The 72,089-nt window shown below is 40.0% G+C and overlaps 2 protein-coding genes across 2 annotated transcripts; one reads left to right on the top strand and one right to left on the bottom strand.

The window, feature by feature from the left end:
- Nucleotides 1–14,835: 14,835 nt before the first annotated feature.
- On the bottom strand, nt 14,836–31,344 carry BORA (BORA aurora kinase A activator; the record flags this gene model as incomplete). The annotated part of the gene is given in 13 exon segments (XM_079549052.1): nt 14,836–14,885; nt 14,888–14,923; nt 16,379–16,553; nt 18,071–18,202; nt 18,409–19,004; nt 20,225–20,378; nt 21,611–21,828; nt 22,978–23,034; nt 23,785–23,847; nt 26,261–26,342; nt 27,717–27,762; nt 30,390–30,496; nt 31,189–31,344. Coding segments are annotated over 13 exon segments (1,872 nt in total).
- Nucleotides 31,345–32,218: 874 nt separating this feature from the next.
- On the top strand, nt 32,219–37,061 carry MZT1 (mitotic spindle organizing protein 1; the record flags this gene model as incomplete). Its single annotated transcript, XM_079546560.1, has 3 exons — nt 32,219–32,267; nt 36,017–36,162; nt 37,038–37,061. The coding sequence occupies 3 exons, from the start codon at nt 32,219–32,221 to the stop codon at nt 37,059–37,061; spliced, it is 219 nt and encodes a 72-aa protein (XP_079402686.1).
- Nucleotides 37,062–72,089: the final 35,028 nt, after the last annotated feature.

Raw genomic sequence — 72,089 nt, 5'->3', positions numbered from 1 at the left:
AGTTTGAGGTGATCCATGGGCAACATGTATGTCTGACTGCCATCATGTAGCAGTCCCATGCCAGAGAACCACTTCTTGAAGTGTCTTGCTGCCGGTGGTGACTGGTCTGAGTGAGCTGGCCAGGCACTGGCCAACCGATTTTGGACCGTGTTTGTTGTCAGAGCGCGTGGTCTTGTACTCTTCTTCCCATTTCTCGGCAGACTGTAGGGCTGTGCAGCAACAGGGAGTTAAGCAAAACATCCCGGGCGGCTTGACTTTCTACTTGTCTCTCTAGCATATTTTGTAAACGGTCATGAAAGTTGATGTAGGGCTTAGCAGCTCCCTTCTTGACTGATGTAAACGAGGCATGAGATGAATTTATATCAGGTATCCGACGGGTAGCATGCAACACCAGTGTCTTAACTTGTTGAAGGCATTGCCTGTGCATCTGTGGCTGGGCCTGAAGTGTTGCCTGGACCCGCTCCTCTGGGAGTTCCTCCATGCCAGCATGATTTAAGTTATTCAAATTATTCATAGCCTGGATGGTAGCCTGTTCTCGGTATTCAGTCATAAATACAGTGTACTGCATGGAGACAGGATTGTTCATGGCAACATTTTCCAGTCATGAGGGGTCATAACATAACTGTCACTGATTGCAAGCAAAAGATTATATGTGAAGGCAGACTGAATTCCATAATCTCTCACTGACTTCCTAAGCTCCTTCACCACCTCATAAGGCAGGGATTCCCGCCGGGGAGCTGATTTCCACAATACACCACAGGAAAGGCTTGTGACATATCAGCATCGCTGTGCGACATTGCTTCTTTTCTACACTGCTCTAAAGCACCGCAGTACGCTGTAGAAGCAACCACATTTTTCCTTCCTGTCTCCTTGAAATTGTCCTCGGGAGGGAAAGAGTTCGGTTCGTCCTCCGGATCTGCTGGACCAGGATCAAAAAGATCGCCCCGTTCCGGACCACCCTTGTCTGTAACCGAATTACACACGGGCGGCAGAGGCGGAGCGGCAAGCGGAGTGGGGGGGGGGGGGGGGGGGGGGCGGAGGGCGGCAGCGTTACGGCGAACGACGGATGGTGCGGGAGGCGAGGGCGTCACGGCTCTTGGCGGCGGCGGCGGGGCGGAGGGCGGGAGCGGCGCGGCGAGAGACGGGAAGGGGGCGGTGGGCGGCAGAGGATCGCGATTTTCCTTCTGGGGAGGGGGGAGAGGGGTGGAAGCAGCAGATCGGGTCCGGGCAGGAGCTGCGACACGGGCTGAGGGCCAGCGGCTGGGATGGGGGAAAGGCGATGGGGAACAGCGGGAAGGATTTGTCCTTCCTCGTCGGATTTGTTTGAGCGCTTCCGATGTTTGGCTCCCTGTTGGTGGATGGCCCTGCAATTGGCTGGGAAACGGGAATAAGTGCACGAGATCATATGCTATAATGACAAATACGGTCCGAAATCAGTCAGAGCCACTGCCCAGCCAGCTCACTCAGACCACCACCAGCAGCGCTGGAGTGGATTTGGTCACCGCTCAGTCAGTGACGCTGACTGATAGCACCATGACTCTCATTCCAACAGGTGTAACGGGCTCCTGGGGGACAGGCGTAGCGCCCTCTTGTTAGGACGTCCTTCTGCTACACTGATGGGATTTTTTGTTTTACCAGGAGTTACAGATGCTGACTACACTGAGGAGATTAAGATAATGGCATGGATGCCTTCCCCCTGCTTTATTCCCAAAGGCTAGAAAATAGCACAGTTAGTTCTTTTCCATTCTATGGCTGAACCTGGCACTGGGGACCGAACTGCTGGATTTGGGAGCACGGGCAAACCTGCTGTGCTATGGACTACAAAAATGTGAAAAGACAAGCCATTACCATGCTTAGTAAAAGGCCAGCAGTTTTTAGGCTTGGTGGACCTCACCATCAGTAAGTCAATTGAATGGCAGAAAGTGGAGGTTTTTAAAGAACCTGTGCGATTGCAGCCTGGTCTTCCTTTGCCTTCAGTGTTACCTTTGAATTGACCTATAGCAGTCATTGATTTGAAAGACTGTGGTTTTTTTACCATTCGACTTCATCCAAAAGATGCACCATGATCTGATTTCTCAGTTCCATCAACCAACAAAGCTCTGCTCAGCTGTATCATTGGACTGTTTTACTACAAGGAATGCTTAATAGTCCAACAGTATGCCAATTGACAGTGGCAAATGCATTACAACCAGTACAAAAAGCTAGACCTCACGTCCTTATTTATCATTAGATGGATGATATATGAAAAGCTAGGCCTTACATCCTTATTTATCGTTACATGGATGACGTATTAATAGCAGCAGAACTAGAAGAGAGCCTGAAGGGTGCTTTACTGCTCATCCAGCAGGCAGTCCAATCTGTTTGTTTACAAATAGGTGAAGAAAAGGTGCAACTCAATTCTCCATGGAAATATTTAGGATGGAAAATTACATCTTACACCATTCAGCTGCTAATTCTCAAAATTATACCTCATTGTATACCTCATTGTATACCTCAATGTGCAGACATTTAATGATATGAAAAATTATTAGGAACCATCAAATGGTTGTGTCTACTTCTGGGTATTCCTACAAAAAAGCTACACCCTCTATTCCAGCTAATCAAAGAAGACCCAGATATAACCTCTAAAAGAAAATTAACACCAAAAGCACTATAGTGTTTAGACTCTGCAGTAACATGATAGCAACAATGATATAGCTATCGTGTTTGCTTATCACTTCCAGTATCTCTTATAATAATATCAAACTCCTATCAACCATCTAGTTTGTTATGTCAGTGGGATACCTCAAGGAAAGATCCTCTCATCATCCTGGAATGGATATTTTTACCGCATACATATTCAAAAACCACTACATCACGAGTGGAGATGTTTGCAATACTAACACGGTGAGGTCGACATTGCCTACAAATTTTACGAGCTTTTGACCCAGATTGCATCTACATATCCACTACTAAAAAGACATAATTAGATGGTTGCACATTCACTCACTTTACAGAATGCTATGGCTGACTATATTGGACAAATCTCCAGTCATCAGTTACTGCATAATTTGCGTGATCTATCCCTTACTACGAAGGTGTTACTTACACATGTTCCAATGCCTAATGCTGTTACTGTATTTACAGATGGCTCGAACAAGACACCCTGAGCAGTGGTTCTCTGGCGTGCGGCTGCTACACGACGGCAGTCAGACATGCATATCATCAACGGGCCACCACAAGTTGTTGAACTTGCTGCAGTGGCTTGAGCTTTTACAATTTTTGTGGAACAAAGGTTTAATATAACAGCTTGACACTTTGTATGTTCAAGGTATCATACAGCAGATTGAAGGATCTTTTCTTAAGGAAGTTAACAACCTTGTTTGCACAGCTCAAGCAAGTTTTACATTATGTCTCTCACCGTACTTTCTTATTTTATCATGCATATTTGAACACACACTGTGCTGCCTGGTCCTATAACTGAGGGCAACCGTAAAGCTGATCAAGCCGAAGTAGCTTTTGCTAGTCCTCAATTATTTCAGCAAGTGCAACTCTCCCATCAGTTTTTCCATCAGCACTGGAGAGCCATACAAACAATTCCAACTGACAGTGGATCAAGCTTGTAACATTATTGTAATGTGCCCAGACTGCCAGGCAATTGCCCCTTTGCCTCAAATAGAGACAAATTCCTGTGGCACAAGTTAGTGTTGCAAGTTAGCAACACAACACAGGATTCTCATGCAAGGAAGATTCTCTCCTTTATTTTCCTAAGCAGACTTTTAATATTCTAACACACATATTCTGTACATTTCTACTAACAATCCATTGGCTAGAAAGCAAGCAAGTTCCATAACAAGTCTTCATTACAGCACAGAGCTTATCTTATGCCTAGCTACAAAACATCCCTGTTTATTCTGTCCATCTCTGTTTCCCAGCGTCTTATTAGTAAGTCGACGTTTGACAAGGTTGAGCCAACCTCTCCTTCTCCCACGTCTCCCCCTTTGCTAATGAAGAAAGCGTGATCTAAAGCATCTTGTATCACTATCCGAACACACTGCAATAAGCAAGGAACGCAAATTAAAACACAGAGAAAAGCAATAAGACAAACTAACCCTATTTTTAACAGATTCTGTATCCACACTCCCAGGCTTCCAAAGAGGCCTCCAAATGTATTCAACCTATCATGACCTGTAGTTTCTTAACTCCATTCTGCAAATTTTGAGTGCTTTTATGTATTCATTTCAAATGATCCGACACGTTCATACCGCGCATGCCATTGAAATCCTGACACCCATGACCTCGAGCTAACAGCAAGAAGTCTAAAGCAGCATGATTCTGTAGCGTAGCATGTCGTACTGATACTATATACAGTAGCAGTCCATTTAGAGCCAAGGAAGTAGCATTCGTTTGCTTGGCCGGCCAGCATCCAAGTTTATTAAGTGTACTCAATGCTTTAGCTGATGCAACACCTAAGGCTAAAAAAGATGCTGCTGTTATTCCCTCAGGGCTCCAAAATTCTACATTATCTTTACACTCTGATTGAAAAGCATGTACAGTTCGCTTCAGGCTCTTTTGGTGGTGAGTAATCATGGTGATACTAGGTATTACTAAAGTTAGTCTTCCCAAATTGCATGGACCTCCTTTGATGTGAGAGGGGATAGCAGGCCATGCCCTGTCCCCACAAATTAGAAAAACTCCTGCTGGCAAACCAAGCGAACGGTTGCTAGATCTTAGATCTAGAGATGTTAGGTGGGGTATAATTACAACAAGCAAAGTGACTTCTATAAGCAGTGATTTCTATAATTCTGTAACTAGAATTAACACACTGAACTAATGATTGATTCTTTCCACTATAGTTAAAAATATAAACAATAATCCATTTTAACTGAATCCAGCAATTCCAGTTCTTGTGGTTCAAGATTGCACTGTTGCAGATGCAGTACCCATCCATCCCATTTGTCGACTGCCGCACTCAAATTAAGTGTTGTAGGCGACTGCGAGAGTCCCCTCGGGATGTGACGCGGCAGGACGTCCCAAGCTCTATGATTGATGTGTGGCACATGCTTTAGGGGCGTAGACGAAGCACATAAGGTATATAAGCTAGGGCTCATGTGTAATAAACGCCATTTTGCTGTTCATCATATCGGTGTATACGTGCAGTTATTTGGTCCTGACCTGGTTAGGGTTAGTAGCGTAGGAGGCAATGAAACAATTAAGTGCTATCCCAAGAACAGAGCTTGGGATGGGCCATTTGTCTAGAGGTTGTCCCACCAAGCATGTCAAGAATGGGTTCCCTGGTGACGTGGTTGACAAAGTGTGTCTTGTCCTGTTTTGTTGGCAAGGGTGACCCATATGTTCTGTTTTGGTTGAGCTAGAATCCAAACTGCTGATGATCATGTTACAGCAGATGACAGAAGGGATGGCCACGCTCACCATGCTGGTACCCATCTCAGACCTGTTCCTGTTGAAACACAAGCATAACCTCGACCCCAAGTTATAGACGAGTAGGCTCCTTCCCGTTGGTCAGAGCTCAGATTTTTTACCACAACCTGTGCTTTTCCTTTGACAGGAGTGTAAGAGATTATTCTGTTAACTTCTGTGTCTCAAAGCTTGCTGGGGACACAGATGGACTTGTTCAAGTCCCGAGCAAGGATTGTAAAATCCTTTGTCTGAAGGACACACATGAACAAGTCCAGGCAAGTCCTGGGCAAAGGTTGTGAGATCCTTTGTCTGGGGGACGCAGATGGGCAAGGCCAGGGGCAACAAGAGCGAGATGAGCTACAGCTAAATAGCTGTGAAGTGCTCCTTTGTGTGGACCTATCTCAGGATGATGGCCATCTCAGGGGGTACTCAATGACTCTTGCTCAAGGCCCATCCTTGTCACGTAGGCAGGAGAACAAGGAGGATAAAAGAGGAACTGAAAACCGTGAGGATAGGTTTCTGACAATTCAGATTCCTCACGAAGAACGGAGGTTTTCTGACAGCAGATTCCTCATGAAGAAGAAGAGGGATTCCTGACGATTGAGGTGATTCCTGCATACTGTTGAACTCTCCTGAGCCTGCTGCCTGACCGCTGTTGCTGCTTCAAGAATTGGCTCCTCGACTTCCTCGTCTATCTGCCTGCTGCCCAAGGCCGGCCACGCTGCTGCTCCCCGTCTTCTGCTGCGTCTGCCCGGGACCTTCAAACACCGTGCAACAGGACTGCTGCTGGATCCTGCTGGTGACTATCCCCGCTTTACGCAACTCCTGCTTCTCTTCCATCTTTTCTATCGCCCTCCTTCCCTTCCCCGTCTCCCTGATTAGGTTTGGTAATAAACTGGATGGAACAACATATGAACCGTTGTTTCTTAATCTCACGCCGGGTATACAGATATTAAAAGAACCTCATCTCCCTCCTATAAATTGGAGCGAGACAAGGAGTTAAGGTATTACATCCTAAATGCTTGTAATTTGGAGGGTCATCTGTTGTCCAGCGATTTAGAAAATTGAGAACATAGCATGCTTTAGCTACTCTTTCCAGAGGGGTCATACCTGCACTCCCCCTTTTTTGTTTATGATGCATGGCCTTTCAGGTACTATGGGCTCGTTGGATAATAGCTTGACCTGAGGGAGAGTGGGGTATGCCTGTCAGGTGTTGAATACCCCACTGCTGAAAGAAAGAGTGGGTGGTATGGGCTACATATCCTGGCCTGTTGTCTGTTTTAATCATTTGAGGGAACCCAAGAGTGACAAAGGCCGGTAAGAAGTGTTTACAGACAGCTTTTGCCTTGTCTCCTGTATGCACAGATGCAAAAACACAGGTATCAATAGAAAAGTATCAATGGAAACATGAACATAATGGAGCTTCCCAAATTCTGGTATGTGTATAACATCTGTCTGCCAAAGTTCTAAGGAGCTCAGTCCTTGAGGATTAACTCCTATAGAGGGTGTTGGTGCAACAGTTTGACAGTCTGGACAGTCAGTATGATCTGTCTGTGTCATGGTTCTATGTTTTTTTTTTTTTTTCTTATTTCAGTATTCCACATCAAAACATCATGTAGTGTACGGGGTATTAAAGTGTCACTGCCCCAATCCCAGGTACCTATCCCTGTACATTACAGAAGTCATGGGATCTGGCCCTTCTGGGTGGGGGGGGCGCTCTCTTGCTGCCTTGCAGTGGGTGCTGGAGGGTGCTTTCCTAGCCGTTCCAAGCTTTTCAGGTTTGAATCAGTCCCGGGAACTCTCTCTCTCATCTTGTCTGATTTATTAATCTCAATTTCAATTAAATTGTATCTATTGTGTTATCTTGTATTCTAATATTATAGTAAAATAAGTTTTCCTCCATAGATTGTTGCCGCTGCTCTTTTCCTCCCTTCCTTCCTTCCCATTTTTTGTGGGACTGGGGTGGGGGGGGAGGGCAGAGGCCTGTCGCCCCTGTCACGGACATAGATTGATCTAGTCAACTCCGTGACAGTCTGGCATGATCCATGGTCAGTTGAAAGGAACACTGCAATGCCTTCGCACTTTGATGGTAAAAATCATGAGATAACCATGCTTGGACAAACTGATTAGGGGGGACAATTGCTCCCGCCAGTTTGTCCGCCTGCACATTACTCTCAGAAATAGGGCCTGGCAGAGAGGAGTGAGAGTGAACATGCTGAATGAAGTAAGATTCTGAGTGATTATCTAGAAACCATTTTAAGCGCAAAAGAAGCGCAAACAACTGTGCGTTAGTTGTCTGCTTTACATAAGAACGTTCCAGTCTGTCATGGTTTTATGATTTCTGGTTATCGGTATTCCATATCATAACATCATGCAGTGCACTGGGAGTTGAAGTGTTAATGCTCCAGTTCCGGGCACCTGTCCGTAGGAGAAGAACTACATACTCAAGGGGGCTTTGCAGTCACAGAGGAGATACAACCCCTGGCAAGGTCACCTGATGTGCTCTTCTTCATCAGGCTCTCCTCCCTGCTGCTCAACTGGACTGCGCATCTCACCTCAGTGGGGTGAAACAGTCCCCTGTTTCCCTTTTCTGGAGGCGTGGATTTTGTGAAATCCCTCTGCCCCACTAGTCACGGAACCAGGCCAAACCAGCCCGTAAACCCTTGTCATTCTTGGTGGAGAATGTGGGCAAATGTGCTTTTTTAGCTTTTTAGAACGAATCTCTCTCTCTCCTCTCAGAGGCCTTTGTTTTATATATTTCACGGGTGCTCACTGAAAACTTGACCTTGAAAATCCAGGCGGACTTTCCCAGTAGTCTGGGATATTTGTAAGCTTTGAGCACTGATATCTTGCTTCTGTAAAGAGAAAAAAAAAAATGATCCCACTTTCTCTTTTAAACCTCTGTTTGAAGAGGGAGCTGGTAGTTTTACAGAACTTGTGATTTTTAATCAGGTTCCAATCTCTCCCTTGAATCCTTTATGCAGTTTTTGAATGCTCATCCAGTGATCATGGTGTCAGTCTCCCTGAATGTACTGTTCATCATTTCACTCAGTATTTGTACTTACCATATTTTGAGGAAGCCTTTCCCTGAACCAGAGAATAATGAGTGTCAGGGAGTGTGGAGGAGCTTGGGAGAGATGGACATCTTCGGTGTCATGGAACTTTACTCCAGAACACCTGAAAGGCACCAAGAGCCTAAACAGATATTTGAGACAGGGATTTTGCAGCTCAGGCAGATCTGAGGAGGCACAAATGATTTGTGGCCTGGCTGATGCTTATTGGGCCTCATTCAGTACTATCCCAGAGAATGAGAGTTTCTGAAACAGAGAGTCTCTGTGCTCATATTGCTCATGTTGCTAGGAACATCATTCTTGTGGTTAAGCCCTCCAATTATTCTCCATTACTGGTTTTCAACACTGGAAATGAAGAGGTAGGCCAAAGAATTTACTGGGTGATCAAAAGGGACTTCAGGGCTCTGGGAAGACTTCTGAAGGGATTGGGAGTGCAAACTGTGTTCTCCTCTGTCCTCTCTGTTGGTGACTGGGATGTGCACAAAAGGAGGAGGGTGGACATGCTGAATGAAGGGCTTTGTGAATGGTGTCACTCTCAAGGTTTTAGGTACTGTGGCTTGGGATGCAGCACTGAGAAAGGGGGAATGCTGATGGTGGATGGGAGCCAACTAATTTGCCGATGGTTTACGGGCTGCATCAGCCCGGTTCCTTGACTAGTGGGGTGGAGGAATCCACAGATCAACAAATCAATGGGGGGTTGGACTCGATGATCTCAGGAGGTCCCTTCCAACCCCTACAGTTCTGTGATTCTGTGATTCTGTGAACGCCTCCAGAAAGGGGAAACAGGGACCCCGAATAATTAAAAACAGCAGCAACGATCTGGGGAGAAACAAAGTAATTTACTAAATCTAGTATTGGAATGCAAGATAACACATAATAACACATACAGTATAATTAGAACTGAAGCTAACAAATCAAATATAATGAGAGAGTCCAAAAAGCTGTAGGCCTTACACTAGTGCTGAGGCAACGTGTACAGTCGGGACAAGCAGCAGGGAGGAGAGCCAAGAAAAAAGGGACATCAAGTGACCTTGCCAGAGGTTATATCTCCTCTCTGGATGCTGTGTTCTGAGGTATGTAGTTCTTCTCTTCCAGACAGGTATCTGGAACTGTAGCATTAACTCCTTAACTCCCAGTGCACTACACGATGTTATGATGGTGGAATACTAATAACCAAAAATAATAAAACCGTAACATGACTAGAAGGGCCACGAATATTCTTGGGAACAAGCTGGCTGGGCTGGTTAGCAGGGCTTTAAACTAGATATGATGGGAGGTGGTAAGGGAGAACTGCAGACTTGTCGTGGAGGTATTAGGGAGGGTTCCTACAAGAAGGCAACGAAGCCAGTAGCTAAGCTAAAGTGCCTCTATACCAATGCACACAGCATGGGAAATAAACAGGAGGAACTAGAAACCGTGCTGCAATTGGGAAAGCATGACCTAATTGGTATCACAGAAACATGGTGGGATGAATCCCACAATTGGAATACCCTGATTGAGGGCTACAGGCTTTTCAGAAGGCATAGACAGGGTAGGAAGGGTGACAGAGTTGCCCTCTGTGTTAGGAAGTGGATAGATTGTGAAGAGCTGTGTCTGAGGAACAGCCACAATCAGGTAGAGAACTTGCAGGTAAAAATCAAGGATCGGTCCAATAAAGAGCATCTAGTGGTTGGGGTCTGCTACAGGCCACCTGATCAGGAGGAGCCTGTTGATAAGGCCTTCTTGCTTCAGCTGCAGGCTCTTGTCCTGATGGGGGATTTCAACCACCTGGATATCTGCTGGGATAGTGGCATGGCGAGTGCCACAACCCAGGAGATTCCTGGAGTTTGTTGAGGAAAACTTCCTGATCCAGGTAACAGATGGACCAACCTGAGGTAAAGCCTTACTGGACCTGGTGCTCACTAATCCAGAGGAGTGCAGTAGAAGGGTTAAGATTGGAGGCAGCCTGGGCTGTAGCAACCATGCCTTGGTGGAGTTTGTCATCTTGAAGAATGCAGGCCTGGCAAAAAGCAGAGCTAGGACCCTGTGTTTTAGGAGAACAAACTTCTGGCTTGCTCAAGGAACTGCTGAGTGGGATCCCCTGGGAAACTGTCTTTAGGGGCATGGGCACAGAACAGAGCTGGCAGCTCTTTAAGGACACCCTTCTGAGAGCACAATGGCTCTCCATCCCCCAGCAGAAGTAGTCAAGCAGGGGAGGCAGATGTCCATCACGGATGTGCAAGGATCTGCAGCTTAAACTGAGAGAAAAGAGGGAAATGTAAGAAAGTGGAAGCAGGGTTGTGTATCCTGGGAGCAATATAGGGTTGTCCGTGTGTGTAGAGACTGGATTAGGAAAGCCAAGGCGCAGATGGAGCTGAACTTGGCGAAGGATGTGAAAGGTAACAAGAAGGGGTTCTACAGGTACATAGGCAGGAGAAGACAGGCCAAGGAGAGTGTTCCCCCTCTGATGAAAGGTAATGAGGAGTTGGCTTCCTCAGACATAGAAAAAGCTGAGGTACTCTATGAGTGCTTTGCCCCTTCACAGGTGGTCAGGCTTCCCATGTCTGCCAGGACCGTGAGCCTCTAGGAGAGGGTGTGGGGAGTGTTTTCTGTCCCACTGTAATGGTGCAAAAAGTCCGAATCCACCACAAGAAACTGAATGTATCTAAGTCCATGGGGCCAAATGATATCCATCCTAGGGTTCTGAAAGACATGGCTGATGTGGTTGCCGAGCCGCTCCATCATATTTGAAAAATCATGGATGTCTGGTGAAGTCCCCTGAAAGGGGAGAAGGGCCCCAAAAGTGAAAGTAAAAAGGCAAGAAGGCTTCACAGTGACTGAGAATAAAGGGGGTGAAGGGGAATAGTTAGAGATAGGTTATAGAAGCAAGAATGTAGAGCTCGTTAGAAAATAAGAGATGGCAGACACTAGGTCTGGAACAGTGAGGGGTATAAAGGCCATTAAGGTAAGTGTTTGAGAACAGCCCGAGGACATTTGGCAGGGAGGTGATCAGATGTCCACAGGGCAAGAAGAAACCAGCTGGGGGGATGTCCCCCCAAAGGTCAGAAGTTTACAGCAAGGTCAGAAGCCTTCACGAGGAAAAGAACAAATGTTCATCCCACGACCCACTATGCACGTGCAAGAGGGGAGGGTCTGCATGCTAACGAACTGTCAGGGGTGAAATGAGTAAGTATCCAAATTCCAGGAAAACTATTATGTATTAGTTCAGCCTATATCTGTAGCACGATTTTACCAGGTGGTGTGCAAGTTAGGCAGATCTATCCCCCTTGCACCTGGTGTCTGTGCAGCACTGAATAAACCATACCTGCTTTGTAATCTTACTTGGGTTACAGTTTGATTCCGCAGGTCACCCCGATGACTGGAGAAAGGGAAACATTCCTCCCATTTTTAAGAAAGGGAGAAAGGAACACCCAGGGAACTACAGGCCAGTGAGTCTTACCTCTGTGCATGGGAAGATCATGGAGCAGATCCTAACAGAAGCTGTGTTAAGGCACATACCAGATAAAGAGGCGATTTGAGACAGCCAGCATGGCTTCACCAAGGGCAGATCATGCCTGACCAATCTGGTGGCCATTATGACGGAGCGATGGCTTTGGTGGATAGGGGAAACCTGGTGGATGTCATCTACCTGGACTTCTGCAAGGCCTTTGACATGGTCCCTCACCACATCCTTCTGTCTGGAGAGCACAGGCCTTATGAAGAGTGGCTGAGGGAGCTGGAATTGTTTCGTCTGGAGAAGAGGAGGCTCAGGTGAGACATTATTGCTCTCTACAACTCCCTGAAGGGAGGTTGTGGTGAGGTGGGGGTCAGCCCCTTCTAATGTGTAACTAGAGATAGGACTGGAATGCATGGCCTCAAGGTGCACCAGGGGACAATCAGGTTGGATATTAGGAAGAACTTCTTCTCAGGAGTGGTCAGGCATTGGAATGGGCTGTCCAGGGAGGTGATGGAGTCACTGTCCCTGGAAGTGTTTAAGGAGAGCAGACGTAGTCTACAGGGACATGGTTTAACAGGCAGTACTGGTGGTACATAGGCAGTTGGACTAAATTATCTTGGAGGTCTTTTCCAACCTTAATGATTTTATGATCACTGCTTCCCTCAGACAAACTGCCTTAAATATAGTTGTTCCCATCCTTTCAACTATTATACAGAAATCCACAAGGTAGTGATCAATCTAGCTTGCACTGCCACAGCACTGGCACACTGGCAGTTTTCCAAAAACCTGAAGTCATGTTAGATCACCTATCTTTGTAGTCGTGAGACACATAAGTGCTGCCAGTAGTGAACCAAAGTAATCTTAACAGGTACATACCCAGACTCAATGCAGAACTCCCACCACAGCAACTAAGGAAAGATCAAGCTATCGAATGTAGTAGCTATCAAATTCTCCAAGTTTATTTCAGTTGAGCTATCCTCCAGAGTACCTGGGATTATAGTAGCTTTCCTTCTAGCTTCAACACAGACTTGTTCTACCAATGCCCATTCCTAGCTCACGAGTCAAGAAATTGCAATCCCACATGCTATAGCTTTCCTCCAGGATCTTAACTCATGAGCTGCTGAAGTCAGTCACTCTTCAGTAGTTTTCTTAATTAGCTGTCACTTGGCAGTATTCACTCAGTTTCCTGAATGCTGTCATTACAGAGGATTTCATCAAATTTAAAGCCCATCTTGATAAAGACTTCAGAAGGAGACAATTATAACGATAACTGATTGTAATAGAAAAACAGCACATTACATGACTGTTGTAATCCCATCACCACTATTCTGAAAGACTGTTCTGGCTATCTTACAAAGAAAGGCTAGTTCCAAGAAACACACTGAATCTATAACTGATTCTGCACTTTGGCTGCAGGACCATGTATTATAGTAACTCAAATTAGTTTTGAAATGTATATATTTATAGCAGCTTGCCAGCCTCCTTGCCTGACCTCTTTCCACTGTTCCCCAGCGCCCCCTTCCCAAACAATGCTGCAGGCTATACCAAAGCACTAAACAAGTGAGCTATTGAAGACAAGTCTTTATTCTGTTTTACTACTCAATTTACAACTATTCATGTTATAAGACTCTTTTTTAAAAGCTATTTAATGTAAACAAGGACTGTTTTGTGCAACATGTGCCAACCAACGCAGGAAGTACGACTACAAAAACAGAATGGTCGAATGATTTCCATGGTAATCCGTACCGTAGGTTTCTTCCACAAAACAATTATACAAACCATATTTGCAAGTTTTCATAAAATCTGAATTTCAGACTGAAGTCTGAAACAAGACAGAAGATAACATTTTACTGGGGTAAAGGAATGTCTTATTTCACACGTACAACCATTTCTGGTGTTATCTTCCCTTTGCATTTAAGGAAATACTTGGATGTGGTACAATCAAGCATCTTAGGGATTGCTTTTATTTTTGTGTCTGTTTTAATCTGCAGTTACTTTAAAAACCTCTGGTAATAGAACACAGCATTACAAAGAATCACAAGTTTTAATTAAAAGAAAGCAAGTCTTAATCATACATACTATACAGTTCATAAATGATTACAATATGGACAGCCCTGCTTCTTACCTATACTCACTATACTATTATTTTTTGGTGATCAGACTTAAAAAAATAAATCCTTTGCACATTCCAAAAATCTACAATTCACCACTCCAACTCATTCTTAAAAATCATCATTAGAAACAGAAAAGACAAGATAATAAATATATTTTAAATTGACAATAAGTTGTCTAGTCTTTGAGCTTCAAACCTTATCATCTGAGGCTCATTTCAGATGCCCTATTAAAGATGCTCATTTCCCAGATGTCCAAATTAATTTTTTATTAAAAAGAAAAAAATCCTCTATAAGTAATCAATTCAGTGCAGTTCACCTTTTAGCAGGGCACTGCTTCAAGTTTATCAAGCAGTGCAGTCAGGACATTAGATTCAAGTTATTGCTAGGTACACAGTACTGAAATATTTTGTTGGGTTGTTTTTTTTTTTTGTTTTTTTGTTTTTTTGTTTTTTTTTAACTTCTGTAACAATTTGTGTGTTGTGTTCACTGGTTAGAAACCTGAAGGTTTTTATTTTTTAATTAGACGTATTGATTATGAAATGTGAGAACTAAAACCAAATACTGTTTAATTGAGAGAAGTTTCTCTTTTAAGTGTATTTTTTCAGCAACTCTTTATGGTAAAATCATTGATCAAAGTTTTTCAGGAATTGTTCCATTCATACAGTGGCTGCACAGAAGTCCCAATTCTAATCCATTGCTTTGTAATGCTATGCAATTCTGTTCATATTGCAAGTTTTTAACATGTTTTCCAGTGCCCTTGACATTTAGACATGACCAACTATTTCAGGCTCAGTGTGCCAATAGCGTGCATTTGTCACTTTGAGACAGGCCCTTCTGTGAGCTGCTGCTCAGAATTGGAAACATATTTCCATGCAGCATCCTGGAATTGGTTATCCTTGCTACTAGAAGAAACAAGCACTACTTCGGCTGGAGCAACCACTGGAACATATTCTGAATAATCCACAAAGGTTAACTCCAGAGCTCTACAAATGCAGACATATCAGTATTTCCCTTACAGTATTTCCCTTTCAATCTCCTTTTTAGTCAGCAGGGCTGGAAGAATGCCATACTTAAGAAATTAATTTGAAAATAACCTTTTAAGCAAATACAATCCAATTTAACTAAATCTCATTTGATAATGCAAGAGGAGTTATCAGCTTCCAGACTTCCTCATTCTATTACTGTTGTTCAGCAGTGGCTTTTTTTCCATTGAAGATACCATGAGATTTTTAAAAACTAATAGTTTTGGCAGAAATTGACATACCGAAATTACATTTCAAAATACTTATCTAAATATTTTGGTCATTTCTGCAGCAGACAGTACAGTTGGGAAACAAATAAGGGGAAAGTAAAACTACAGTTGTCTACTGCAATACAAGAAAGGCAGCACCATTCCATTAAGGAATCATTTAATTGGAAGTATTGAGTAGTACATCTTAGTTAAGCATTTGGTACAGGTAACTGATGGATGCACACTTTCATTAATAAGTTGTTTGACTGAAAGGGATTCTGTTTTCCTGTAAAGGAATTTATGCCATTTATCCTTTTTCTTGATTTCTGTCAAACCAAGAGAAAGCCTGCTCAAAGAATGGAAAGGATTCTTTAGACACGAAGCTCATCTTATTACTAAAAGCAATTAAGATTTAACTATGGAAAAAAAGATACATTATTTCCATAATTGTAATGGAGTTTTCATGCAGCTGTTCACAAGGAAAATATGTGAAGGACTAACGGGGCATCATTAAAATCAAAAGCACCCATTTTAAATGGTTTGCAATCTGTTGTAAAACACACATGTTCCTAATGAAAGTCACAGCTGAGTTTAATTTCTTTTTAGATCGAGACTCCGATCCCATTCCTGTTTCCCTAGTCCTACTCCCATCACACTTCCACTTAATCTCTATCTGTGTTCTTGGTACCAAGCCATACAAATCTGCCAAGGAAGAAAGCAATTCAAATCAAGACTAACACTGCTTACTTTCTCTCCCAAAGAGAAATTTCCTTCAGGTCTGTAGGAGTTGTGCACATTTTGCAGCTCCTTCTTAAAGCTGAAGTTATACCCAGACTTTGAAAACAACAAGCCTCTGCAGAGTGGTAACGGGTAGGAAAAAACCTCAATGATTTATTTGTACAGAGTTCAACTTCCTTAATTTTCAAAACAGTCACTTAATAGTACCAATAAGCTTTATTAAAAATCCCCCAAAAATCACATTTGTTAAAAACTCTCCACATATTAACCAACTTATGTTTCCATCAGGAAAAACAAGACAGTTTGTACAATCCAGGCAAATGCGGTCACATATATAAACATTTATTGGATAACACAATTCAAGTTCTCCATCAGAACTACATACCACTCGTGTGAAATCCCTGAATTTGATTTTCATTTTTATGTTTCCAGGTAGAAACGTTACAGCTCGCACTTTGACAAAATACTGTATGATGCATTTTCACTTTATGGAAACAGGACTGCTTCTCTGGAGATTTTGCTCCCAGCAACTGATTGTCTTTGTGGTTTAAAACAGAACACTCCTAAGGTTTACAAGGAAAAAGTTTACTTTAAAACCATTTTCACAAAAAAATCCCCCCCCCAAAATCAATATCCAAACTTACTATCTGAAAATGTCAAGTTACAGTTAGTAACGATTGGACTAAACAATACAGTTTGACAGTTGGACTAGATGATCTTATGTGGTCCTTTCCAACATTGTGATTCTACATTCCAAACTCAGTACCTTAGCCTCCCACCTTCTCCATTTTGAGAAGGAGAAAGGAAGATTGCTCCCTCTGGAGAACTCTTTGAGATATACTGCCAGCAAGAACTTCTTTAGACCACGTGCTGTGAGTGAGCCAGACTGAAGTATTTCAGCCAGTGATTGCCATGTGCTTTGTTTCCTTCCATTCTCTGTGGGTTCTCCGTTTTGAGATTTGAATCAAGCACTTAATGCCATTAAAAATTAATTCTAATTCAAAGTGCAAAGTTGGGCTTAATCAGGATAAAAAAAATGTTAAGAGCAGCAATGGGAGAAGCCAGTTGCATGGTACACCGATTCTGTACAGCAGGTTTCACAGAAGAAGTTGTTTTTGAAGGATATATTCACACACAGTTTATACCCAATAGGATGATTAGGATAAGACCTCAGAGCTAGCAGGTATTTTTAGATTTTTGACTTTAAAAAATTCATCTGTTCTTCCTGTATGGGCACGGTTATCCAAATCTGAGCTGATCAAAATTTAATGTAACTGATCTGTGAGACTCCATCAGTCCACTCTCTACCATGGCAAAGCAGCAGCTATCAGTGCATAGATACAGGGTAAACAGGCTTGAGTATTTTTATGACTAGTCACTACACTATCACTGGTCTCCCCTTCCATCAAAGACCACAAATCATACCAAGCACTTGACCATGAGCTAAATTCATAAGACCATAGTTACTAAGTATGAGGGGATGATCTTTGCTTTTTCCTGCAAAGAAACCAGCCTTGCTTCCCAGTCTCTGGGAGAACTTCCCACTGATCACAAGAGATCACAAGATTAAGAGCTTGGGAGTATTGCTAGTCTTTTTTTTCCTTCTTTGTAATAAGAAAGGTGAGCCATTACTTGGCTTGTAAGGCACACATTTAAACACAAGTTTTAAAAACTGGCAATGGAAGAAAAAAACAAAATGTAGCAAGAACAGAAGCAAAAGTAAAGGAGACTTCAATGCACAGTGCGTCATAAGCCATAAGCAGCCTCACAGCCTACATCTGTGCATATACCTCAGTTTCCTCTGTAACTTCTTTTGACTTTGTCATAGAATATGTTAATTTTATTGCCTTGTATTTTATTACAGTATTTGTCCTACTTGTTTTCAACATAGTTCTTGTAATGATGCTATATTACTATGCTGGGGCTTTTGCTGTTCTTCAGGTGTTCTTGTTTTGTTTGGTTGTGTTCCCCCCTTTTCCCCACACTTAATTCCCTGAGACACTTTTCTCTCAGGCTCCTTGAAACAACAAAGGGTGCATTACATGCAAAGGAAATCACTTCTGTATAAGTGAACTCCTACCTTTGTCTTAGGAAGTTGAGGTTTAGTCTGAAGTGTGTTAGTGTTCACATCATTTTCTCTGCAACTGTTTTCAGCCCCCGCAGTATCCATGATGCTGCTCCCACACGTCTGGGTATTATAGCCACTGTCCACCTGAAATCAAGAAGCAGATTTTAAAACTGTACTCCAATTTACCACCAACAAAACCCCACAGATTTTATAACAGATGTAATTTGCATCTGATTAACACAACTTAATCCATACCACATTCATTTGGTGTAAAAAAAATATGCAAGTGAATGGAAGATGTTCTGAACATTACATTGAGGTCAGTTTCACAGAGAAGCAAACTTTTTTACCTGAATACTACTGTTGTCGCACGGAATTGCACTACTTTCTGCAAGAGGTGACATGCACATGCGAGAGTTTTCAATACTGAAAGTAATCCCTGTCATAAAGCTGGTCATCGGTGCACTGCTACTGCCAATTGTTTCTTTTATCCAAGTGTTTTCTGACACTTCAGCTGCATCAGCCATATCTACAGTATTATTTTCCTTCAAGCCTTCTATATCCTGATAGGATGACAACCTTTGATGACAAGCTTCCGAATGATCTGGTGTGATAGACACCGTTGCAACGACGAGATGTGTACCAGGTGCAAAGGTGTCGCCATCTTGCTGACAGAAGTTGATTCCATTATCCACTTCTGGGAACCGCGCTTCTGCCGGAGAAGCATTTTCCTTGTCCTCATCCTCATCGTGATTTTCAACAGCAAATGGTATTCTAATGACAGAAGTTTGGTACTGGGCAGTTCCTCTACACCCTCCAAGCCTCATTGGAGAACAGTTTTTAATTGGAGAGCAACCATCTATGTAAGGACTTCTTGTACTTGCAGGTGTCATTCTATTTGAGACAGAAGGAATATCTGGAGAACAAAATGCAAGTTTCCTTTGGTCTGTGAACAGTATAAAAAACAAAAAAAACAAAAAAACAAAAACAACGTTATTGCATCAGATGGACTTACAAGTTACAGTTCTCAAAGGCTTATTCTCCTTACAATAATTATAGACAGCTACACAGTATTTCACAGAGCACTGCCTCCTTGCTCCAAGGCCTTCAAAAACAATCATGATAAAGGAAACTTCTTAAATCCAAGTTTTATCACCATCTTTTTTTCCTGTTGTGTATTTTGGAAGCTATGCCTTGCATTTTCAAACAGTGATGCTCTATTCTGTTGACAGTACTGTGTATGCAGGTTGCTTCTGTGGCTTTCTCAGAATTAATGAATGTAAATGCACATGTTCTATGGGCATGTAAAATAAATTTAAGTAGTAATAAAATTGTCAAGAAAAAAAAAAAAGAGAAAACACCAATGCAATCCCTATATATAACAAACTGTACTGAAATATTACAAGGTGAAAGCAAAATCATGCATAAACATGGCCTAAGTCTCTCTAAATAATGGATGAAAGATGAGTGGGGCAGATAATAGGGCAGAAGGAAGGAGTGCCATCCAGAGAGACCTCGAGAAACTCAAAAGGTGGGCCCACGTGAACCTAGTGAGGTTCAACAAAGCAAATTGCAAGGTTTTGTGCTTGGGTCAGAGTAATCCCATATGTGCAGACTGGAAGGAGATCTCCTTGAGAGCAGCTTTATGGCATGGGCTGGAACTTGACAATCCTTGAGTTCCCTTCCAACCCATGCCATTCTATGACTGCATGATTTTCTAGAGCAACAATACCAACAGTTGTTGTTTCTTCACTAAAAAAATAATTTTAAATAATCTTGATTGTCACGACTCGATAACTAAAGCTAAACATTTTCCAATTAAAGTGCTTTGGTTTGGGCCAGATAAAAACTGTGACTTGACTTAGTTCAGGTTTAAACCCCCTCTTTACATTAAATCAATCCCTTACATTTTGTTCATTAGGTCTCTATTCCTATTTTCAAATAATTTTCTTTAGGGAAATGTATCTGCTTACAAAAAACAATTGTTTCACACAACTAAGGTATTTCACTGCCAGAAAGTAAGCGTGCCATACAGAAGGAGACTGCCGGTGTGCCAAGCTGCATGCCTTTCTGACTCTGAACAGAAACAAGTTCCAGAGCAGAACTGCTTTAATAATCAAATTATGTAAATCAAGAAAGAATAATACATATACAAGAAAACCATACCTGACAGCGGTGTATGTCTTATATGAAAAGCAATAGGTGAAAAAGTAGGAGAACCATTACGTGCAGGAGACCCTTCTGGAAATGAGGGACTGGTAATACTTCCCAGACTGTAAGTCCTTGCTCCTCCCTGGATAGGGCTGGATGAAAACTGACCCTTCAATAGCAAAAAAAAAATATATATATATCTTCATTATGTAGACTTAGACTAACATGCATAACAAGCTCTCTAACTTGAAAACTTATTATGGCAGTACTGAGGAAATCTAATCTTATAAGAAGACAATCTGCTCTACCATTAGCTTGACTGAGATATTCCAGTTGCACTTTTCACTTTATACCAAATAAATTGTCACATTACATCAACTAAGATAGTTTGTAAATACAGTGGATATTACTAATGAACAGCCTAAACAGTACTTAATTCTTTGCATAGTCAATTACATCTTACTCGTACCATGATAGATGAAAGCTGACCACTATTTATATTTAACAGAATCAATTTGAATTACTTATTGCACAAGCAGATAAAGTTTTCCTCAAGAAGGAAAAAAAAAGAAAAAAAAAGAAAAAAAAAGAAAAAAGAGAGACCTTGCTTAAGAGAGTGTGGTGCAAAAAAATCTCCAAACAGCATAACTGTGTTGTAGGAATACATTACCAGTTTTCTCTAATACAGACTACTTTTGAGCCATACCCTTGTTATGACTGTGTTTTTCTCCCACACACTTCAGTTTCCAAACAGATGAAGCCACACCACCTGAAATGGCTTAGCTGTGCTATGGTTACATTGGTGTAGGATTCACCTCACTTAATTTAAGACACAGACATTATGTTTTGTGTTCTAATATTTATCTGTTCATCTGAATTCACTGGTCAATGGAGAGGGGAAAAGAGCATATCTAGCACTGCATTCAGAGAACTATTCATATGACAAGTTATTTCTTCCACCACAAATGTTTATGAGATACAAGGGATGTAATTATATCCCTGCTCATATCAGCTAATATTTTAGACAGTTCACTGATTTAAATAGTTATTTTTTCCATGTAAACATATTTTATGAACAAGCAGTTCAGTAGTTTATATACCAAATCCTACATAATTTCCATAGCAGAAGGAAGTTAAAACATAATCCCTTCAATAGAGAATAGCAGCACAGCATCACATCTTTTTTAGAATTAAAAATTAGTTGCATTCTCTCAAAATTGTTGCTCATATAAATTGTTCTGAAAACGTAATTAAAAACATTGGCCTGATACCTAATCTATAAAGCTTACTACAGAAATATGATTGTCTTGAGTTTGTCAGAAAATAGAATTGATACAGACTGCTGTAAAGAGTTTGTGCCAATAAAGTCACCTCCCATCCATCCCCCATCTGGCTACTTACTGAACTAGATGTTTCCAGGGGGCTTCTGCACCGAACTGGAGATATATCTATTGAGCAAAGCACTCCAAGTGGCTGACTACTGCATGGATTATGCAGAGAAGGGGTCAAACATTCAGATATGTTTCCATTTTCTTCCAAAAACAGCTTTCTTCGGAGTGATGAAGAGCTCAGATTTTCCTGAGACTGATCTGCAAATTCATCAGTTCTAAAATATTCACCTAGAAGTGAAGGGAAGGCAGTTGTTTCCAATAAGAATGGAAGAAAAAAACCTTCCACTGTGGAGGCATACAATGCAAAAGTAAAACATACAATTCAATTTACCAATACAGCAAGAAATTAAATCTAGGGACTTCTTCCAAATGAAGACTTGTTACCATACAACAAATCCGCTGTCTACCATAGTTCCATTTCTGACTATCATCCTTAATGCTTTAACTTGGAAGAATAGGTTGTTATACTGTATAGGTAAGACAAGACTTTTTTTCAAGTCTCTCATGTGCTTTGATGGTCACAGACTCAACCTGAAGTTAAAGCAGTTATAGTTTACAATAGAAAATCATATCAACAAAAGTCATTCAAGTATCTTGCTCTATTCTAATTGTTCTTTATCTTGTAAGAGAAGTTGTCATGAATTAATAATCTACTCACTGATGGAAGCATTTGTCAAGGTCTAACACTGAAGTTGTTTGTATAGTTCTGTTAAGTTTGTAACACAACCTCAACTTAACTGGCACAATCAGGGTGGTGAACTTCAGTATTGGGAGAGAAGCATGCAGCCAAACGCCTCTGAACTGCCTATTCACATACACAAACAGTAAGCACAGGGCTTTCCTGTCCTCTTTCCTGCCTGAGAATCCAACAGTAATTGCTTGAGATAATAGTTATAACCCGTCTGTTAATTTTGGTCTAGTCTCCGTCTCTCCTCAGGGATCAGGGCATTTTTGCCACCATGTAATTTCTAGTCACCTCCACAGACATACTGAAAGGCACAGAATTACAGCATAGATTTGCTCAAGGCAAGGCTAGGCGCCTCACTGACAGCGAGCTGTGCGTAAATCAGCTCTGCAAAGATAAGTAACCCCCTACTTGAACGTGGAAAAAAGTTTTTCTGCTTGGTAACTTTCTTGTATTTGATGTTTTTACTGTATTCCCAATTGACCTCCATATCACTCCAATCTCACCTTTATGCCTACGCTCTAATCTGTGAACTTCCTTAGGTATCCCATGCAATATGCAGTAACTGACTACTTTTAAAAACCACTTAACATTCCCTTAAAATTCTCGTTCATACATTAAGCAAAAACAAGACAGAAACACATCTATTTAGACATCTATAATGAAGTTTAGAAATTGTAACACATACGTACCTAGGATTTTCTCTAAATTGAAATCTACTGGCAAAGACAGTACTGTTTGACAAGCAGCTACAATGAATAAAAACAACAAAATTAGCTTACAGTGAACTTTCAGTAAAACCGAAGAAACAAAAATTTGCTTTTAAATTGCACTGTGATAGAGCTATTTAGAAGTTACAGTTGCAATAAGGACTGTTAATTAAGGCTAGGATTCTGATTTGTCAACGCCATACACAGCATATTCAGGCCTAGAGATAAAATAGAGGGCTGCAGCATAGAGGCCTCCAGAGAGAGATGCTTAACTGAAAAAAGAACTCTGATAAAAGGCAGAATTGAAAATGAACTGGGAGAAACATCAAAATGCCCTGGAGAAAAAACTGCTTATCTAAAATAGCAGAAATCTTAAGACATCTTTTAAACTACTTATTTGGCAGAGAGAATAACCAAGATTCCGTTACTCAAAACAATTCAACACATTAAAGTCTTCTCAAAACTGTAATTTCCCCATAAAACCAAAGCTTATACTCAATATTTTTAACTCAGACTATGCATATATATTTGGACTTGGATAAAAATGCATTCTACAGAGGATTTTTTTTTTTTTTTTTTTTTTTAACTTCTGGAAAAAATATACCTATATGACAATTAAATTACTATGGGAAACATAAAAGTCAGTAGTAATATACAGTTCAAGAATAGTTATTTCTACATGAATACTAACAAAAAAAACTGACTCCCCCTTTTCAAATTAAGTAGTCCTAAAAAAGAGGTCATTACACTTCAAAGAAAACCTGCAATCAGACAACACTTTTTACTCACCATTGGTTTTCCCAGGCAAAGTTAGCTGTCTTCCAATTGGAGAAATGTTATTTAGATCTATGGCTGTAAGACAGATAAGAAATTTAAGCATGAATTGCATACAGCTTTGAAACATAGCAGCATTAAGTTAGTGTACTTGATACAGAAGCAGTTGTGTAGTTTGTGTAGTTGGATTAAGGCTTGGGAGAACATAGAAAGGAATGCTTAAGAAAAGTTGGAATTATAGCTGATAACAGAATTCCAGCACCTTTCTAGAAGCTTTGTGAAGGAGCATCAACCTTGCCCAAAACTTTGTCCACTCCTCTACCTTGGATGGGCTGTTTTCACGCAAACACATCTGCAGAAAATCATGTAGTCTGGACTTGAAGACAAAAATGAACAATCTACCACTCCATCCTCTGTATACAGCTAAGAACATTCAAACATTGTTTTACCACTCACTTTCCTAGGTTTAGGATTGTGCTCTATGTCCTTTAATCAGTAATTGGTTACTTGAAAACTCACAATTAAAAGCACACCATTCAGAAGTTGTATAGACTTCACAAAATACCCTAACAGTTTATCCTCAGTCAAAACTTGCAAAAAAAAACCAAAAACTAAGGATTTTCTGTCAAATAGTACTTCATAGCCAACACTTGTCCAGCTTCTCATTTGTTCACTACACAATCTGCTGGTTATGTCTACATTAATACTAAAACCAAATAACAGCAGAAATTGAATAAGTTTAGTAAAACCTAGAATACTACATACACAAACAGTGAGAAAGCAGAGCACCAAGAGGATAACAAGAATTAACACATCAAATAAAGCAAGAAAGAAATGGAACTCTGTTCCCATGTATTTATACTGATGGGAAAGCAGATAGAATATGAGAGATGATGGATGGCCAGGGGAACTACAGGCCAGTGAATCTCACCTCTGTGCCTTGGGAGGATCATGGAGCAGATCCTAATAGAAGCTGTGTTAAGGCACATACGAGATAAAGAGGTGATCCAAGACAGCCAGCATGGCTTCACCAAGGGCAGATCATGCCTGACCAATCTGGTGGCCATCTGTGACGGAGTGATGGCTTTGGTGGATGGGGGAAAGCTGGTGGATGTCATCTACCTGGACTTCTGCAAGGCCTTTGACATGGTCCCTCACCACATCCTTCTCTCTAAAATGGAGAGCTGTGGATTTGAAGGATGGACTGCTCAACGGATGAGGAATTAGCTGGCTGGGCACAGCCAAAGGGTTGTGACCAATGGTTCTGTCAGGGCGGAGGCCAGTCACAAGCAGTGTCCCTCAGGGGTCAGTCTTGGGACCAGTGCTCTTCAACACCTTAATCAATGACGCAGATGATGGCATGGAGTGCACCCTCAGCAAGTTTGTGGATGACACCAAGCTGAGCGGTGCAGTCGATACATTAAAGGGAAGGGAAGCCATCCAGAGGGACTTGGACAGGCTGGAGAAGTGGGCCCATGAAAACCAAATGAGATTCAATAGGGCCAAGTGCAGGGTGCTGCACTTGGGTCAGGGCAATCCCAGGTATTTATACAAGCTGGGGAAGATCTCCTTGAGAGCAGCCCTGCAGAGAAGGACTTGTGGATCCTGGTGGATGAGAAGCTGCAGGAACCAGCAGTGTGAGCTTGCAGCCCAGAAGGCCATCTGTGTTCTGGGATGCATTAAAAAAGGGGTGGCCAGCAGGGAGAGGGAGGTGATTGTCCCCCCCTACTCCACTCATGTCAGGCCCCACCTGGAGTACTGCATCCAGGCCTGGGTCCCCCACTACAGGAAGGATGTGGAGCTCTTGGAGCAGGTCCAGAGGAGGGCCACTAAGATGATCAGAGGGCTGCAGCACCTCTCCTATGAGAAAGGTTGAGGGAACTGGGCTTGTTTAGCTTAGAGAAGAGAAGGCTCTGGGGAGACCTCATTGTGGCCTTGCAATACTTGAAGGGAGCATATGAACAGGAAGGGGTATAGCTGTTCACAAGGGTGGACAGTGATAGGACAAGGGGGAATGGTTTTAAACTGAGGCTCTGGGCAGCCTGGTCTGGTGGTTGGCAATCTTGCACATAGCAGGGGGGTTGAAACTCGATGATCATTATGTTCCTTTTCAACCTAGGCCATTCTGTGATTACATGCAGATATTGGAGATAAAAAAAAAAAAAAAAGAATGAGACAGAAGAGCTGTCTATTCTCAATACTGTCTCAGCAACCTTACGTCTGTCTGAAGCTGGCTGAAGAAAGGTAAGGACAGGAAACAAAGCATTAAGAACAGGATCTCAAAAAGCAAATCTGAAGAAAACAAGATTCTGGATTAATAAATGATATTCAAAATAATAAAGCACTTGGAGAGGACTACTAGAAATCCCATCAGTTGTGTCATCTCTCAGCAGTGCTTCTAGAAATTTAAACTGAGATTGGGGAAAAAAAAAAAAAAAAAAATAATTATTCCCAATGCTGGACTTTGAGCGGACAGATGAAAGCTACTTACATTTTGTTGAATTAAACTGTGAAACTTGCTTGCCTTCATGTTCAGTCCAAGGAGAAGGAACTATGAGACTCTTTGTGAAAAACTAGATCAGAAAAAACATAGTAACATTTTTAAGAATTATGAACTCTAAACTTACATTTAGATTAGTGTTTTGAATAAGAAAAAAATAAGGCATATCTTTTACTATTCACAAACCTATACTTATGAATTTTAACTCTGCCCTCCCCAAAACCCATAAGGCAGTTTTCTCTTATATCTGAAATAATTTCATTATTTCAGGTCTATAAAGATTTGTATAATAAATGAATATAAAGATGTTATAATTATTAAATAAACGCAAGAGTTTGGCTAATCAGGTTACAATAACAAACAGAAAATAGATAGAAAGTTTACCCACATCCTGGACTCACTGCAAAACTCCAGAGGAGGGAATCTCCAGAAGAGATCCTTCCCCCCGATAGTCAGCTCTTACATGGGTCTAGGAGAGGTGGAGCCTGGCTCCACCCCTTCCAGCAGCACAGGTGAATTGCCTTCATTGCTCACCTCAGGTGATCAATCAGAGGTTTAGGCTTTATTCAGCAGTTCCCATACAAGGTTAAAAAACAAGGATTTAAAATAAAAAAACAACTCATGTTCTGTAAGGCAGAGAAACACATGGCAAGTTCTGTTCTCACAACAGAAGCTAGTCTTAAACAAGAAAACTGAGCTTGAAAGATGCAGTTAGCTACCCAAGCTATGAAGGTTATCCATCAGAGACAGGGTTGCAGGCCGTTCTTGTGCCTTACAATGAATCGTTTTAAAATGCAGATTTAAAGCAGTCGAGTAGGTTAGGAAATACTGCTTCTCCAGAAGAGGGGTCAGACGCTGGAATGGGCTACACAGGGAGGTGGTGGAGTCACTGACCCTGCAGGTGTTCAAGGAACATTTAAGATGTTGTAGTGAGGGACATGGTTTAGTGAGAATTATTGGTGATAAGTGGACAGTTGCACTGGATGATCTTGGAGGTCTTTTCCAAACTTGGTGACTCTATGATTCTGTGAGTATCTTACACATAAGCCAACTACAAAGCATCTTTACAGAATCATAAAACAGACAGAAAAATTCAGAAAACCAAGCTTCTGCTACACTTTTTTTTTTTTTTTAAAGCAGGAAAAGAATCATAAACTACCCTACATTAATAATTCCTGGAGGGAAACCAACACAAAAGATAGAAAATATACTATTTTCACCTAAAGGCATGTAAAAGACAACAAAAAACAAAAGAGCATTCCAACTATATTGCTGCAAGGGATAGGATGCAAAAATTACTTTCTTACCACTCAGGAAAACTGTGGATTTTGAAGTTCTATAATCAACTTTTTTTTTTTTTTTTTTTTTTTTTTTTTTTTTTTTTTTTTTTTTTTAAGCAAATAGCTAAAATGAAACAACGATTTTTAAGCACAGAAAGCTTTATTACCTCCTCAATGGCTTTCTGCCTCCTCTCTTCTGTCTCCTTATCAATTCTAAGGAAAAACACCAACAAAAAACTAATTAAGTTACCGAAAATCACAATTGGGAAAAAAAAATAATGAAGTTCAGCCATGTCTGTAGACTGAAAGGTGCTTACAGCGAGAGCGGGGTTGGTCTCTTCTCACTGGTGACAGATGAGGGGAAATGGCCTCAAGTTGTGCCAGGGTAAGTTTAGGTTGGATATCAGGAAACACTTCTTTACAGAAAGGGTTGTGAAGCACTGGAATTGGCTCCCCAGGGAGGTGGTTGAGTCACCATCCCTGGATGTGTTTAAAAGCTGTTTGGATGTGGTGCTCAGGGACACGATTTAATGGAGGGTTGTTAGAGTTAGGGTGGTATGGTTAGGTTGTGGTTGGACTCGATGACCTTTAAGGTCTTTTCCAACCTGAGCAATTCTATGATTCCATGATTTGAGAAAAACATGATAAACAAAATTTAACCCCATCTTAAAATATTTCACAGTTAAAGCAATGAATTCATATCATAAACTTAGAAATAGACAAGCACTTTTCAGTTACTTCAGTGATTTTGAAAAAGATGTATACAATTCCTAAGTACAGATTCACTGCCCTATTTACTCCTTGCACTAGCAAGCTTTTTATTGGAACAAAAAGTCAATAATAATTGATTTTTCAAAATAATCCATTCAGTTATGTTCAGGTTCAGATGAATACCTTTTACTGCTGAGTTTACTGTGAAAGTAGGCTTACAAAATCAGAAGAATTTAAGATGTTTGCATTCTGAAGTTCCCGAGACAGCCTACTTTCCCAGCAGAGTTCCCCCTTTTAAATGACTGCACTGCCATATTTTCTTCAGCTCAAGAACAAAACATTATGTTTCAATTTGAATCAGCTAACACATTCCCTTGAACACCTTTGCAAAAAATAACAAATGAAAGTAGAGAAGTCCGAATTACATAATAACTTTTCTTTAGAAAAAGAATTGTATTTACATCAGCCATCTCCAAACGATGTGTTACGTTCTACATTTCTACTTCCTTTAACTGTCACAATCAAATCTTACTTCTAGGGTATTTTTTAATAAGCTTCAAAAAGATTACAATGAACATTCGTAATCTTAGGAAGATTAATCACATAATACTTTCATGCATAATTAATATCCCTGAGTACATCACTTTAGAAATCAGTCAGATAACAGACATTTGCCATACAAACATGTACAGGGGTACCTGTACATAAAATTTCACATAGCCCTCCTTGATGGGAATCGGACTTTGAACAGATCTGCAATACTCTGAAATGCTATTTTCAGTTACGTTGGACGATGCTGAAGACACTGTGACAGTTCAGTGAAGACACTTGCCCCAGATTTCACTATCATACTAAAAGAACATGCATACAATCACTGTGCAGAGTGAATCAAGTGTCTCTACAAGCCTGATTCCAAAGGAGAAACAGTAAAACCAACAGTGCAGTAGGCATACAGCATGGATGGCCAGTTCATGAAAACAGTAATATTGCAGAAATCTAATTCTACACATGATGCACATTCAGACTTTGCAAAGCACTCTGAAGCTTTCACACTGCTGCTACCTAATGTTTCTATTACATAATGGAGAATTAACTGTTGAAAATATTCACCAAATTCCTTATGCTTGTGATAATTTGCAATTGTTGACAAGCGTTATTAAAATCAAGCATACAGGCTGTGCAACATAACACAGGTTTCAGGAAGTCAATTCTTTCATCTGGCAGGTGTAATGCCAAGAGCTGTATTTATGACACTCTTTAGTTTCCATAAAGCAGTGTTTATGCTGTGTACATTGAGTTGCCATACAGTTTTATATGCTTAGACCTCTATGTATTCAATCACGTACTCAGAAACAACCTCCTTTGTCTGTACGACACTGCAATAGGCAGCCACGGCCACACCACATCTAGACAGACTGAAAAACACTGCAGCAAGCATGAAGCAATGGGACGGACTGAAAGGACCCACTGAGACAACATGTTTACTGGCCACAGCACTAATCATCACTTGAACTGTCACATAAGCCATGTTAGTGTCAAATACAATCCCTCAGTAAGATCCAAGCCTGTTTTACTTCAGTCATTTGTTGTACCCACAGGAAAACTCAAAGAAAGGAAAGTTGAGATAAAGATCACCAAATTACGCAACTAGTCTTCTCCTCAAAGAGAGCAAGATTATTGGTCTTTCCTCCCTCACATTAATTCCAGTCTGTACCTTTCAAATAGTACTGCCTTCACCAGCTCTATCCTTCTGCAGGAGTCCCAAAAACACTTATGCTTCATATGTCCCAATACTGTACACTCCAAGAAGATAAATAGCGTTGTGACAAGAAGCAGGAGAGAGAGCCAGACAACATTCATTGGCAAGGCATTTTTCTTGCTTCTGCTGACTGCTGTATCTGGCTATCCTCCAAACTGCGATCAGAGAGGATCGGCAGTTCTTAAGATTTAAAAACAGCAACCCAGAAGTGGCCGCATCTAAATATTATATTCACATCAGGAACAAGAAAATGTATGTTGAAAAACTGGAATGAAAGGTTTTTAACGACGTGAGAAATATAACTAAAGCAAATGAACAGTGTTCTGCTATTCAAGCTAAGTTAACAGCATAAAAACAGATGGTAAGTTACCTAGTGTGACTCAAATACATTGCCTGGCGTCGGATATCTTCTGAGTCAATTTCCACAGGATTTATTAAAGCAAGCTGATCAATAGACCATCTAAATTTTCCTGGTGTCTAAAAAAAACAAATGCACATATGAATACTTGCTGATCTAAAAGTATTTTTTTAAAAGGGAAGCTAAAATCAGGCTTTCTTGTCTTGATGGTGGAATTAAAATAATTATGAGATAATATTAAGTGAAAGACTACTAAGAATTGCTAACCGAGGTGTCATGTTATTCCCCCTGCATTTCTGAGGACAGGCCCACTAAAGATCTGAAACATGGGATAAAGTTTAGTTGCTTCTCGATAGACACAATGAAAACTGTGGCTCCCTGAAAGCACTTCAATCATCATCCAAGCCAGGATAGTGTAGCAACCTTCCTTTTACTTTACATTTCATTGGAGACACAGGACAGCCTTTAAGCAGGCCACAGAGACTCACTTTGAGGCACTGTCAGTCATAGTTCATAAAATCCAGTTTGGGAATAAAGCAGTGTAATTCATTTATGTAACACTTTAGTACAAAATACTGAGCAAGTAGCATTTAGAAAAACAGTCTAGCAAAATACTCTTTCTAATTTCATTATCAAGAAGGTGGGAAGACCAAATTACAGTATTAGCATTAAATGAAGCATACTGAGGTAACTGAAAGAACCAGAAAAACACCTCAAGTTCTTTGGGTTAGTACACTCTACATCAAATAAATGCACTGTGTTACGTGCTTCGAAGTATTAGCACTGCATACAACGGAAGATGAGATCTTACAGATGAAGATTTTGTTGATTTGAAGACGGAAGGACTGGAGACAATCTGCTCCTGAAGGGTGCAATAATCATTGGGACTTTCGAAAGGATTCAGGACTGTGACCCGCCCAGGAGTTCCGGGGCTGATCTGCATTTGGGCTTCTACCGTATCGCCCATAGCAGCGCGCTGTTCCTGGGGAAGAGAAAAGAGGGAAATGCGAGGGGAGGAAATCATCATTCTGACTCGTCAGGGTCATCCTAAACATTTCAGCAGATGACCGATCACTCAGAGGAGACAGAAAACTCATAACGGCAAAGCAGACTGGCTTGGGCGAGTGAGAAGCCCACAAACGAGGCTGGCACAAAGACAAAACTTAAAAAATAAAGCCAAAGGAAACACGACACTGAAAACGCGATTGAAACAGAAACGGGCAGGGAGTAAACCAATCGCTTTCCTGCCGTCAGCTCGCGTACCGAACGGCGGCACTGTGGGGCCTCAGAGACGAGGCAGCTGTCAGCAGCAGCCGGGGTCGCTGCCCCGCAGCGATAAGGCCCCACACTCCTCGCAGACCAAGCAGCGCACACAGCGGGGAGCGGAGGACCGGAGCCGCGTGTCGACGGGACAGCCACACCAACGGCCGCCCCCCGCTCCTCAGACCCGGCCAGCCCGTTCGAGGCCCCGCTACCTGCATCAACACTGCACCACCGCTGCCGAGCCGCCGCCGCGACGCTCGCTCATACCCGACTCCAATCTAAACCGCCCGCCTCCGCCGCGCCGGGCGGCTCTTTAACCACTCCCGCCCCTTCCCGGATTCTGCCCAATCAACGCGCGTCGCGGCCGCCGCCGAGCCAATCGTAGGTTCCCCTCCGCTCACAAACGGACCAATCGCTCGGAGAGCCGCTGCACAAATTCGAACGTAAGCCCACCTCTCTCCTTCCTGCTGCCGAGCGGGAGGGTTCCGTTTGGGGGGCGTCACGTGGCGGGGGGAGGCGGGAGCGCCCGAATGACGCGGGGTCGGGGTGGTCCTTTTGCTTCCGGGTAGGCGGTCGCCATGGCGAGCAATGCCGCCAGCCTCAACGCCGTGCGGGAGACGATGGACGGTGCGCGCTTGCGGCCGGGAGGGGGTCTGCCCTATCCCTTCGTTGCTCGAGGCGGGTGGGGTTGTGGGTGCGGCCCTTTCCGTTGTGCCGGTGCTTTTGGGTCTCGTGATGCTTCTCGGTTTGCTGCTGAGCGCTTAATAAGGCATAGCGGTTTGTAGATATGTGGGATTGGTTTCAGTAATTTGCTCGAAGTTGGCAGTGTGAGTTGCGTTATGCGGCCCAGGCTGGGAATTTGGTGGAGGGGGGCAAACCTGTGGGGCTGTAGCAGCTGTGCCTCCGTCTGTGGGATGTCCCTGTCTGCAGCATAGAGCACCACTGGGGCCTCTGTTGACCTGTTAGCTCAGTTAACGGGCCTATTGCTGAGAGCTCCGGTTAGTCTGTGTCTCTCCTTTGAGGAAGGGTGGTAGTGAAGAACTGTAGAAATGTTTCAGTTGGAAAGGGCTTTTAAATGTCATTTGGTCTAACTTCCTTACAGTAAACAGGGACACCTACAGCTCCATCAGGTTGTTCAGAGCTTTATCCAGTCTAACTTTGAATATCTCAGGGGTGGAGTGTCTGCTGCCTGTCAGAGCAACTTTTATCATAAAATCACAGAGTGGCCTTGGTTGAAAAGGACCACAGAGATCATCGAGTTTCAACCCCTGCTATGTGCAGGGTCACCAAACACTAGACCAGGCTGCCCAGAGCCACATCCAGCCCAGCCTTGAGTGCCTCCAGGAATGGAGCATCCACAGCCTCCTTGGGCAACCTGTTCCAGTGCGTCACTGCCCTCTGAATTAAAAGCTTCCTCCTGATATCTAACCTAAACTTCCCCTGCTTCAGTTTAAAACCAAATCTCCCGTCTTTTAGCTTGAAACCATTTTTCCTTTTCCTCTCTCAACAGACCTTGCTAACGGGTCTGTCCCCTTCTTACAGGCTTCTTTTAGGTACTAACAAGCCGCTATCATGTCTCCCTGAGCCTTCTCTTCTCCAGGCTGAACAGCCCCAGTTCTTTCAGTCTTTAAGAAGCTCTGAGGAGAGCAGTTGCTACTACAGAATTTGAGTAGATCCTGACAAAGAAAACTGAGGTTCTTGTGGGTTAAGCAGTGTGGCAGAATGGCATTGTAAGTGTTGGCAAATTTCTAAATTTCTGAGATGTGGGAAATATAGTCAGGATGTCTAAAGAGCAATTGTTCACTTTCTCCCCCAAGCCAACTATAGGTAATTGAGGACAGCAGGTATGGGAGATGTATTTCAATTGTGTCTTCAGTAAGCATGAAATGAATGCTAAAAGCTTACATGGGTTTCAGACTAAGTGGAAAGTTGATGAGAAGTCCCTTGAGTTGAGTATGGAGACTTCTTTTAGAAATGCTCTAATGAGGGTCTGGAGACACTAGAGGCACATATTCACTTGTATTGCTTAATATTTGCTATCTTCTTACATCCTTACCTTGTGTTCTAGCTATGACTGTATTCTTTATCTAAGACCTTGTGACCTTGTGTAGCCTTTGACCCAGTATTTTCACCAAGCAGCTGCTTTTGGAGGCAAGGCAGGACTGGCAGGCCTGTTAAGGCTGTGTTGGTGCTCCTGTGTGCCTGAAGAGAGATTTGTTTGGGAAGGACGGTGATACTAAGCTTTATAACTGTACTTTTAGAACTGCTCTTTTTCCCTTTCTGCAGGATGGCAGGGAAGAGCATGCAGAATTAAAGGCTAAGTAAGGCTTTAAGAACTTCAGTGAAAAGTGTATTAGCTTTCAGATTTTGGAACCCATGCTTCCTTTGTAACAATATGTATATTTAGGATGCACTCTCATAATTTAATCTACTGAGGTCAGGTAATTTTTTTGGAAGTAAAATTTCCATTTACCTAAAAATAATAAAATACACTTGATGCTTAAAGATTTGGCTTAAAGGAGTCCTCATCCTTTTGCAATATTTAGTAAATTGCTGTAGGGTCCTTTCTGCTGTTCAAAATATTTTTTTGAAATTTTTATTGGACAAATGTGCTTATAAGCACTTTCTTTTTGTGAAGGCTGATGGCTATGTTATGTAATTAGCTTTTCCTTGAATGAGACTCATCATGAAGAGAAAAAAAAAAAAAAAGACCTGTGATGAGGTTTTTAGACCTCCTAGAATAGAACAGGGAAGCTGTGCTGCAACTTGTTTTATTGTTGCATATGAAATGCACATAAAGGAAGCAAATGGGTTGGTAGAAGTAGTTTTAAAAAAAAAAAACAAAACACAAACAACAAATGTTAGGCAAGTGAAACATTTGATTTAGAATATCATATATACACATTTAGTCGTGATTCTCTGCAGAATTGTTAAGAGCTCAAATTTTTCTTAGAGAAGCTTTTGCATCTCAACCAAAGATGGCTCAGTGCTTAGATACTGGCAGAGACCAGTGAGACCAACTCTTTCTGGCATAAGAAACTTGAGCTTATCATTTTTCACGTGTACTTCTCTGCTTTCAGATATGTATCAGGCTTAGTAAATTTTATAATGAACTTTTAAATGAGTAGAAAAAATAACAGTTCTTTGTTTCTGGAAAGACTACATAGTCTTTAACACTTTTGGAGCAGTTAATGTTCAATTGCATTTTATTACAAATGCATCAATTTGTTGTTGCTCTATGTGAGTGTTGGTCTTCCATAAGGGCAGGGTGTGCAGTGTAATGGACCATGTGGAGTAGTTTACCTTCAAGCTAATGGAAGTCAAATACTGTGTTGTGGTGGGGGCAGCTTTCTTTGTGTCTTGTAGCTAGTACTGTGGTATGACAGACTGCTTTCCTCTCTTAAGTGTATTCTTAATCAAATCTGCTTATGGGGCTTCATGAGTATTGATGTACTTATGGAAGTCAGTGTTTATTTTTTTATTTAACACAATATTTGTTTTTTCCCTGTGAATTCCACGGGATGGAGTGGATGTGTTAGGCCTTCAGTGGCTTGGCCTGGGTAAATGCGACTCTGAGGCCATGCTACAGTGTTTGGTATACTGGCATAGGCTATTTCCAGAGCTGTCAAGTGGACAGTAGTCACCATATTGATTTCCTGTGGTAAGAATGACCTGCTTCTTTCCCCTAATTTGGGGCTGTAAATAAATGAAGTCTTAGCTTCATGGTAGTGAGTACTGTAGCATAAACAAAGTAGTGACAAGGTGTGGTGTTGTGCATGTAATGAAAACTGTAAGGGTACCAGGTAAATGGGGCCTTCCAAGGAGGCTTTGGAAGAGGGAGACTTGTTTCAATGCAAAACTGACTGTGATCTCCTTCAACAAAAAGTTTCATACTGACACGTGATCATGTCATTCTTCACAACAAACACAATTCAAATACTATTACTTATATTCAGCCTGCTGGTAATGTTAGACATAAAGTTCGGTGTAACTATAGGAGGAAAGGGCTATAAAGCTGAAAACAACTGTCAAAGCTTCTAGTCCATTTAAGTAGGACTTTCAGTAAGTGTTTGGAGTTCAAAAGCAGCTATTCTTATAGCCATCTTTCAGATAATCAGCAAGCATTTTAATAACTGATTTTTTTTACTCACTGTTTTCTGCATTAGAAGAACATTATATTGAAGTCATTCAGAACCTGTGGCTTCTACCTTATACATTGGAAAACCAAAGATAAATACTATTGAGATTCCATGACTGCCACTTCCACGCTCAACAGGAGAAATTCAGTTTTGATGAATAACTGTTCTGATCACTGTAGGGACTAACTTGCTTTTTTTTTTTTTTTTTTTTTTTTTTTTTCCTCTCTCCTCTTGCAGTCCTGTTTGAAATTTCAAGAATATTGAACACTGGGTTGGATATGGAGACCTTGTCTATTTGTGTGCGGCTTTGTGAACAAGGCATCAACCCAGAAGCACTGTCTTCTGTTATTAAAGAACTGCGTAAGGCTACAGAAGCTCTAAAGGTAATGCTGTTGCCTAAAAAGCACACGCTTTTAAGAGAATCGGATCCATGCTTCAGTTTGCTATACTTCAATTTCTAAGTTTTCCTTTAAAGTAAAAAATATATAGATAGATAGATAGATAGATAGATACAAATTTATCTTCTGGATGCTTTCAGCCACTGTTTGCCCCTTTATCTGCATCATGTCCTGACTGCATTGCGGCTTTCTTCTTCAGCCTGTATCAGCTCCTTATACAGCCTCAGGCCTCATAGTGTGCAGCAATACTTGTAAACAAGTTCATGAAGCTGTTGTGGCTAACGTAGTCTCCACGCATTGCTGTAACCTCATTAGCCTGTGCTTTACATCTTTCAAAAGACAGATTACAGCATTTCATGGTGTGTGCATCATAAATACCAAACTACAAAAAGCCATATATAACTTTGGTTAATAGGGAAGATAACTATAGTTAAAAAATCCTCATCTGCCCTTTAAAGAATATCTACCTAAACATTATGGTTCCTTTTCCATGGTATCTTATGTTGTTTATATACCTGTTTTTGAAGACTGTTCTGATTCTTAGAGAACTCAGCTTTTAGATTTGACTAGATGGATACTACTCAGGGCTTTTTTTTCCCCGTTATTTTTCAGTTTTTTTACTATTTCTAACTCTCATACACTTGTGCATATTTTATATTTGCTTACATGTTTAATGTGTGTATATAAGCTTAATTGTGCATATACATGATTGAGGGATGTTCTATTTCTTCTGTTGTAGTTGTAGTTGTCTTATTATTTGTGTTGCTTTCATTTTCCCTTTTTATCTCATTACTGGCTTCAAATCTGCAACATAAATGGTGTCTGTTTTTGCTGACTAAATATGTTTGGTTTTTTTCTAGGCTGCTGAAAATATGACAAGCTGATGTAGTAGAAGCCTTTGTAAGAAGAATTTGAAGTTGTAGAGTTAATAAAGGATTGGAACACTGGGCACTGCTCAGAAATACAAAGTGAAATTATATCCGAAGGTTTCAGAATATCTCTGCAAGTGATCTTGAAAAAAGCAATGTATGGGAGAGCTTAAAGTTTGGTTTTCTTAAATAGGCCCACCACTTAAGATTTTCTTAAATCTTACCACACTTGAATACTTAGTTATTTTTATGAACCAGGGGTGAACTTACTGCAATTGCTTTTCTTCAGCATCCAAGATCTTTAAACAGTATCAGAGATCGATTTGCTTGTTGAAATTACTAGTATTTAACAGTGAATGTTGTTATCATGAATGTAGCTTGCTAATGCATCCTTTAGAAGTGTGTTCTGTTTGTTCCTATTGAATTGGTGTGGAAATGAGTGGATGCTTTTATCTATGGGAAAGATAGGAAAAAAGCCCCTATTGACTTGATTTTAATTACAGTACAGATGATGACTTAAGTCATTTAAGTCACATTCTGAAAGTAAGAAATAAAGCACTTTTGATTATAAAGATAATGATTTGTCCTTCTAATTCTGTTGGAAAAAGTGTTTTTAACTTGTGTTAGAAAGGAATTTTGGTATAAGCAGTGATGTATGTAAGTTTGAAATCTAGGTAACATAGAATATCAAATGCTATTTGTTTACTTATGTTCTGAACACTCAAGCTGAAAATATTAAGCATATATTGTTACTTCCTAGTAATTACAAGCATTACAAGAAGGGACAGATCTAGCTGTGAATGTTAAACAGTCATTTGGTGTAGGAGTGTCTTCTCATTCAGCACAAAGAATCTCCACTGATGCTAAAACAAGTCTTTCCAGATATGCAGCGAAGTATTGAGCATGTTATCATGCAGTGAATGTCCTTGCATCCAGGAATTATGTTTCTTCACAGGAAGAAAATTTTCTTGTGTGCTTGTCCTCTGCTACTGTTTTAGCTTTTCCAGCTTTTTGTTAAAATCTTTTTAAGGTGTGCAGTGGTGTTAATAGAACCCAAAGCAGCTCCACAGCTGATAGGGGAAGCACACATAAAAATAAACCTTGTATCTTTATTTGTGTAGACAAAAAAGTTCCTTTTGAGTTTACATCACATACTCTGTCTGGGTCACAGCTTTACAGGAAGTGATCAAAGAGGCTAAATGTCTTACCATTATTTCACAGAATGATAGAATAGGCTGGGTTGAAAAGGACCACAAGGATCATCGAGTTTCAACCCCCCCTGACTTGAGCAGGGTTGCCAACCACCAGACCAGGCTGCCTGGAGCCACATGCAGCCCAGCCTTGAACACCTCCAGGGATGGGGCATCTACAACCTCCTTGGACAACCTGATCCGGTGTGTCACCACCCTCTGAGTGAAGAACAATACCTAACCGAAATCTCCCCTGTTTCAGTTTAAACCATTCTCCCTTGTCCTATCACTTTCCATCCTTGTAAGCAGCCATTCCCCCTCCTGTTTATAAACTCCCTTCAAGTACTGGAAGGCTGCAACAAGGTCACCCAGAGCCCTCTCTTCTCTAAGCTAAACAAGTCCAGTTCCCTCAACCTTTCTCATAGGAGAGGTGCTGCAGCCCTCTGATCATCTTAGTGGCCCTCCTCTGGACCTGCTCCAAGAGCTCCACATCCTTCCTGTAGTGGGGGACCCAGGCCTGGATGCAGTACTCCAGGTGGGGCCTGACATGAGTGGAGTAGGGGGGGACAATCACCTCCCTCTCCCTGCTGGCCACCCCTTTTTTAATGCATCCCAGAACACAGATGGCCTTCTGGGCTGCAAGCTCACACTGCTGGTTCCTGCAGCTTCTCATCCACCAGGACCCCCAAGTCCTCTGTAGGGCTGTTCTCAAGGAGATCTTCCCCAGCTTGTATAAATACCTGGGATTGCCCTGACCCAAGTGCAGCACCCTGCACTTGGCCCTATTGAATCTCATTAGGTTTTCATAGGCCCACTTCTCCAGCCTGTCCAAGTCCCTCTGGATGGCTTCCCTTCCCTTTAATGTATCGACTGCACCGCTCAGCTTGGTGTCATCCACAAACTTGCTGAGGGTGCACTCCATGCCATCATCTGCGTCATTGATTAAGGTGTTGAAGAGCACTGGTCCCAAGACTGACCCCTGAGGGACACTGCTTGTGACTGGCCTCCACCCTGACAGAACCATTGGTCACAACCCTTTGGCTGTGCCCAGCCAGCTAATTCCTCATCCGTTGAGCAGTCCATCCTTCAAATCCACAGCTCTCCATTTTAGAGAGAAGGATGTGGTGAGGGACCATGTCAAAGGCCTTGCAGAAGTCCAGGTAGATGACATCCACCAGCTTTCCCCCATCCACCAAAGCCATCACTCCGTCACAGATGGCCACCAGATTGGTCAGGCATGATCTGCCCTTGGTGAAGCCATGCTGGCTGTCTTGGATCACCTCTTTATCTCGTATGTGCCTTAGCACAGCTTCTATTAGGATCTGCTCCATGATCCTCCCAAGGCACAGAGGTGAGATTCACTGGCCTGTAGTTCCCTGGGTGTTCCTTTCTCCCTTTCTTAAAAATGCCTCCAATCTTCTGTATTGCTCTCCTCTGCATTAGTGAGCACCAGTAATTTCCAAATACTGTGGCCTAGAAATCACTCCAGGAAGGTATAAAAACTTTTAGATAACAAAGCTGGGAGAGATGTATGTAAGTAGTATCATTTAACTTACTCATACACGTTTAAAATCTTTTGTAAATCTGTGTTAAAACTTTTGAATACTGGGTATAATGTTTTTGAACGTATGAAAGTATCTGTAGTAGTATGAAAAATTGGCAATGAAATGTATCCTAGAAAATGTGAGAAATGAGCAAAACTTGAAATTGTTAAACAAAAGAGCGGTTGGTTTACTTTTAGGTGGACTCAGTGCTGCAAAAGCAGAAGAGCGTTCTTGCGGTGTCAACAGGTCATCATTTGTTTCTGAAGAGAGCCAAGGAACTAAACTTTAAACAGCAAATGTACCCCGAATGCTTCTGAAATTAGAGTGCTTGTTCAAGCCAGTGCATTGTTTTTTCTTTCAATTACCAGATGTTTAGGTAATATAGTAATTCTGATGGCTTCCCTTGCCACTGCTATTTATCACTTTGCCACTGGAAATACACAAATGTTTCTAACTTCTGTTACATTTATTGTGGTTTCAGTGTTTGTTTTATGTCCCTGAAATGCTTAAAACCAGCTTGCAAATGTAATATGTGTGCAGTGCTGTCTAGGTAAGTTGTGCCTGTCATTTTACCATTGATGAACTTGCTGTTTTTGTGCACTTAGACTTTTTCTGGTACACCATGTCTCATACAGAATTATAGAGTCAGGGCATGTTTTAGATATTCAGAACTCAATTTGGCAGCTATAAAATTGTAAATACATAATATTTTTTGTTCTCACATGGAGCTAATTGGTAATGTTTAACTTAGATTTATATGTAGGGAGTCAAACACCTTGAAGTCTTGAAAACAAGAATAGCTATACTGGTTCCAGCTAAAGGTTTTTGTAACACAATAGCTTTTCTTCTGTAGTCAAAAGCAGATGCCTGAGGAAGAATAAGAACAATACAAGCACGTTTGGTTCTTTTCCTTCTGTATTCTAGCTTCCAAATGTCTTCTATTCCAGGCTTTCCTGAACATCATGTGGTTTGTCTATTAGTAATCTCTAATGCTGTTTTTTCTAGTACTTGTCCAGTTTCCTTGGGACTGTATGCTTCCTGAATAAAAGCAGCTTGTATCAACTGATGTCTGTGGCATAAAGAATTGATGCTTGTTGTTTATTTTGAATCTGATTTTTACTATCTTTATGTTCTTACGCAGTAAACATTTAAGTATGGTGGTTGTGCCAGTCATGATTCTGCAGGTATAAAATTTATGTTTAAATTTCCTCTATGTACTATTGTAACTAATGCTGAAATATGTTAATTTAAATATTCTTTGGCTGCCCAAGGGTGTGGAATAACTTCCATATTTGAAACTTTGTCTCATTTTTTTGAGAAGGGAGTTTTTAGACATGCAGACTGTTTACTCTTTTTTAAATTCCTTTCCTGGTATCCATGTGTGCCCTTTTATTGTTTATCTATACTGAGTTTCGTCTGCCATTTTATTTCCTAATCATATTTTTGCAGTTCCTCACAGTTTTCCTGCAGTTTTGTCTTTAGTGCCATATGTATCATAGCTGTGAGAGCTTAAGCACAGTCATGAGTTTCATTTGAACATAGTTTTCATAGAAATGTAGATGGGCTCTTTTTTCAATTACTACTTTTTATTATTACTTATAGGTGTCTGTGTGTGAAACTGGGATAAGGTATGCTTGAATTTATGCAGAACAGTTTTCATCTAAAGCACACCGTTGGCATAATTCAATGCAGACAGAACCATGCTGTGTTGCTACCTCTTTTGCTGTCCTGTTGGGTGTGGAATAAAACACCATTAAGAAATGTAAAAGAACAAATTCTTAATTTTCAAAAAATGGTAAATTGAGAAGAATTTTTGGAAAAACATCAGTAGTTGCTTCAATGAAAGTGTTTCCTAGGAAGAATTCCTTATTTTTAGGAAACAAATTTATTTTACAGACATAGTGAAGACAAAAAAAGAAAAAAAAAAAGTGTTCACTTCCACACCCAGTGTTATATATTCAGAAAGTTGTTGTGACAGAAAACTATTTTTTCTGAAAGCCATGAGTTCAAGACTGGAAATCTAGTTTTACGAGATCTTAAAGAACTCAGTCTATGCAGTTTCTCAAAGAGAAGTTGAGGAGATATATATAATTACCACACGTATATCTTTAAGCATGGAAATAAATCCAATGGCTACCTCTTTGAATCCAACAAAGCAAACATAGTTGATATTAGACAAGTAATATCTTAAAAATAAGGCACAACTTCTCAGGAATTAAAATAGCTGAACACTGATATAGCATACACTCTGTGTTGAATAAGGACCTGGCTGGACAGCTGGGCCCAGAAAGTGGTGGTGAGTGGAGTTAAATCCAGTCGGCAGCTGGTTATGAGTGGTGTTCCCAAGGGTTGTTGGTGGGGCCTGTCCTCTACAGTATCTTTGTTGATGACCTGGATGAGGGCATTGAGTGTACCCTGAGTAAATTTGCAGATGACACCAAGTTGGCAGGAGGTGTCGATCTGCCTGCAGGTAGGAAGGCCCTGTAGAGGGATCTGGACAGGCTGGATTGCTGGGATGAGTCCAATGGGATGAGGTTCAACAAGACCACGTGCTGGGTCCTGCGCTTTGGCCACAACAACTTCAGACAACACTGCAGCCTTGGGGCAGAGTGGCTGGAAGACTGTGTAGAGGAAACAGACCTGGGGGTATTGGTTGGTGCTAAGCTGAACATGAGCCAGCAGTGTGCCCGGGTGGCCAAGAGGGCCAACAGCATCCTGGCTTGTATCAGGAATGGTGCTGCCAACAGCAGGAGCAGGGAAGTAATTGTCCCTCTGTACTCAGCACTGGTGAGGCTGCACCTTGAGTACTGTGTTCAGTTTTGGGCCCCTCACTACAAGAAAGACATTGAGGCCCTGGACTGTGTCCAGAGAAGGGCAACAAAGCTGTGAGGGGTTTGGAGCACAGGTCTTATGGGGAGTGGCTGAGGGAGCTGGGATTGTTCAGTCTGGAGAAGAGGGAGCTCAGAGGAGACTTCATTGCTCTCTATAACTACCTGAAAGGAGGTTGTGGTGAGGTGGGGGTCGGCCTCTTCTCTCGTGTAACAGGGATAGGACTGCAGGGAATGACCTCAAGTTGCACCAGGGGAGATTCAGGCTGGACATCAGGAAATACTGCTTTTCTGAAAAGTGGTCAGGTGCTGGAATGGGCTGCACAGGGAGGTGGTGGAGTCACCGAACCTGGAGATGTGCAAGCAATGTTTGGACACTGTGTTGAGGGACGTGGTTGAGTGAGAACTATTGGTGATACATGGGTGGTTGGTCTGGATGATCTTATGGGTCTTTTCCAACCTCGGTGATTCCATGATTCTATACTAGGCAAATGGTAAGCTGGCTACTGCTTGATATTACTAAAATGAAATTAAGAATGTTTCTAAAAGTCATGGCTTTAGTGCAGTTTCTGGGGATAAGTCTCTGATTATTTTTTCCAGGAGGCCATACTGGCTGTAGCAGTTCCTTTTGACTTCACTATCTATGAAGGGCAGTAAAAAAGAGCTCCATGAAGATATGATGAAAATTAGGAATATAGAGGATAAATATCAGCAGTGTTTCTGTCAGTAAGATAAATGGAAGCCTAGTTTCTAAGAATTTAAATGTTACCTGATAAAAACAAAGCACCACCACCTGTTAAAAATTTGAGCTGGCAATCTTGGATATGTTGAGTTTGAGCACTTTTATTATCACGGTATTCCTATTTCTTCACCTCTTATTTGTTACATGTAAGGAGATGCATGAAAATGGATCTCCAAAAGCTGTTGGAAGAGATCAGTGGCATCCTTACATCAGTGGATGTGAATTGAATGCTCATAGCTAATTTTCTCTGAAGAAGATAGAAAAGAGAGGAATCGAGGAGGAGACAAGTGGTCATACTGCAATTTCTGATGGAAAGAGCTGAGGATGACCGCTGAGCCAATGGGAAAAGGGAGCAGACTGCAGGATGGTGAGGAGGCTGAGCGATAACCCAGCCTGATTTTATTATATTTGACCTGCACAGCAGATCCAAAATTGTCATGTTTGAAGTGAGTGATGGGTTCCTATATAATGGAGATGAGGGAAAAAGGGACTAAGGTTCATAGCTGGTCATGTTTCCTTTCTCCTCATCCCCAGCATCAGCAAGTTCAGCAGTAGATTTATTTTTTTTAATTGAACACAACTGTTTATTAAACACTCAATAATGCTGAAGCAGTGTCAGGGCACAGCAGGTGACTGCAGAGGCTCTCATCAAAGGCAGGGTTTGGCTGCCAGGAGCAGTGTGGGCTGCAGGGGCATGGGGGCAGCCCTGGGCATCAGGCATCTCCAAGCAGACAGTGGTAGGCTGAGGATACAACAAGGCCAGGCCTACTGAAGGTAAGTGAGGTTAGACACAGGCCCAGAGTGGCTGCACTAAAATGTCTTTGACTGGATGGCTTTACTTTAGCCTTAAGGATGGCTGTAGGGGGACAAAGGGGCTTCTGGCCACCCCTGCCATCACTACCATGATGCAGATGTCCCATCACACACCCCTGTCAACGCAAGTGGTTTGTGAGGTTACTAGCTGAAATCGTCACCTCTGGCTTCATTCTTCTTCAAGCTCCAGAAAACTTTCTGGTAACATTCATTCTTGTCTCCTAAGAGACCTGCTTGGTGCACTCCAGCTTTGTTCCCAAGCCAGTTTATAGTTGCAGACATTTTCAGTGCAACCTGCTTTAGGAAACTTGCATTAATGGAGGGATTGGACACAATGATCTCCAGAGATCCCTTCCAAACCCTACGATGTTATTGTGAACCAACAAAATAAAATTTTGAGAGGGCTCAGCTAATCAAATGCAGAGAAATAGGCTAATTCCAATGACCAGAGAGCCTGCATCAAACTCAAATTATGTGGTGAGCGGCAGATTGCTATATACTATCTCTGATTTAGAGCTGTGGAAAAGTCCAGACTTTACACGTGAAACTAAAGACCTTAGATATGATATAAATGCTGTAAGAAAAACATTAGGGAAAAATATTAATCACTTGAAAATACTGTAGTCTAAGTTTGATTCCCCTTCCAATACCTCATTAAATCTTACACTAGCTTAACATATTTTAAGATAAAGATATAATCAAAAACATCTGGACAAATGTTCCTTGGGCCATAGAGAAAGAAGTCTAGTTAGTCTCTAGCAGATCGGGGATACAAACTGAAGTAAAACTCAGGGTTTTTTTTTTCACATTCAAGTGCTTTTCCAATTGAGAAATGAATGTTTTGTTTAGCTTCACTGTTTGTCTGAAACCAGTGAAACTAAACTCAGGCTTAGGAGTGACTCACCAGTTACATGCATGGTTATTTAGTCCTGCATGCTGTGACAACTGTGTTCACATGGAAGACAGAATGCCATATACGCAGTCTGGTAACCTGGCCTTTATTTTTAGCACAGTATCTCAGGCTATGCATTTCACTGTAAGAATGACAGTAGTAATAAAGCTGCCAGTTTTTGTCAATCAGCACCTGTCTGTCTGCTCTAGTTAAACGACTTTGCAATGACCATTCCATTTTCAGACATGCTGAGCCCAGATTCAGCATTAACTTACACCATGTGAGGTTTTATTAAAGTTAGTGAAACAGTCATACGAGACTTAAGTTACAGGTGGATATGGACATTGTTCATCTTACGTGAGACTGAATGGAGGACAATGAAATTATTTTGTTAGGGCAGATCTAGCTTGAAAGGGTGAAAGCACTCTAGTTAAAATACGGTGCTTTTTTTCACTGACGTAAAAAAAAAAAATATAAATATTTTTAAAAATAGCAACAATTAAAATTAAAAAAAGTAATACAGTTTCAAAGATTTTAATTCAGAATAGTTTTATCACAGTTTATTCTTCGATGTCTTGTCCTTCTGTTTCTGTTTTGTGAACTGGATTTCATGCCAGCTAGATCTGCAGCTCTGCAATTTAAGTTTCTCATTTGAGGAGCTTCACTGGTTTCCAATTTTTCAGCAGTCGTTTCTGCAGTATTTTCTCAAGATCAGGCATCATTCCATAAGTTTTGCTGACAACTCATATTTCTTCTGGAAACAGTTTTGATAGAATTTTATTTTGAATGGACCTAATAAGAACACACCTTCTAGAGAGACTGTTAGAGCTGCACAGTGTTATGCATGGCCAAATCTGCTCAGTGGCCTGGTGCATAAACTCCTGTATTTCTGTACCTCCGAAATGGATTTAGGCTGTTACAGTGTACAATTTAGGTATCAAACGGATTGGGATGTGATTTCCATTTTTGTGGGAAGGCATCATATAAATATCAGGGATTGTTATAAAAATGCAAATTTTGTTTGCTTTTTGTTATGACTGTCCTATGTTGAGTCAAATACAAGATATATGAGTCATGATGTTTGGCCTCTGTTTTAGGTTCAGGTTTGGCCAAAATATTTCTAGAACAGAATCTCAGAGGGAAAAAAAAAAAAGAAAAAAAAAAAGGAAAAACTGCTTTGCACTGTCTTTCACCATATTCATCTTTTTCCTTTGTTGGCTTCTGTGATAATCAACTGACACATCCTAATGCATTACATTATTTTATATTTACAGAGGTGGCTGAAGCAATTGAAGTTTGTTGTCTAAGAATATTATGACAAGAAAACTATTGTTATTCCTGCTTTTCATGCTTACTTCTGTAACTTTTTTTGAAGAATATCCAACATTTACAAAACACAAAGCAGGAGGGAAAGTACAAACGTTGCTGAAAACTCCCGTGCATTCCACTAGATGGCAGACAAACATTTGCAACCGCTGCTACAGTGTTGTAAAATACTCCTTTGTTGATTTTGCGTGGATTCTAATAAGGAGTATCTTAGGATCAATTTTCAGTATAATGAAGGATTGGTGTAATTTAACCTTTTGATTTATTTTTGAAAACATTTTAAATCTTGAAGGAAGAATTAAAATATGCGTGCTTATTGATTGTATGCTTTTGGCCCACAAAAGTGAGAAGTGAGGCTTAGGCACTTGAAATGTTGTGTTATGCATTTAACTTTTACTGAAATAGAATACGTTAGTATTAAAATAGCCACAACAGAGAGTGTTTTCAGCATGGGAAATCTGTGATGGCTTACCTTTTCCTTTCAGAATAACAGAGGCTGCACAAAGTGTCTTAGTGTCTGGTTTGAATGTTCTGCTTTGAATTTACTGGTTTGAATACTGTAGTAGCATCACAGTGTAAAAGTGCAAAATGAATAGCCACATTAGAATGTTAGCTAAGAACTGAGGCAATTCCTAACATTTCCAGTAGTAAAAAGGAACAGCAAGTGGAGGCACCCTCCCAATTTCCATGTGGCCGGGAGCTTTTTGCTTTCCACCAAATACTGTTCTGCATCTCTTTCCAGTTCCATGGTCTCCAAAATGAGAGAGGAATGGAGGAAGGATGGAGGTCTCCTAGAGTACATTATTCAGGGATAAATAAATGATTAAATAAGGATTAAATAAGGATAAAGGATTAAATAAATGTTACTGTAATCCTCACCTTCACTGTATTGGTGATAAAATCTCTGGGACAAACCGTAGCTCCTGCATAGGCACACGTGAGCAGACTGAATTATCAAGGGTTAATTAGTGGAGAGACACCCCACTTTCCACTTAGCCCACTAAGCCCTTCCCCAAGCATGTAATATATTGTAATTTTATAATTACAGTTGTAGAGTGGTTACACTTTAGTGAAGAAAACAGGTTTTTCCTTAAACCTCTGATTTCCTCTCTTGCCAATGGAGAGGCAAGCTCTCAGTGGAGAGGGGAGAATCAGAGCTCTGAAGTTATTCTTCTCTGAATTGCTCTCTAAAGAAAACTCTCTATTGACTGAAGAGGTAACCCAAGGAGACTAGTATCCTGAGGCTAAGATTAGTCTTTGCAAATATTCCCATTAGATCATCTGCTCTAACTTCCTGTATTTCACAAGCCTTTGAATTTCACCCAACAGCCTCGCTATTGAGTTCAATAACTTGTGTTTAGATAAAGCATATCCAAAAAGACATTTATTCTTGAGTTGAAGACATTAATAGAGATAGTGTATTCACTGTTTCCTTTGTTGGTTTGTTCCATAGTTAATCATCTCCACTATTAAACTTTGTGCTTTACTTCTTGTTTTAATTTATTTGTCTTGTGCTCAGTACACAGCTGCTTGCTATGCTTTTTCCTTCTCAACTAAAGAACTCTTTAGTTTGTGGGCTTTTCTCCTGAGGGAGCTATTATAATCAAGACAACACTCTATCTTCTTTTTGATAAGCTGAAACGATTTTCCTTTCTGTAAAAGCATTTTTCTTCTCTCTAGCGTTCATTTTGGTCTTCCCTCCAGATTGTCTTATTTTTGCTCTCCCTTAGGTCGACAGCAGTCTCACCTGTGCTGTGTGTGGAGATAAGATCGTTTAGCTCTATTCATTGTTTTGCTCCTGTATCACACTCGCGATTCCCTTTGAATTTATATGTTCTCACTGAGCCTTTAAATCCTTCCTGAAGACACTGATTTGCAGAACATGGTCCTTCACTTTTCACATATGGCCCAGCTTGTTCCTAGTTTTTTGAGTTCTTTGTTTTTTTGTTTTTTTTTTTTTTGGGGGGGGGGGGGGGGGGGAGAGGTGTAGCTGTGTTAGAATGGTAGACTTCGGTCTACCTTACTGATCAGTTCAAAATCCCTCTGTCTGTCTGTCTTGTCTTTATCATTCTGCGAGCTTTCATGCAATATATGAACTCTATCAGCAATTTTTTAAAAATTGCTGTAAATAAAAAGTGTCAGGCCATCTACTGAACCTAACAGTGCCCTGCTAAAATCAGGATAGATGCTCTTGCTTGTATGATCTTGCACTGTATGATATGGCCACAATGTGCTTACATACAAGGCCTATCCTTTCTCGTGGAAGATTTACCTATTTCTTAATCCTGTGAAAGGAGTTTTTACTGAAATTTTTAGGCCATTTACAAGAAGGCAAAGGAGGGCTGTAGCAGATCTTTTAGAGTTCAAACTCCCTACAGAAGTCCAAAAGTATGCTTTTTACTTCATAAGCCAAATTAATAATCCCATCAAAGAATGAAATAAGTTTTATTTAACAAGACCTATTTTCTGCAAAACCATGTTGACCATTGTTAATTATATTCATACCTTTAATTTTGTATTAATTGAATCCCATCAGCTTATTAGCTTTTCCATTAATTTTCCCTATATTTTTTGTGATGCTTACCATCCTTCACTTACTTGAGTCACCACAATTTCCATTCTGAAAGAATAGTACAATATTAGTGCTAATTCAAGATTTATCCTATTAATGAAGGTTTTAGAATATGCAGTACTAAAGATTATTCGCTTAAGTGTACCTTTGTCCAACTATTTTCCTTCACTTAGCGTAAATAGCTCTTTTGCACTTCCAAGTACACACACATGTGAGTATATGTATAATATACAATGTAATATTTTAATAGTTTTACTTTTTAATACTTCTGCATCCTTCTTTTGACTGCTGTTTGTAAATATTGAAAATAACTGGAACACTTCCCAAACCCCAAGCCAACAATCAACATCAAGACACCATCTATTTTTTGCCTTTTTTTTGAGTAATTAAAATCAGAAGAAAGTCATCCCTAATTATTTTGGGTATGTTTTGTGATGCAAACTTGTAACTGTTGAAAATAAATCCTATGATGAAAATAAATCCTATGATTATGGCTGACAGTACTGGGAGTCACCAGATGGCACTGTCGCAAATGTCTTGCTGATTCTTTTGTCTAGAGGAGGCTATGTAAAAATAGGCCTTGAAAGATATACTTAGTTGTTACTTGCTTATTTTTACCTTGTAGGAGTATAGCCTATCCCCTGTCCAAATCTGACACAAGCTCAGTATTTTCTCACAGGCATTGCAGCAGTCTAAAGCTTTTGCTCATTAACAAGCTAAACATTCACACAGACAACAAAACACACAAGAAACACACAGTCTTATGTGGTGACTGGGGTTATGACATTCTTCAGTTATCCAAAATATTTTTGGAAAGTAAAAGTCATTATTTGGAGTTTAAGATGTTTAAGCAGTTCCAGCACAGCCTAGCAGCACTTTAAGGGTCCTGAACTTCAAAACCTGAAGGGAAGAATGTTCTGTTATTTGCTGATTTGCATCAGAACAGTTGAGACATCTATTATGCTTTCAAGAAGAAAAAGAGGGGGGCGATAAATTTATTTTAATGCAGTGCAGGTTCTGGTGAAGTTCAAGCCAATTCAAATCTAAAGCATGGGCAGGAATAGCAAGACACAGATCTGACAGACAACCACAGTAGAAGTACATAGCTGTGTAACGGAGCTTGTACAAATCTCACATTAATTTAGATCTCAAGCTGCTCGTTCCTGTAAATTACTACAAAGCTTAAAACTTACAAGAATGTATTGAATATCATTGCAACTATATATGCTACTTTGATGGGGTTTGCATATTTCTCATAAAATTATTTTCATGTGTTAGGAAAGATGGGATTGCTCCACTTGTTTGGATTTTGTACACTTAAGCCTAATTTATTTATTTTCTACTCAGCACAAAAATTATTATTGGCTGTGTACATGTGAAACATACCTACTTAATCATTATTTTGCAACATACATATTAGAACTGTGAATCTTAGCATTTGACACTTATTTAGCACCTGGTTAAACACCATTAAACTACTTGACACTGAATGTGTGATAATATTTTCTCAATTAAAATACCTGTTGGCGTTCACTAGAGTAAGGATAATCGGTTTCATGGGGAATGTGCCCATAAAACACCTGTCCAGGTATAACCTATCCCAGTGAAGCAAAAAGAAATTATATCCATATTTATCAGAATGCATGACCTATGTACTTCATACATTATATTCCTATAATGGTTTCAATTACACTCATACCATCTCTAGCATAATTCCCTGGGGAAATGTTATTTGTTGCATTGACACTAGGCTCATACAAAACAAAGCACAAGAATGTTGATATAAATGCCTTTACCTTAAGCTTCAAGTTTTAAAGTAAAGTCAATAATTCCCTTGTGAGCAGCATGAAGTGCCATTTCCCTCATCTGAGGATGAAGGACTAACCAATGCTGTCAGATTCATAGAATCATAGAATGGCCTGGGTTGAAAAGGACCACAATGATCATCTAGTTTCAACCCCCTGCTATGTGCAGGGTCACCAACCACCAGACCAGGCTGCCCAGAGCCACATCCAGCCTGGCCCTGAATGCCTCCAGGGATGGGGCATCCACAGCCTCCTGGGCAACCTGTTCCAGTGCGTAACCACATCTGTTCCTAGAGAGCAAATGTTTAAAATGGAATATTAAACAAATACTTCAATTAGTTCTGTGAACTTATTCATATGCATTTCAAATCCATGTTCACTGGCTTTCTATGTAACTTTATATTTTTTTAAGTAAGCAACCTTGTTACACTCTATACTGATTTTACCACATTTCCTACTGTAGATCTGTTGTAGATGATAATTGTCACATAAAGAGACAACAAATTTTATTAGAATATACCATCAAGTGATGCGTTAAAAAAAAAAAAATTAAAAAATCCCTCATTATTTGCATCAGGAAAACATATAAGTCCCAAACTCCTTTTGGAACCATAGCAACTATCTGAAGGCATTCAGGAGAATTTGAGAACTAGCACTTCTCACATACATGTTCTAGGAATAGGAGGTATCCTCTCTTGATAGGAACCGGCTAGAATTTTCTGTCTCTCCTGGATATATATCAAATTGCCAGTTTAAATGCACTGATGAATAAAGGCCTTCAGATAAAGGTGCAAAGGTGTTTCAGATATGATGGAGGTAAAACCACATATATTCATTGTATTCCTAGCGTTCTTGTTCATAGCTGCATTTTTCCCTGTATTCCTTGTCACAGATAATCACAGTACTCTTATTCTTTGTGTTCTTCAGTGGTCATTTACATGCCATTCTCCCTACATTTTTTACTCATTTATGTGCTCGCTGTTTCTGGGTTGAGGATAATATTTTCTCAAGCCACAGCTGAAATGCTAATCCATATAGTACTTCTGTCACCTCCAAGGTGGATTATTGTAATTCCTTTCTGGTGTCTACCTGATTGTAAAACTTCACAAGTTCTGTTTTACATAAAATGCTGCAACTGACATGCTTATTCATCTTAAACCAAATTAGCATATCACTCTGGTCTTTTGATCCATGCTATGGCTGGCAGTTAGAGTAGTGCTTCCTTCCTATACGACCTGGCATGCATTGATGCATGATGATGGATTCTGACCACAAGCATTAACACAAGCATATACTTTAGACAGTAAAATATTGCCTCACTCCTTTTGCACAATCTAAATTACCTTTATCTTTGCCTTATATTAACACTTCTAATAGCTGTGTTTAAGAATAATTAATACATTCCTAGATATTAGGAGAGGGAACAGACATTCTAGCTGAAGTAATGTGTCCTCTAACTGCACAAAGTCATGTTGTGAGTGCTCTTCTAAATGAAGCTTTTATAGGCTAGCAGGATTCCACTACTTTTGTTGTAGCTTGAAGTACATTCATGAAGATTCTGGCTTAAATAAATAGATCAGCACATAGGAAAAACATGACTGCTTATGCCTGTGTCAGCCTGACTTTGTGTGAAATAGCATGATAACAAAAGAAATTTCCAAGCAATTGTCCCCATGCTCTGTACAGGGTTTGCAAGTCCTTATCAATAAAGGGGACAAAGCCCAAATAGAATTTTCCATAAAACTGAAATATTTCCATGAGCAACACCATTGAAACACGACATTTCTATTTAATATCTACAGGAAAGCAAATACAAATTTCAGTGTTGATAACAGCATTATTAAACTACTGCTATTCAAAGTGAACCTATTTAAGAGAGGATGATCATAAAGAATGAGTGATTGAAAGACCATTAGTGGATTATTTCAGACACATATGGCTCATGAAAATATTCAACTTGTTCCTGCTTTGTGTTACAACCTTAGCTGACGTATATTTAAGTACATGTATTTTCTCCCTATGAGCTGAAGAATTCCCACACATGAGTAGCTCAGAATGGAGACCCATTTCCTACATGCTAGCAATACCTCTGTTAGTTAAGTTGAATATTTGCCCCGTTTAATGTTCCTTCTGCCATAGTGAGGTCTACTGCTGAGCTGGTTGCATTAAGCAGATTTGTTTATTGATGAGGACGCATTTTCGTGGCACGCTGAGACTTGTTTTAGACTACTGTTACAGACCATTCAAATATTAATCTGCTGATTATCTAGATTAAATTGGACACATCCTTCTATTGTTGATCTGATAAATTCCCTTTTCACAGAGACAACTGCCATTATTCACATAACATTTTGCTGAGCACAGTTGGACTGGTTGTGTGTATAACTGTCCATGGGTGAGGACTTTATACTACTAACTTCTGATTCAGAAAATGTCAGTAAGTCACACAGTGATTAAAAGACACCAGAGGAAATTCTCCAGTGTTAATATTTTCACTTGGCTTTCTAGTGAATTACACCTATGTTAAGCAAGCAAAATAAAAAAAAACCCAAGGCTTAATGCGTAAATACATATTCTTATCATATTCTTATACACAATAAAAAATACACGTTGCCTGTGTACATAATACCATCCATATTTTACTCTATGATATAGATTGAAAAACCCCTGCAACACAGAGGTTGTAATAACTTAGTATACAACCTGGGTCACATTCTCCTTGTCTTATATGAATATGCGCATGAATAATGAGATCCATGTTTTGGCCTTCTCTAGTAGCAGAACCGAAATTAAAGCAAAGGGCTTCTTCCTTCAGCTATAATGTTGTTCGTCTTAGCAGACTTTAGAAACTTGCTTGATGCTAAAACCAACATCCTTATGCTTATTTTAGTTTTAGTTATACAAAAAAATGAATTGAGATATAACTTTAATAAAATGGTTACGTTGTTTTGGTTAGATTGCCCATGTCTCATAAGTAGTGAATGTGCACTGTGTACTTTTTGCAAAGCAAATTAATCACAGTTTCTAGGCAAGTACAACATTTCATGCTATTGGCTATTAAGTCACCTCATAAATCATGCTGTTAATGATGAAAATAGAGGAAGACTGAAAGAGAAAGGATTACGTGTATATATATATATATTTATATATATATGTACGTACGTATATAGAGTCATAGCCTGAAATTCTTGGAATGTCTAATATGAACAGACATCTCTGGAAAGTTATTGTATATTCTTTCATTAATAAGCACACACATATGTATGCTTTAATATGTACCAGATAATCAGACATCACTGTACTAGTGCATAGACTGTAGTGCACAGAAATATCTAATACTTACCTGTTTGCCAAAAATATTACATCTTGATTTATTCATAGGGCTGGAACGAAATACAAACATGTATGCACACATATGTACCACCAATTTTAAAAACTGATGCACACAGTGGAATATTCTAATAGCTTGGCTCTCTGTTTATTCTGAACATTCTTTCCCTCAGGCTCCATTTCTGCTACTGTACCATCTCAAGTGGATTTGAATTTGAAAGTGTTCTCTGGTTTTGAATGTTAATGGATGTCATTGCACTATGGCTCTACAAGAAGGAACAATATCACTATCAAATGAAAACACTACAAGTTTTGAAGAAGATGAGTTTTAAGTCACAGCACTGATAAAAAATAAGGATGCTTTCATTTTTGCACATGAAAACAAATTAATCTTGCTGTATAAATAGAGAAAATTTATTTATGCAGAGAGCATATTAAAGCTTGCTTAAATGTGCAAAGTAAAGTAATGGGATGAAATTATTATTGATAAGAAATGATAATTTGTATTACATTAGCACACTGAACAAGTTCAAGACCTACTCTGGATTCCACACAGAATAAGATAAAATCATTCTGATGTTTCTTAAAATTTGATGTAATGAATATTAAAAAAAAAAAAAAGAGAGAATACCTATCTAATACCTTATCTGTCCTCAACAAAGGTTCAACTAAATCTGGTGACAGAAATTGCTTTCTGGATCAGCCCTTTTATTTGAAATCTAAGACTCTCTGATGTGAAATTTTAAAAGAAAAACATGTTTGTGGAGACAGCAGTTTAATAGATGAGATGCTACCAGCATTAGTATATGAAAGATTTGGTAGACGGAAGATACCTGAGTTCATACCAAAAATATCAGCAGGTTGCATGCTGTAGTGTAAGTCATGCTGTATGCATTAAAAGCTCTCACTTATCTAGATGAGATTTGCCTAAAGTAGTTTCTTTCAGAAATCAGATTCTGTGGAAGGATGTTACATAGGTCAATCTTCTATTTTTTTTTCTTTCAACCAGATTTCCATTAGCAATATTTTATTTTATTTCATTTTTATGGCAATACAAGTTCTTAAAGATCACATATTTCAAGAGTTCAGGATCTAGCTATTGTAGCTTTCATACTTATGAACAAAATTTGTTCCCACAAACAAGCCTGCTGGTGTCTATAAAATGATGAAATTTGGTACTACTCATTTTAGAATCCAGGTAAGAATTGTGCCTTAGGACCCCACAAATATGAAAACTAAGTAGTATGGGGAATTGGTATAAATCATATTTTCTGGATGTTTTTCAAAAGTATGGCAGAAAAAAAACTTGTAAGGTTCAATGTGGTGCTCACTGAAATCGGAGAAGTAACAGCCATTTAAGAACTTTGTATGCATTCTGGCATGCATATGTAGTAAATTAATTCTTGATAGCATACAGTGTTTTGCTCTGGCTATTTGCTAGTAAAAGCTCTGCAGCCGCTGGTTCAGTTATTCAGTATAACAAGTAAGAAGTTACATAACTATGGTTTTCTAGCTCCGTCTTTCCTTGATCTTTGAAGTGTGTCACTCTTTCATTTTGCCATTCAACAGCCTGACATGCAAAAGCTTTGTTCAGACAGTTTAATTTAATCACTGCCACTGGTTCAACAAGATGATAAAATCCCCTGTGCTGTACAACATCCAACATCCAGCTCACTGTTATCTGATACTGTTTGAAGCTCCTCTCATGAATGTATGCTGATAACACAAGAACTCCAAACATGTCATAAACAATATATTAATACCCTTGATTGAATTCCATTAGAATAAGAACTAGATGAAGTTTAGGCCATCCAAGCAGGCCAATGTAATAAAATGTAATTTGGACTAATCTTCCCAAAGAATGTCTTGTGTTTGAAGCTGACAGTCTCCTATCACAAGCAGAAGTAATTGCTTGTTGAATACACTGAGAACTCTTTTGAATCCTGGCCTTTGTACTCTGTGCACCTTCCAGGTGTCTCTGGTAGCAGACAATCTACCCTTTTGTTTCAGCGGAGAGACGTCAGAACGTCTAAAATAGGCACTGTTTATTTTAATGAACGTTGGAGAGCCGGATGGAATTTCTAGAAGCTTAAGACCAGAAGCTGAGCTGTTTAAGCAAAAACAAAGGGAAGGACTTAGTAGGTAATGTTCACTCAAATAGCTGATTTTCTTAAATTGAATCAGGAAGAGATAGGAAGGCATTTCAGTGAACACATAACTATGGATCTCAGAAAGTTAATCTGTCCCTGGAGTAGTTATTTTCGTTGTGAAGGAGAAACCCCAAAAATATGTTTAAACAAAGCACTTAACCAGTTTAAACCAGAATTTTGGTGATGTGTGATTCATTACATTGATATGGTTTACACATAAAATGTTTCCATATTCTTTTTCCATGTTAAAAATAATTTGTTAGATTATTTCAGAAGCAGTAAATTAAAAAAATAAATGGCAACACTATGAATTTTCTGTGAATTTGTTTCTAGGAATTACTATTTTTAATTAAAACTTGCCAGTTTATTAAATATAAATAAATATTGGCTATATTCTTCTTGCTGTAGAAAACTTCTGAAGGTAATGCTTAAAGAAAGAAAAATGAGGCAGGTCTGTTTAGCAGAGAATTAACTTTGCTTTGTTTAATTGTTAATTGTTCAGTACTGCTTGCTCTCTTCTACATCTCAGGAAATGTGGGATAAACTATCCAAATACAATGCTATAAGAAACTACATGTTTGGACAGTAGTCAGTGTCAGAGGGTAGCTTGTCTATTCACAGAGCAGGCACATGGACATGTCTGCTGAACACCAGCGGTACTTTACATTCTCACCTAATAAGTGCTTTTATGACTTTTATTTGTCTAAAAAGATCAGTTATGTCTTCATGGTTGTATGTGGAGACCATCTGTCTCCTGTCCATGAAACGTTTCAATCCAGACTGGAAAGAGTACATTCCCACTGGGGGAAGCTGTTGCAGTTGCAGAGGGGGACTTCTCCCTATTAGAAATCAGACTCTTGCCATGGGACCTCTACCTTGTAACACAAATACTGAAGTTTGGTTCTGATGCTTGTAGAACCACACTTTCATGAGCATGCGCTGCATGCTGTTCCAAATCTACCTTGGTTCTGAAAAGCTGAGAAGGGGGTACCATTTTCCCATTCAGACTTTAATTTGTTTGCTATTTACTGAATGGTGTTATGTGAACACCAAAGTATCGACTGAGATCACTGAGATTGCTTTTGTAAAAGTGCTTGACCTAACCAATAACATTTGAAAGCATCTCGGCACCTTGAATGCACTTCCTCTTACTAGTTTGTACAGGATGAGTAAATTAAATTATTTTTTTCTCACTCTCCTCAATACCCAAAGAGACGAAATACTGTCTTTGGCAAAAGAATAGTCTCAAGGTCGCTTTGTTTGTCTCGGTAAATACATGGAGTTCTTAGCAGTGTTGTGACAGGGCTTTCAGCATTTCCTACTCTGTTTCCAAGAGGCTGCAAAATATAGCTACTCGAGGAATGGTAATAGCTGTGATCTTAATTTGGGGCAATTTAAAATAAATACAGCTGGCATTGTACACAGATAGCTCCAATTATGACAGAACTGTTTTCTGTAATATCTCAGTTTCTTTTAGGCTAGAATCTGCAAACACATATGCTTAATTTAAAATCTGTGAAATTCGCTGTGCCTCACTGAGTTCAGCAGAACTATTTGTATGCTTGAAGGAAGCAAGTGCAAAGCGTTTGCTGGATTAGGGCCTTCAAGGCTGCTTTTGGGGTGTTTTATGTACAACATACATTAACTGCCAGTTAAATCTGTTCCAGGAAAAAAATTCTAGAGATTGATTGTTTCTTCAAATATGCCCCCCAAAATCAATCAGAACTGTTTTAGAATATGCCTACTATGCACAAGATCTCATTTTCTTTTTTTTTTTCCCCTAACAAAATGTATCAATCCATTAGAGAGAAGACAAGTAAACAAAAATGAATTGTCATTTTTGCTATTTTATTATAGCCACATGAGATTACAGCATATTATTGACGTTAAGAATATTTTACCCGTGGAGGCTTGTTTTAACATGCACAAATCAGGATCAATACTGGATATGCGTTAATTTTCATAAAATGCTACAAGGCAATTTTTTTTCAAATCCCCTGTTCGTACTCATAGTTCTATAAGAAATCATGATTGTGACCAAATAAGGACCTGGTAAGATTTAATTATTAAAAAGAAAAATGGATTATTATTTGAATTGTTGTTTGCTTTCCCCGGTGTATTATTTAGTGACCAAATGTAATTTATGTGCTCACCCAGTTATAGAGTGAAGTTAGATAGCCTGCACAATTTTTGCTGACTTTGCTGCCTTAGCATGCTTTATCAATCCCCCTTTTTTTTTTCCCCTCCTTTTTTCATTAGAGATCACATATAGTTTAAGAGCTGTAATCTGAAACCTTACAGCTCTAGTGGATACTTAAAAGACTCATTGATACACTTTGAAACCTAGTCAAATGAACAGCATTAGCAACGGCAGCATCTAGCCATTAGGCTATTAGGATCATTTGCCAAGGCACTAAAATTAAATATAGGGACTCCTGCAATTCCCGAATTATATTCTGTTAGTATAATGGCAGTGAAAAGGATATTATTTTAGTCAGCTTAGTGCCTCTATTGCAAGAACCAAGATGCTTTTTATTTTGTGGATGTAGATATGTATTGGCCAGGAGAGTTTGACATTAATGTAATTCCCTCTGCAAGAAGAATAGATCAACACCATAGACAAGATTCAAATCCTACTAGTCAATAGCAACTTTTCAGAGATCCCATGTTTATTTATGTTTTTGTGAGGTTTCAGTATTTACAGTGATACAGGTAAAATACAAGATAGAAAAAGATTAATATTGACAGGAATAGTAAAGGATGCATGGTTACAGGAAGGAAATTCTTTGCTGTTGGCTGGCTGCTACAGCTGTATCCTTTCAGTTAATCCTCCCATTTGAAGCTTACATCTTCACTGATCCCTGGCTTCCAAAATCCCAAAAAAAGGATGATGAGAGAAGTTCTGTGTAGAGCTAGGAGCCTGCTATAAACACATTTCATCCAATTTGGAACTGTGCACAATCCTCTACTGCAGTAAGACAGAAAGAACCTATTAGAAGTTCAGTCATTATGGATTACTTTTATTTCCCAATATACACTGAAGCCAAATCGTACTGAAGTCGAGTGGTACTAATAGCAGTAAAAGAATGTCTGCAGTGCACTGAGGAAGGAATTCTATTCACCCAGTTTCAACACAGACAACTGCAAGTGCCTTAGAGAAGTGCATATGGTGAGAGGTGTCCAGCACACAATTCAGCAATTTGCCAGTCAGGGGCTTTGAAACATGATAGTCATGTTTTTGTGCTTGTTAGACCTTCTATTTTTTTCTTCATTAGTTTGTCCATTTCATTTTCAAATCCATGTATCAATTGAGGACCCACTAAAATCTTGTGATTAAGTGTTCTAAATTTTACCTACAAATTATGAGGAAAAATGTCCTTTATTTGACAACATGATCTGCCAGTTTCAGATCTCTTTCTGTCTTTTATTAAAGGGAACAACATGCATCTTTCTTTCTCCATGCCTCATAGGATTTATAGCCACTATTATCCTTCAGTGTTGAAGGTTTCTAGTTTATTTAGCTGTTTTTTTGTTTGTTTGTTTGTTTGTTTTTCCCATGGGAACCATTCTACACTTTTCCTATCTTTTTTATCTTCTCTTTTTTTAGTATTGATATACTCTTTTTTTACTCTGGGATTCACACATATGGGGGCTACTGTGAAAGTAATGTCTCCCATGTTATTATGTTGGCCTACGATGTCAGAGGTGGATGATAGTATGTCAGTAGAGGTTGAACCTTCCCACCAATATTCAATTACACATTGTTGCTGACAGACAGATGGCAGCAGAGGGGCAGTCTGGCAGAATGGTTTCTGACACGGATATGCTTATGGAGCAAAGATGTGTCACTGAATTCCCCTATGTGGAAAAAATGGCACCCATTGACATTTGCTGAAACTTAGTGAACGTTGATGGAGACCAAACAGTGGATGTCAGCACAGTGAGGCAATGGGTGGAGTGTTTCAGCAGTGGTGACAGTGATGTGAAAGGCGAGTTCTGTTCTGGACAGCCATGCACAGCTGTCACACCACAAAACGAAGAGCATCTCAATCAACTCATCAGCACAGATTGGTGGACAGTGACCAGAGAACTGTGTACGGAGCTGAATATCAGCTGCAATGTGTTGGAAATGATGGTGACAATGTTGAAATATTCCCAAGTTTGTGCCATGTGGGTCCACCAATGCTCAAAAAGGAACAGAAAGAACACAATACGCAAAATACTTCACTCTTTGTGAAGAGCAGTTGAACCAATACAAGGCTGAAGGTGGCAGTTTCCTGAATTGCATTGTTACTGGTCATACGATGTGGTATCGTATGTGGAAAACGTTTTCTCAACAAATCCTGATCTAAATGTGTATGTTTGGTGGCCCTGCTAGGCAGGGGGGTTGGAACTACATGATCCTTGAGGTCCCTTCCAACCCGGGTGATTCTGTGATTCTGTGTGATTCTGTATCATCACTATGAGCCAGGGTCAAAACGGCCGTCCGTGGAGCGGTGAATTCCCCATTGATTAAAAAGTTCAAGAAGCAGCCCTCAGTGCATAAGGTGACGTGACTTGTCTGTTGGGATAGGAAAGGAATGAAGCCTTCAGCTCAGTCAGCATTGCAATGGAGCAGTCAGACAAAGTGTCAGCTCTTGACTCCTCCATTGTAATACTGACTGAACTGAAGGCTTCAAGGCACTGGTAAGGAAAAAAGAGCTAGAAGGAATGACAGGAATTCTTAAGTCAGTTTTTTGCTATCCTAGGCATAAGCACTGGTTTCTGGAAACAGGCTCCTATGCTTTTGGAATTCACTTTAGTTCTGTGTTTCTTTCCTTGAAAATCGCTTTTACCTATGGCTTACAGTTTCTACTCATTCCTAAAATTCTTTTTAAGATATCTGCTATTTTCTGTCAGATGAGGATACTTTCTTTTTGTGTTTTTGCCTATATTTTCTGTATTTTTAACTGAAGAAAATTCTAAGTCTCCTGTAAATTCCACTGCCTGAATCCAAGTGTAACTGACTTCAATAACTTACTTGAGATTGTTCGTTTGTCTTTTAAAAAGTTGAGATACTCAGCTACCATTATACTTTATTCTTTCTTCCATTTATTTAATTTGAATTGATCTGTGGTCGCTTTATCCAGATTTTCTATGGTGTTTTCAATTTTTATTGAATCCAAATCTGAACTAGCATCATTTCTTAGGTCAGGAACACTTGTTAAAAAACATCTGTTAGTAGAGCTGGAAGTATCTAAGTCCAGTATTAGAGATACGAAAGCATCATCTCATGCTCAGATAAACAAAGTATTATATGTTATTAATAGCTTTGTTTTATTCATGATATAATTTTGTAGTCATAAATAATAAAATTACTAGCCTAACTGGAAAAAGTGAATGAGCTTCTGAAGACATACATTCTTCACTCTGTAGTCAACAATTATTTGATGCTAATATCTTGATTTTTTGGATCAGAAAATCCATTCCCTCTTTTATAAAATAAGTTTTTCGAGAACATGGTAGACTACTTTCATTTCTAATCTTCCTCTTTTCAAAAAACATTCAAAAATATAATTTTCTCACTGGATCATTCATCTCCCATATGAGCTAAGTTCAGTTTTCAGTAGGGATTTGTTCTGGCTAATTGAATGGTTTAGGAAGAAGCTCTGAAAGGTTGTGCTGAAGTGGGAGAAACCTGGAGAAAGGACAAGGAGAAGGCAAGGACTGAGAAAGCGAGATGTGAAATGATCTTTTGTGAAGAAAGGAGTACCATCTCAGTATACCTGCACTTGAAACTGAGTAGCTGAGTAGCTGGGAGTGAGGAGAAGGAAGATCTTTATTAGTGTCTACACTAGTTTGATGTTTATTTTGAAGGTAACTGATATTCAAGCAACAGCAACAGCAAATTCAGATTTTGACCTAGGTTCTTTCTGTTTTTTTTTTTTTGTTTGTTTGTTTGTTTTGTTTTGTTTTGTTAGTTTTCATGGCATTTTGTGAAAAAGAGCTCTACTAAAATAAAAGGTTGCTTTTCTAGACATTTGGGAGCAATGCATTACTTTTCCTTTGTATTTATATTATATTTCAATTTGATGTTACTTAGTATTTTACTATGTCCTGAGATTGTGAATGAAAACAGTGGGTGGTAAAGCTTAGTGCCAAGTTAAAATGCCATTCCACTGCACATCCAGTGTGGATAAGTGGTATGCTCTTTCTCTTTTGAAAATTTACAGTAGCTCTGAGTTTTCATGAAGTTTGTAATCAACCTGTGCAGCAAGGAAGCAATAGAAATGTCTGGATCAATGCTTCTGAGTTTAGTGAGGGGTTTTGGAGAAGGAACATGGAGTTTTTCTGTCAGGAGAGAAATACTGCTCCTGTAGCAGACAGCTTTTCATGACACTTTACGGCTTTATTTTTCTTTTCTAGTCCTTCACACTGTAAAAATAATATTTCTTCCTCCCTAGCACATTCCCTAGACAAAAGCTAAATTAAATAACTTAGAAAGCAAAATGAAAATAAAGTTTAGTTAGTAATGTTGATGTACAATGTACAAATTGTTTCTGTACACCCTTAATGAGTGTGCGAAATCTTCAAGAGTAACCAATGCAAACTTCTGAATTACAAAATTAGTTTGGAATAGATCAATATACTGTGGTAACAGCAGTGGATTTTTCTTCATCAGCAGCTGAATCACATTGCCCAAAGCATTTGCTGGACACACTGCTCATGAACTGGATTGCTGTTTCACAATCATGCACTATTAACTTTTGCTGTAAATGTGTTTTTGCCACTTGGTAATTGGATTAAAAAAAAGCTGGCAACCTTTATTGAGGTTTTTGAACCCTGTAGAGGATAGATTCCCTTCCACTAACATATAATATGGCCTACGCTGAATTTGGCTAAATGTGCATAGTTAAAGCTATAATAATTTTGTAATGAGGTATAAAGCAAGCATGAGAATCTACAATGGATATTCTGATCCCATCATGCTCCAAAGTAAATTAGTACTGAATCCCAGCCAATCATGCCATCTACTGATAATATTACAATTGCTTCAACTAACAAATTAAAGACACAGGACCAGCAAGATGCTGGTAATTTCTGCATTGATACTTGCAGAAGACTTTGAAAGATATTTTACAGTAAAATTGGGGATAGCAGAAATAAGCACACACAGAAAAAGCATTTTGGACCTCAAGAAATAAATATTTCAATGAAGTATTTGCAACATTTTCATATTCTTGATTTTTTAATAGGTTTGTAAAACATCAGAAAATTAAGACATAGTAGTGGCTACGATAATAAGTTAAAGTGCCAGAAGTATTTTCATCCAGGTTTTCTAGTGAGTAACAGCAGTCTAGGTTTACTCCTCTGACATGCATATGAGAAAATGAAAACCTTATTTTATTATAGTTTTTATGTTTTCAGTGCTTAGTGATGAAACAACAGGATTTTGAATGTAATCTTGTATTGTGTAAGAGTGCTTTAACTGATGCAGAGAGCCCCTTTTTGCTCCTTTTTGTGAATAGCCAATACACAAACTAAAGAACCTGGACTTCAAATGGAGTTTACAGGTATTTTAGTAACAGAAACCATAACAATTTAGTGAAGATCTGTTTTCCAGGTATGCAACATTATTGAATAAAGTGCACCAGTGAAAATATGCACCTGTCCTTAGAAATCTGGTCTGAATCAATCTTCTGTGTTGTGTGAAATTGTGGAATTATAGAATTAAATATCTATCATGGAAGCTAGAACATGGAATGTTCTTTTCCCTCTTCACCTCCAACCTTAGACTCTATCTGTGGTTTTGGGTCCTAGGCTTAAGCACAGTCCAGAATCACCTGTATTGTACACTCACATAAAGAAGGAGCCATACCAGCTAGCCCTAGAAGATGAAACCTGGGCACAGTTCTACATGAGCTGAGGGCTGTTCTAGCAAGTATGGAGAAGGCTATTGTGATATGGAGGCAAAGAATGTTTGCCTGTATAGATGTAAACAGTGGCATGCCTCTTGCTTACAGAGCCAAATAATTGGTCCTGTCCTATATTACTTAAGTTTTTGGATGCAGTTGCAGATGTTTCCCTTGACTGACCCTTGAAATGTAAGAACTGCAAGATGCACCTCCTCCAAAGGCAGAGTCTACTATAGCACTGGGTTCTCAACCAGATACCATCAGGTTGCAGTAACTCAAAGGGCAAGAGCCCTCTTACGTACCAGCATGTAAATATACATCAGGCCTGGTTATCATAGCTGCTTTTGTGCTCATTAGAGAGAAAAAGGCACTTGATTTATGTTAGACACTTTTTGAAGATGGGATGAACCATGCCTTGTTTATTTCTGTTTATCATACTGATACAGCTGTTCAAGCAGGCAGCTGCAAAAAATATAAAATAAAACATGGATTCAATCACTGTCCTGCCACCCTAAATCCTTGGGCTAATGGAACTGAACTTCTTTTCAGGCAAGATATGATTATCCAAAATACCTACGTGGAGATTCAAGGTGGCCAAGACAGCAGCCTCTTCCCTATTACTAGTCCCTAAAGCAGTGCATGCACTTCAGGTCACTTGGTGTGCTGGGGAACCCCCTCCAAATCTGTCATATCTGCTTTTGAATGGGAGCATCTTATGTACAGCTATCATCTAGAGATGGTTCTACCCCCAGAGTGGCCTAGAAGGTGGGCATTACTGCTCCCCTTCGGACAGTCCAGAAAATCTGTTGAGTTACAAGAGTGGTTAAAGTCTGACAATACAGCTTCCTTTAGCTAAGTAAGATATGTGAATCTGCTCTTCCAGTGCTTCCAAATGCTGACGCTTCTTTACCCCTTTGTCAATAACAGAATAGCTGGGCTTGTCTGTCTTCTGAGTTAGTCTATATTTGGAGTACATATCAGTGCTGGTTCTGTATTCAGTCAATTAAATCACGTGTCCAATTGTTGTAGCACACTATTAAATATTAAGAGAAGAGAAAATTAAGTAACACTTCACCCTTCTTAATAATTTATAAGCCCACCTAACCTTAATGATGAATTTGAGTAGGATGCGATGTGTTAAGCAGATTTAATGCAGTGCAGGATTTACACTTCGCTGCTGCTGAAGCAAGTTAGTGCTAACCAGACGTGGGCAGGGTGGGGCAGATTATGTGAACCCTTCATGGCCAGGAGAAACTCATCTAGAGAGAGAGCTGAGGCAGTTCCAGCCTGATTCTTTTTAATGTCACAGTTCATTTGCAGAACCATAACTGGAATCAAGAATTAAAAAGCCTTGTATAAAAGTCAGTAACATTAAACCTTTAAGACTCATGTTTCATGTGTCATAAAAAGTCTATGAAAGGATTTTATATTCTGTACAGTGTTTTAGCACTTTCAATCATTTTTTTTTTCCGACATAACTTTTGTGAACACTTTTATAGCCTCTAAATGAAAAACTAAACTATGTGTCATTCAAAAAAAGGTTTTATGGATCACAGAATTTAATATAAGCTCTGCAGCATAACAAGGAACTGATAAACCTATATTAGGATTAATTTTAAACGTTGAAAAATGTTTTAGAAGATCGTGCATCACGTGTTGTGGCAACCGACACCAGCAAGTGAAAACGTCGGTTGCATACGTGCAGTCTTTAACAGTGAACTACAAAAATAACAAAAGTGTTAGCAGTTAAAAAATTACACTTATGTCATGAATACTAAAATGGCTAATTATCATGTAAAAGAAAATGTTTTCCATCAGTGAAATTGAATCAACTTTTAAAAAATCATCAAATATAGATGATAATAAAATCCAGGTTGAAACCACGTCCAGGAAAATATACATTATGATGTAAGGTCTAATCTCTCTCCGGGGAAAAGATAGTTCCTCCCCAGTGTCATTAACATTTATGAATTAAGGCTTTTTAATGAAATGGTGAAATTAAAATTATATTCTTAGGGTGCTAACACTATATTATACATCTGTTTTACCCTTACGGAGAATCTCTTCTTTAATAAGTGATGGTTATGTGCAGGTAGCAAAGGAAGTAGCGGTGACTTAGGAAAGTAAAAACTGGCACATTTTTTCTTCTGCAAAATGTTGCACAGTTTAGCAATAATTTTCAGAGGACTCCTGTGAGATAGGTAAGTATAATCTGCCCAGCACACAGACTGTGAAATCTCATTGATTCTCCCTGCTTTCCATGCTGGTTTTGTTCAGGCCTGTTTGTGCTGCAAGAGGACTAGAGGGCAGTCCTTGTCTTTTTCTTCACAGGGGCATTCTCTTCTAGATCTGTTTGCCTGACACTGTCTGTAACTGCAACCCACCAGGAGCAGATCAGTAACATAAGGTATATCAACACTACATGAGTGATAACAATAAAGTGAGGGAAATTAAATATTGCATTCATTCATCCTAGCTTTAGCTGTTCAAGAGCATCACCAGGGCTTCTTGTGTGGGTTATGAAGAAGCAGTGCTTAATTAGGACTGAAACTGAGCTTGTTTATTTACCATCCCTGTCTGAAGTGTAGAGTTCTGCATATTCTCATCAGGGAGCAGTCTATTTGGAGGCAGTTATTTACAAGTGATGATCACTTTGGTCATGGATTACTAGGTTTTACCAAAGAAACAGTAAGTGTGACAGCCACCTTGAGACTCCGTTGTCTAAATATATAGTGCCTAAGTAGCAGACACCCATGTGTGAACTAGGTGTTTAAGTTTCCAGTTGCTTCACTGAGGTCCCATGCATAGACTCCATTGTCCACCCCCAGGCATCATGCCCCACTTGATTTCAGGTGAGACCTAAAGCAGCAGTGGGAGATTTTCTGGGATGCTCCAGTGCTCAGGTTGTCTACAGAATCTGCCCCATACACAACTGAATTAAATCGCAGATCTTTCTGTTGACTGTGATTGAATTTGGACACCCTACTGTCAAATTGGTATCTATGTTGGATGTGACTAAATGTGAGAACATCTAGTAAAATCTACTCAGTTCTACCCTGTATGAATGTGAGGAAAGAATACAGGGAGAAGTATGCCAGGAACGTATGCCAGCAAGTTTGCACTACATGATCATATCACAAAAGCACACCATTTATTGTCTTAATAAGAAATTCTCCTTTGTTAAGTGTCAAAACCTTATTGGTGGTGCTACCCATCATTGGATGCACCTTTTCATTGCTGACATGATCTTACCTGCTCTTGGGTTCACTTCTACAATCTTTAAGAAGGTCAGGGAATCTTTCTACGTTTTATTATTTCTATAAAGTGTACTTCGGTGATTTTGCCACTCACATAGTTGGTAACTGGTTCACTGCCTTCACATTTGAAAGACAGAAAAGGTAAGCACAAATTGGACTAGAGAAGATAGCACTGAGTGTATGTGCTGCTTGTCCTTGGCTTTGTTGTCTGTCTGTGAGACAGTGGGAAGAGGAAGTAAATTAGCTCACACGTTAATTCTGTCAAATTTTGCCAGAACTCTTTTTGCTTGTCCTTTTTGAGATTTGTTTGGCTGCAGAGTACAAAAAGAGGTGGTGCTGCAGTGTGCCCAAAGAGTACCATGTCCAGTTATAACAGCATGTGAATTCTGGTGTATATTCCACATTTTTGTCTGCCTCTCCTCCCACTAACATCAATGTTGCTAGGAGTTAATTCTACTAAGGAAAGACCTATTTAATTCATCAGTACAGCATGCACATCTTACATTAACCATGTAAGCATGTCGTCATAGAACCACCAAGAGTGGAAAAGACCTCTGTCAATTGTTTACAGGCTGATTTGGCCCAGTTTCATGACTGGCACAGCAGGGGGACCCACGGACCCATGTCCCAGGAAAGGGAAAAAGTGGATAAATGGAAAAAAGAGAGATGGGCCTAAAAACAAAACAGTAGCAGTGATCTGAGGAGAAACAAACTAATTTACTAAATAAGATATCAGAACGCAAGACAGCACACTATAATACAATATAATACAATATAATTGGAATTGAAGCTAATAAATCAAATGGAATGAGAGAGAGCATTCAAAAATGAAAGGCTGTACTCTAATACTAAAGCAAGATGTCTAGCCAGGCTGAGCGGAAAAGAGAGGGCATCTCCTGATATGTGAAAGTTTTATCTTTTCCTCTGAGTGGAAACAGTAACAGAACAGCACACAGTCCTCTGGGAGATGTAGTTCTCTTCCGGGACAGGAACCCAGAACTGGAGTGTTAACTCTTTAACTCACAGTGCACTACATGATGTTATGATGTGGAATACCAATAACAAAAAAATCTTAAAACCATGACAACCTCCAAGATCCTCCAGTCCAACAGTCCACATATCACCAATATTTCCCACTAAACCATGCCCCTCAGTACAATGTCTAAATGTTTCTTGAACACCTGAAGGGTTGGTGACTCCATCATCTCCCTGGACAGCCCATTCCAGCACCTGACCACTCTTTTGGAGAAGTATTTCTTAATATGCAACCTGAATCTCCCCTGGTGCAAGTTGAGGTCATTCCCTGCAGTCCTATCCCTGTTACACGAGAGAAGAGGCCGACCCCCACCTCACCACAACCTCCTTTCAATGATACAGAGTGCAATGAGGTCTCTTCCCTGAGCTCCCTCTTCTCCAGACTGAACAATCCCAGCTCCCTCAGCCACTCCCCATAAGACCTGTGCTCCAAACCCCTCACAGCTTTGTTGCCCTTCTCTGGACACAGTCCAGGGCTTCAATGTCTTTCTTGTAGTGAGGGGCCCAAAACTGAACACAGTGCTCAAGGCACAGCCTCACCAGTGCTGAGTACAGAGGGACAATTACTTCCCTGCTCCTGCTGGCAGCGTTATTTCTGATACCCCAGAATGCCATTGGTCTTCTTGGCCACCCAGGCACACTGCTGGCTCATGTTCACCGGATCATTGACCAATACCCCCAGGACTATTTCCTCTACGCAGTCTTCCAGCCACTCTGCCCCAAGGCTGCAGTGTTGTCTGAGGTTGTTGTGGCCAAAGTGCACGACCCAAGCACTTGGTCTTGTTGAACCTCATCCCATTGGACTCATCCCAGCAATCCAGCCTGTCCAGATCCTTTTGTAGGTCCTTCCTACCCGTGGGCAGATCGACACTACCTCTCAACTTTGTGTCATCCGGAAACTTACTGAGGGTAGACTCAGTGCATTCATCCAGATCATCAATAAAGATATTGAACAGGACAGGCCCCAACATCGACCCCTGGAGAACACCACTCATGACTGGTCATCCATCAGTGGTTTAGCTCCATTGAGCTCCACTTTCTGGGCCCAGCCCTCCCACCAGCTCTTCACCCAGGCAAGAGTGTATCTGTGCAAGCCATGTGCTGCCAGCTTCTGCAGGAGAATACTGAGGGAGACATTGTCGAAGGCTTTGAGATTAAACTGAAACGTATTTCAATGACTTTCCTGTTCAGTGAAGTATTTAAACTCTTTTAACTCATGAGCCTGAAGTGTGTTCTTAAAGGCTTTACTTAATTTGTGTCTGTATGAACTGTTTTTCTAGTTATTGCTTCTTGTTTTGTTTACTCCACATCAACAGCAGTAATCTCAGTTTGCCATGTGTCTAGCTTCTGCTAGGGTGGTTTTAATTCACAGGCACTTCATTAGATGTGAGTGTTGACTTTAAAAGAAACAGCCTTGTGGATTTTTGAATCTTCTGGGAAATTTAAGCAACAGGCTCTTTGGTGATCTGTTACTTCCCTCAAAAGTTAACCTTCCTTCTAACTTGTATAGCTATGCCTAACCTTAGCAATACTTTCAATATTACTTGTACACATGTCAGTTTTCCTACATGTTTTGACAAATGACACATTTCCTTTGGTGCTTCTTTGTGGGTAACAGCGTGTGAGGATATGGTAGTGGCAAAATTTATTGCGGTTATTTTGTAGTTGATATTAAAGAACATGATGTATTATATCAGGTGTCTGACCTTTAAAGATCTTAGGACCCAATTCATTACAACATAAAATTTACATATTATTCAACATTCTACAGTCCTTTTATGAAGAAGTCATGATGCATACGTGCATGAGATTTAAGACAGATAAGTATCCTTGCACATTGAAGATACTGAGATTGAAGACAATATGAGATAAAAAAAATTGTAGGTTAGAAAGGATTCACTTTTTTAACCCATAAAAATGATTGCTCTGCCTGAACCTTTTTTTTTTTTTTTTGTACAAAATCTTAGGAAAAATAAATGGAGCATATAGAGACAATGCTGTATTGGACATGAGCTGCATTCTTGAGTCTTTTGTAAATCCTGACAAGGCCTACCTGTCTCTGTTTCTGTGTTTGACATAGTTTTTCACTGATCTGATATATGAAGACTCAGCCTGGGGGATTTCATCAGTGAAAAAATGATGAGTCTTGCAGTGCCTTGTGTTTACACTATGAACACTACATCAGCATTCCTACATTTTGTGCTGTGCTCTATTATTCTGATTTTGGTGGTATGAATATATATTGTTTGCCACAGTTGACAGTGGCAGCTGCAGTCTATAGATGATTTCTATATGTGATACACCTCAGGTGGGTATCTGATATTTTGCACCTGGATGCCATGCAGTCAGTTGTGGATATCTAGAGATGCACCAGGTGTTCGAGACCAAAATAGCTGTGCTTGCTTTTATGTAACATCTGTGCCAGTGCTCTAAGATCTTGCTGTTGGAGTTCTTTTATACCAGTGGAAGTACTAAGGTGACATACGGAATTGGCTAAGACACTTGATAGAGCAAGAACTGTAAATAGTCCAAGCTGCAAAGTCTATGTAGAGGGGTGGTAAAGAAAATGAGAAGTTCATATTTACTTTTGTTTGAACCTGGAAATCTCTTTCGTTCCAAACATTCAGATGTAATCTCTTTTTAAATCTGTGCTGGCTCTGTACTGATTTTGTGTCTTGGTTGTCATTTATGGCATCTTTTACTTTTTCCAAAGCACCACAATTTATGAACAGATTTCAGTGTTGTGTCAATACCATATGCTGGACACAATTTTCACTTGAAGAAGGCTGGATCAAGCACTCTGCTTTTTTGTTATTCCAAGGATCATACTCCAGGTATGGAGTAAAATGCCTAGGGATGCAAAGTGGCCTTCATGAGCTCTTTAAAATAATCTCTCTCCTTTAGTTAGACAGAGAACATAGGCATTTGTGATAGGACTGATTTACTAGAACCATAAATCCTGGATTCAAGCTCAGTGATCTGGCCATGTTGTGGTTTGTATCAAAGGGTTACTGACTATGCAATCTTAAAGAGTTGGGGTCTGGGCTTTGAATTTGAACTGATTCTCTGTGGACTGAACATTCCACTCTCTGTTACAATAAAGAATGTGGATTCCTTTATTGTTATCACAAAATGTGACAGTACGGGCAGTAATATGCATGTGAGATGACAAGGAGAACTGAGACAAGGACATACCCTGCCTGAGCTGAACAGGATTTTACTTGCAAAACCTGTGTTGAAAGAATGTGACTAAATTGTATTTAGAAGCCTTGTGCACTGTTCTAAGGCTGGGATTATGTTTTAATTTACCTCTGTTAAACAGGTGTATCATGGAACTATGTAGGTTGCTCCAGAAGTAATGCCTCCTTTTATTTTTTAGAAACTACAGCCAGTGCAAAGAGCACAATCAGGCTATTTGATAGAGCAAATTCTCAGCTACTCTTTTTCAGCAGTCACTACTATTACCTATGCATTTTCACCAGTGATGAACAAGAGTCTGAATGCTGCACTTATAAAAATCTGCATGGCTGCAGTGAAGTCTTTCACTTCACTGCCCTCACTGCTGAAATTTACCGCTCACCACCTCACTGTGCTCACATCCAGTGTTTGGTCTCCATAGATGTTCAGCAAACATCAATGAATGTCAGTGGGTGCCATGTTTTTT

Source organism: Tetrao urogallus (genome assembly GCF_951394365.1).
Source record: "Tetrao urogallus genome assembly, chromosome: 1".
NCBI lineage: Eukaryota > Metazoa > Chordata > Aves > Galliformes > Phasianidae > Tetrao > Tetrao urogallus.
Note: the sequence above shows the minus strand (reverse complement) of the source record. Positions and strands in the feature narration are given on the sequence as shown.